The sequence below is a fragment of the Sabethes cyaneus genome, chromosome 3 (genome assembly GCF_943734655.1).
Source record: "Sabethes cyaneus chromosome 3, idSabCyanKW18_F2, whole genome shotgun sequence".
In the NCBI taxonomy this organism is placed as follows: domain Eukaryota; kingdom Metazoa; phylum Arthropoda; class Insecta; order Diptera; family Culicidae; genus Sabethes; species Sabethes cyaneus.
The window spans coordinates 209,282,156-209,354,244 of NC_071355.1; the positions used below are offsets into that span (position 1 = coordinate 209,282,156).

The 72,089-nt window shown below is 41.2% G+C and overlaps 3 protein-coding genes across 3 annotated transcripts; 1 reads left to right on the forward strand and 2 right to left on the reverse strand.

Moving 5' to 3' along the window:
• Window positions 1-19,366: 19,366 nt before the first annotated feature.
• Window positions 19,367-50,003, reverse strand: LOC128744513 (CCR4-NOT transcription complex subunit 1). Its single transcript, XM_053841575.1, has 12 exons — window positions 49,435-50,003; window positions 39,585-39,860; window positions 38,257-38,437; window positions 33,880-38,192; window positions 33,676-33,816; window positions 26,531-27,160; window positions 26,116-26,469; window positions 25,490-26,047; window positions 25,190-25,431; window positions 24,902-25,112; window positions 20,214-20,362; window positions 19,367-20,134 (listed from the first exon to the last, which is right to left on the reverse strand). Exons 1-12 carry the CDS (start codon window positions 49,534-49,536, stop codon window positions 20,038-20,040), a joined length of 7,254 nt encoding a protein of 2,417 aa, XP_053697550.1. The 5' UTR covers window positions 49,537-50,003; the 3' UTR covers window positions 19,367-20,037.
• A 420-nt stretch (window positions 50,004-50,423) lies between these two features.
• LOC128742619 (exocyst complex component 3) lies at window positions 50,424-53,057 on the reverse strand. Its single transcript, XM_053839034.1, has 3 exons — window positions 52,036-53,057; window positions 51,216-51,980; window positions 50,424-51,161 (listed from the first exon to the last, which is right to left on the reverse strand). Exons 1-3 carry the CDS (start codon window positions 53,005-53,007, stop codon window positions 50,685-50,687), a joined length of 2,214 nt encoding a protein of 737 aa, XP_053695009.1. The 5' UTR covers window positions 53,008-53,057; the 3' UTR covers window positions 50,424-50,684.
• A 5,302-nt stretch (window positions 53,058-58,359) lies between these two features.
• On the forward strand, window positions 58,360-60,295 carry LOC128742698 (glia maturation factor beta). The gene is made up of 3 exons (XM_053839137.1): window positions 58,360-58,511; window positions 58,599-58,692; window positions 58,870-60,295. The coding sequence occupies exons 1-3, from the start codon at window positions 58,509-58,511 to the stop codon at window positions 59,187-59,189; spliced, it is 417 nt and encodes a 138-aa protein (XP_053695112.1). The 5' UTR covers window positions 58,360-58,508; the 3' UTR covers window positions 59,190-60,295.
• The last annotated feature ends 11,794 nt before the right edge of the window (window positions 60,296-72,089 follow it).

Below are 72,089 nucleotides of genomic sequence, written 5' to 3' on the forward strand. Positions count from 1 at the left end.
CCTTGTAGGCGGCGTTGACCAGCGTAATGCTGCGGTAATTACAGTAATCTAGCCGATCGCCCTTTTTGTAGATGGGACAGACTACACCTTCCATCCACTCCTCCGGTAGTTTCTCCTCTTCCTAAATCCTAGAAATTATCCAATAAAGTGCCATTTCTTGCGGTTCTTGGCCATTTTTGTAGAATTCTGCCGGGAGTTGGTCTTTCCGTGGGCTCTATTATTCTTCAGCTGACCGATTTCTCGTCGGATCTCTTCTAAATCGGGAGCCGGCTCGCTGTTGCCGTTTGTAGGCACTCCTAGGTTAACTTCCGTTGCTTCCGCCTTCGTCTGTTATATCGCCGTTGAGATGCTCATCAAAGAACTGCTTCCACTTGTCGACCACCTCGCGCTCGTTTGTTATTAGATCCCCTCCCTCGTCCTTGCACATGTTAGGTTTAGGTATGTAGCACTTACGAGTTTGGTCCACCTTCTCGTAAAACTTACGCGTGTCGTTAGGCCGGAATAGTTATTCCTGCTCCTCACGATCTCAACTGCTCAACTCATTCCGCGCTCGTCGATACTTGGCCAAATTTTTTTCGTGGATATGCTTAGAAAGTTTTTCCAAGCTCTTTTCTCCCTCTTTATCGCTTGGTAGCATTCCCCGTCAAACCAAACATTTCGTGCGCTAGAGGTTTACTCATCTAGCACCGCGGTTGCGGCCTAGTTGACGGCCGAGCGAAACATACTCCATCCGTTTTCAAGGGTCGAAGCATCTAACTTCCCAGAAGAAGGCAGAGCTTCATCCAATACGCGCGCGTAGCTTTCGGTAACTCGCGGGTTGTCTACTTGCCGAATATTTAACCGAGGAGGGCGACTTTGTCGCCAAGTATAAACCATCGATAGTTTTGAGCGCACATATGTACTGCTACTAAGTAATGGTCCGTGTCGATATTCGCAGGGAGCGTACATTAATGTTGATGTTCGGGAAAACCGGCCCGTGATGAGAATATGGTCGATATGGTTCAAGGTTCGTTGGTCAGGTAATTTCCAGGTGACTTTTTGGATATATTTACGGGGAAAGAAAGTGCTTCTAACCACCAAGCCTCGAGAAGCTGCGAAGTTGATGCATCGCTGGCCGTTATCGTTCGTGTCGATGTGCGGGCTATGGGGCCCGATCACGGGTCTATAAATTGCTTCCCTGCCGACCTGGGCGTTCATATCCCCGATGACGATCTTGATGTCCCGTCGTGAGCAGCTGTCGTACGTTGCCTCCAGATGCGCATAGAACGGTTCCTTCTCGTCGTCGGGTGTACCTTCGAGTGGACAATGCACGTTTATAATAGTGTAGTTGAAAAAACGGCATTTTATTCTCAACATCCACATCCTCTCGAGGATCGCTTTCCAGTCCATTACGCGATCCTGCCTTTTGCCCAACACTACGAAGCCCGTTCCCACCTCGTTGGTCGCTCCAACGCTTTGGTAAAATTAGGATTTGCCGCCACGGATCCTCCACACCTTTTCGTCTTTACGACAGATCTCCTGCAGTGCCACGATGCCGAGCTTCTCGGGGTTCTAACTAATCGAGCAGCACCCTGTCGCCCCCAACGAAATTTAGCGATCTGCAGTTCCAAGTACCAAGTTTCCATTCCATGTCCTGATATCGTCGCCGTTGTCCATGCCAAATGTTACGAGTAGAAGTTTCTTGACTCTTTTTAGTGTGTTGGATTTAGATAGGTAACCGTACTAGGACCTACGCTACCTAGTCTCGTGATGGGGCTGCCATATTATAGTGTCGAGATAACATTGTGCCTCCTTCCCTGTTGGTATACTACATAGTTATCACCGGGATTGATTACCCGACCTCCGGTATGGTTTTTCGTATTCCGGCTGATACCACGTGGAAGTAGCTGGATAAGAGCCTAACGACCATTATGGGGTCTGCTTTACGCGTTTACCATTTTTACCATTTATGTTCCGTCGCCTAGGTCGATGCCTGAGTATTCCGATCCGTATTTGTTTGTATATTCGTAGTAATCTTAATCAGGTAGATGTCCTTACTTGGGCCACGCTACCGAGTCTTGTGATGGTCATCTTAGGTCTTGTGATGGGTGCCATCTTAGCTTTATTGCCGTTACGTTATCGTAAACCGCTTCTAACCTGAAGTACCGCTCACTAGGTTGAGGAATCGCCGAGCCATTAAGAGCCGCCCCTGAGCTGGGAACAAATGCTCAAGGCTAACAAGGTTCTTCAGGCATGTTGTTGACAAGGCTCCGTAGTGGTCGACATACGACGTTAGTTTCCAACGGAGTTGGTAACGTGATCTCTGCTAAGGTTGCTCGTATTCCACGAGAAGGTAGAGATAGGCTTTGCTGGATAAGAGGCTACCCAACAAACATTTTATTTGAAGAGCAGTTCATTCAACCATTATACAGCCAATATCCAGTAAGCAAGCGCTTGATAAGCTATTATACAACAAAAATGTTTGTTGGGTAGGACCACTGTGGCATTTATTTTGAAGTTGCAGGTACACGAGGCACAGATATTAAGCATTATCCAGACATTCACCAATTATCTACTGAATAGATGTACTTAACAATCGTCGATAGTTCGATTTCATTCAAATATTTTACTGAACGTGCACACAACATTAAGTTGCACCTGGCGTTAACTCGTTGAAACTGTTAGTTGCCGCTATGGCGCTGAAGTTTTCTATACAGACCGAATAAGGCTCTTATATTATTATACTAGAATAAATTACTGAATAATGTTTGCGTTATAAATGACCTCCAATTATTATATCGAATTTCAATTAGAAAAGAAAAAAATTTTCAGCATACGTTCTCTACAGACTACAGTGATATTCATCAATGTATATAAATTCAATGCCTTGTTAAAATCAAAGAAAAGAAAATGATATTCAGGTGACAAAAATTGATTATCATCGTAGATAAATAGTAATTTTAAGTAAGAAATTGCCCAAAAGTTCACATATCCACACTCTCCAAGCGTTACAAGAGTTTCATCAACCCGAATATCGTATTTTCTAGAAAAAATCAGGTTCCATAAAATAAAAATTTTTCTGTACACATACATTGTACATTTCCACAACAGTGAAAATGCTCAATCGTGAAGACCAGTTTTCATTAGAGATACTCACAGTAAGAGATACACGAAAACTAAAGCCAACGATTTGGCATCAGTGTACAAAAACTGCCAGCACTTGCTGCGAAGCAAAATGCTATAGCAGTATGACCTAATTGCTTTCAACATGATCCGCTTCTGTTTTGTTTAAACCAATGTTGCACAGTAGAGCGATATATCTTTCAACTTATTCAATGTAAAATGCATTGCAAAGCTTTTTTTACACACTGTGTCCGAGTATAATATTCAAGGTGCGTGACAATAGCTTAAGCAGATTTCATAACTATTTCAATACTTGTTAATCAACCATTTAAGCAAACAGTATGCGTGTTCGATTGGCTCCCTTTTAACAATGCTCGATTGGATCCCAAGATGGCTGCTTCCGCGTATCTCTATACTCTGAGTATTTCTAGTTTTCACTACATGTCGAAGTCGCTATTCTACAAGTGAACCCAAAAAACATCATGCTTGTATTTTTTGTAGCTAATTAATATTGAATGTTTGATAGAAAATTTTCAATATAAATTAAGCTGATAATCGAGTTTAGAAAAGAAGAACTGTTCATGAATATATACAGCACTGGCCGTGTCTCGCTCAATATCAATGTAAAACTAATAAACTATAAACTGTAACTACCTATGTGCTGACTAGTAGGTACAAGTTCAAAATAAAAGTTCATGAGCTAGGCAAAGCTCTTATTGAGAAAAAAGCCTCAGTCTCCCCTATGAAAGAATATCATACTAATTGCGATCTGATAATTCTATTATTCTAGCTTGAAAGACTCCTACTTGTGATGAACCTAATTACTGTTATTGGTGAAAGCTACTTCCGAACAATAAACATTTCAACTTGTTAACAAAAACCTATTCATCGCAAAATGAATCACGGCAGCTAAATAGCCATTATGCGGTAGGATGACCTCATTCTCGGGATGACCCGATTTCGACATTGCAGTATGTAGGGTAAAGGAAGGACGATCGGGCGGAGATAAACGTGAACAAACGAATAACCGAATCCCAGAAGAGAAGCGAAGGACGATACGATAGGAAACATTGGGAAAGGCTCATCCCGGTGGGTGTGGTTGAAGCAAAGCTGATTCATTGGTTTCTCTATTTTTTCTATTTTGTTTTATTTTGCCGTTCGTCGGAAATGCAGATACTCCCGAGGATCTACCTACTTACATGTTTTGATACTTGCAGTGCTGACTGCAGCCTGCAAATCACCACCTTTCCGACTAACACGGAGGTACAGTTACGATTTGCAGAATGATGAATAAATTTCCAGATTTTTTATAAGGCATTCAGCCACTTTTTTCTATACTTCTGTAATTTGAAAACAAAAGTTAATGTTCTTAACGGAAAATCAAATGAGCTTTCAATGCAAAAATGCATTTTTTTAGGTATTTGAAATTACACATTTACACATATTTACAAATTTATGAGGCAGCATGTAGATTTAACCTCAAAAAACACGTCACGTAAGTTATTTTAAGAACTGCAAAATTTAAATTTCAATTAATGATTGAGTTCGTCTATTGTTACGTTCAGAAATGCATTCAAAAGAAGTCGTAACTGGAAACGTACAGATGATTCAGATTTAATTGCTGCAAACGGACAATAGGGACAAGTTGTGAGCACAAGATGACTCACGACACTAATTACAGACGTGATGCAAAGCGACAGTGAGCAACAGTAAAGTTCTACAGAATTGCATTCCAAATCAGATGCAATTCGCAACCCAACAAAATAATGGCTTTGATGAAATCAATGACGACATCTAACATTCAATTACATTTCGCATCCTGTGATTCTCCAAACGATACGCAATTCAATTCTGGCTTGGAACGCAATATTATTCCCTACTTTGTGACGCAGTTAAGCTGGTTGTGCGTCGTCGTCACCGAGCTCATGCAACATGCAAGCAAGAACGGACACAAAGAAGTGTCCTCCTTAAAGATATAATCGAGTGACATGAGGATGATACGCAATAAAGTTTCCCCTTATTCACCGTTCCTAAACATGCTCAAGTGCTAACTAAGCAACTGCATTCCGCCAAACAAAGCCGCTGCCTCTCCCTTCGGTTGGAAAAATCTGTGTCAGTCTTTTCACGGCTCCGTTCTGTATGTTCTGTATGGGGGATTAAGCCGCTAACTTTGTATGCCAGTGCAGTGAGATTTCCCCCTTCATGTTGCTATTGCGCCTGTTTTCCACTGTGACAGGTTTCCTTAGTCGACCGTGTAATGTGTCATACTTGCTGCTGCTTTCCACTGACCTATTTTTTAAGGATATGAAACGTGAACAAGAGCATAACAATAGCATCCATGTGTACCTACAACTAAAAGCGCATTTGATTTTCAGTTCGCTCTAAACTACTCGGGGCAAGTGTTTAGCAGCAGCAACAGGACTACTCAACCCAGTAGGATTGGTGAAAAACAAAAATCGACAAGGGTAGAGAAATGAGGGTCCTGTTCGGGGACAAATAGCGCATATGCGTAATGTACAAAGAGTAATGTTTGTATTTATGTTCGGTGGTAGGCACATAGTTTTTGCAGCCCTCATGTATGTGATTGAGTTGGGTATAGAACTAAGCAATCAATCCTATGCCGCATATTATTGCAATCAATTTCGATTGTCATTCTACGCAATTTGCAGGTTGGTACATGTTCGGAGAAGATTGGTTGATTTAGCATGCCATCACGAACAATTGCAAAGTTTAAATCCCCCATTTAAGCGCTTCCATTACAGTTGGCCGAATGGCGATGAACGAGCACGGTTGGTGTGCTTATGAAAACTGCGCACAAAATGCGCTCAGCTCGCAATTATTTATGCGATATTAATGCGAAGCAATGCGATGCTGGATTCTTGTGTTCTATTATTCATTCTTCAAGGCTACATACACTCGATGTAGATGTTTTTCTTCCTGCTCTGAGAACGGCATTCGAGCTTGGCAGGCAGTTCTCGACTATAAACAAATCGTAAATCTATTCATTCCGATACACATATATAGACCTTATGATGGAGGCGAACAGCGGGCAATAGTGTTGTTGCTTGTTTTCATATGAAACTACTAATATTTCAACAAACTATTAACAACTCAAGGTAATAGCATATCAATTATTTCGAGTTACTTCCTGCATTGAAAGAGACGTTATAAACTGTACAAATAATCAAAGTCAAACAGCTTAAAACATCGCTCAAGATTAAGATCTTCAGAATGCATAAATGTTTCTGCAGCCAAAATGTCAAAATAACCAAAATAACAATCGAAAAGACGAGGGTGTTCCTTTGAATGTCATTCTACACTCTAAAAAAAGTGAAAATATGCAGGATACCGTTGATATGTTTGCTGTCATCAATATACCTGAGTTTATCGCATCTGGCACAAGTATGCCTGTAATTGACTTGAACGTGGAAAAAATTCGTGCAAAAATAATTTCGTTAGATGTATCGAAAGGATCGGGACCGGATGGAATACCGAACTCCTTGGGCGGCATCCATAAAGTACGTCACGCTTATAGGGGGGAGGGGGGTAGACCTAATCGTGACGATTTGTGACGCAGGGAGGAGGGGGGGTTGAAGTTATGTGACGTCACATGAAAAAAAAATCAAATGGAAAATTTATTCGGGATATTATAATTTAGCCTTCCTTTTAAGATACAACTATTGAAGGTTTCTATAAAATTAATGTTCTGATGAATTTTAAAACAAATAGTTAAATTTTTTGAATGAAAACTTTTTTTCAACATATATGTGTGAACAGCACTCATTTATTCTTCTATGTAGTATGAACTCTCCATTACGGCTTTACAGAATATGCAGTACACCGCTGAAGAGCTACTTGAGTACCGTCTTGCCTAAAAGATTTTTGCAACCGCAAATAGCAGTCGCACAAACTCCTGAGAGGCTACGGGGTGCTACCAGAGACCCATGGCAATGTTTTCCCTTGATATTCGTGCTGAACTCAATCGATTAACATAAACTCATACCGAAGTTCCACTGCTGCTTTTAAGGTTTTTCAGTATAATTTATACTGCCCCTCACTCAAAAGCTCTCTGAAGAATAGAGTTTATGCCACTTGCGGACTAAATTTCGCATCTAAGGTAGTGTTGAATGATTGCACGATTGAATGAATACACAAAATGACGAAATCCGTCTGAAAAGTTCTTCCAAGGCGTGTTGCTGCAAGACGTCAGCAGGAAGTCCTGATTCTTTCAACTAGATCAGACGAATTTGAGTGGATGGATGTAAAGGACGTGGATATGCGCGAAACATTCATCGACGACGCATCAGTGACTTCTGATATTTTCAAAATCCGTAAATCGATGACTTATAAGCTCAAAAATTTTCCTTTTTTTATTTGCTGAAATTCATTTGATAGCTTTAAATAAAAAGGTTGAAATGAATATTTAATTTTTTTGTTGTGAAGGAGGGGGGGGTTGCCGTGACGTGACGTACTTTCTCAGGGAGGTCACCGAATGTGTGACGAAATGTGACGAGGGGAGGGGGGGTTGATTTTGGTCAAAATTTGCGTGACGTACTAAATGGATGTCGCCTTGCTATAATATTGTGTGGATGCTTTTCTACTTCCGCTTTACATTCTATTCAACGCATCTTTGACAACCGGAATATTTCCAGACCTCTGGAAGATATCTCATATTGTACCAATTCACAAGAATGGTTCGAAGATATCAGTTGAAAATTATAGGTAGAGGCGTTTGTATTTTCTCGGCAACGCCGAAGATGTTTGAAAGTATTGTGTACGATCATGTGTGTTCTAATTGTGTACCGCCATTCGGGGTGAGATTGTGCCACGGGGGTGAGATTGTGCCAAAAACCAAAAATGTTTATTTGTGAAAATTTATTATATCTATAGAAACTGGTGACCTAAATTCAAAATGATGATGCACATAACATATTTATTCATAACTTAGAATGGAACACAGACAATATTAGCAAACTATTTAGCCTAAACAGCGTTTCAAAGTTCGCGATCAAAAATACGCGCAAATAACGCTTGTAAAAAATGTCCCACATAAACCAACCCACACAAGAAATCGCATCAACTTGCTGTTTTGAAGGTATATAAACTAATCATTTACAATGTATTGAAAGGTTATTATGCGTTGGATAAGTTTTGATTACGAAAATAATTTTTTTGGAACCTTGGTCCTTTTCGAGCTTCACGGGGGTGAGATTGTGCCAAGCCATAATGATTGACACAATTTGTGGATTTCACATACACAACCAAAATACGTCAGTATACACCAGTACACTCACATTCTTTACTATTGAGCACAATATTTTGACAGATTAGATTTCATCATCCATTTTGGAGCAAACAGCATCATAGGTCTGCTCAATAATTTAAACTAATTTTTACTTTTTCTCTGGAAATTTCAGATACTTTGAATAAACACTCTAATATAAGACGAATATATTATACCGTGTATAAACTGCCAATTTTAAGCAGGGCGGAGGGGGGTGGGATAGGCCACATGTTCTGCGGCCGCGGGATCTCGAACGAAGTAATGGTCACTATTGTTAAATGATCAAATAGGTATGCCCCCTTAGGATACACCCCTTCATATATCTCTCCCTTGTTAACCCTTGAAACGCTACTGGCTATATAAAGGCTATCCATTGACTACGAACTCATTTTTAGTTATTTCAGACCTTTCCGGGTTATTTTCCTTCATACTTTTTGTATGATGCGGTGTTTTTGGCCGACCCCCTGCCTCTAATAGTCCACTTAGTTCATGGACGGCCCCATGTGAACTACTTTATACTGATATTTATGTGTATTGTTTATAAACATGCTAATGTTCACTGTTTAGGTTTTTAGCTTAACTTTATGTTTTTGGCACAATGTCACCCCCTAGAAGGGGTGAAATTGTGCCAAAGTTCATGCACTTCCAGTAAAATTAGGTTTCATTGTAACTAAACCATCTCTGCGGTAATTGTTAATTGAACAATTTAGTATATATTGACAGGTTTGAAATCAACTTAGCTCCTAAATTGTGTGTATACTGAGCTAAAGAACAAATATATATGCTTTTTTAGCACAATCTCGCCCCGGACGACGGTAGTCTAATCCTAAATTGTCAACACGGATTCCTCAAAAAAACGCTCTACAGTGACTAATCTAACGGAATTCTTTTCCAAGACAGTGCAATAGATGTCAGATGGCTTCCAAGTTGATACCGTTTATACAGATATGTCCAAAGCGTTTGACGTTGTCAATATATAGGCGATGACTGTTGTTCTGCGGAAATATGGATTCAATGGTGTCTACTTAAAATGGATCACTTCGTACCTGACTGGCCGCTTACAGCATGTTAGACTGCACAATACAAATTCTAAACTGTTTACAACGCTTTCCGGAGTACCTCATGGCAGTCACTTGGGCCCTCTGCTGTTTGTTATCGTCATGAACGAGTTGCCCGATATGCTAATTGATGTTTTCGTGTTAATCTATACTGATGACGTGAAAATGTTTGTCCTCGTACGTTCCCCGAAGGATTGTACGACTCTTCAAGAGAACTTGAATCGTTTTCTTGACTTTTGCAAATTAGGCTAAGAGTAAACGTCTCCAAATGCAACGTGGTCTCTTTCAGCCGCAAATCGCGCAAAATCGAATACGGATACTGTCTAGCAGCTGATTTAGTGTCAAGGAAAACTTGCCACTGCGATTTAGGCATTGAAATGGATAGTGAATTGACCTTTAGCAAGCACACCGAGAAGATAGTAACGAAAGCAAATTCATTATTCGGAATGGTGAAACGTTTTATCCGTGAACTAGATGATCCGTATACGATAATTGCAATTTACACGGTATTGGTCCGCACGACAATTGAGTATGTAAGTGTGGTGTGGCGTCCATTCTATTAGGGGTAATAGGGGCATAATGAGCATATGGGGTAAAATGGGCCACCGTTCGTTTGGGCATATTGGACAATCAATTTCGTTAATTTCATTGATGAACTGGTTGATAATGTTCTTAATAAGCATCTCAACAAAAACTGCATCCAAATTCGTTGACATGTCTGAGATATTGAGAAAAAACTCGAGCCGACTCAGGATTGTAAAAATACTATAAGAATTGCAACCCACAAAATAAGCTCTATAGCTATTTGTTGCGTGCTCTGGACTTCTCCACTCCATATATGGCTACTATTACCATATATGAACAATCACTTTATATAATTGAGATATTTTTTTTTGTTTTATCGCATTATTATAACTATTTTTGAATAGCATACCTGTAAGGGCCATAGTGAGCATACCTGGTAATGTATTTGTATATAACCAATAAACGCTGGAAAGTAATATAAACATTAAAATGACACAGTCAAGTATAATGCTGCGTAGTTGTACGCAACATTCAACCCGAAAATAGCGGTTACAGAGCAAAAGTTGTGTCTTTCATCTACCTGCCACTTGAACCGCCATATTACCTATGTTGTTCAACTAAAAAAAATCGGTAAATAGAAACAATCATAAAACAACCGCTAAATAAAATGAAAATAGTCACCATTTCTCTTTTCTTTTATATGATATAGTCTTTTATGCTATTTTCTAGTAAAAACTGGCTAAAATGGTAACTTAAACTAAAGTGCCCATATTGCCCCGTATAGTGGCCCATTATGCCCCGTATGGTTTTTGAACGAAGCAAAAAATATCATTTTTACCTTTGTTATACTATAACAAAGGTTTAGGAATTGGTCGAAAAACACGAAATTGATCCGAGGCCCGGAGGGCCGAGCCACATATACCAATCGACAGGGTTCGACGAACTGAGCAATGTCTGTGTGTGTGTGTGTGTGTGTGTGTGTATGTGTGTATGTATGTGCGGAGCGCAACTTTTCTATCGCCTGTTTCTCGGAGATGGCTGAACCGATTTGTTCGCTATTACTTTTGTTTGAAAGGTATTATTGCCTAGTATATCACTATTGAATTGTTTCGAGGTCCGACATTTCGTTTAAAAGTTATAAGTAAAAAAGTAAAAATTACGTGACACGATTTTCTCCGAACCCAAATGACCGATTTCAACGATCTTGGTATCGAATGAAAGCTCTTGTTAACACTAAATTTTTCGGATAAATTTTATTGAAAACAAACAATCAGTTTAAAAGTTATGCTTAAAAAACCTGTTTTGACAAGGTAATAATTATCGCCTGTTTCTTAGAAATGACTAAAGCGATTTAGACGCTATTTGTCTCATTTGACAGGTAACATAACCTAATAGATCACTATTGATTTGTTTTTTGATTGGACGTTTAATTTGAGAGTTATGATCAATTGAATACAACACATTAAAATTTACAATAATTTATAACGATTTCATCTAAGATGATTTATCTAGTTTGAATTATTTTGGCATCAAATTAGAGATTTTAATGCTACAAATATATCTGCAAAATTTCAGAAGAATCGGTTTTGCCGATCAAAAGATATTAACCCTCCAACACTCGCGCCGACTTTTGTAATTCGGTTACTCGTGCGCACAATGGTCCAAAGCCAAAAAGACATGCGCATTAGAATTTTGACTGGGAAAACTTGGTTTTAGGTTTATGGAACCTTCGGAAAAATTTCTTGAAATTGAAAGTTCTATCGTCTGGTGCAATTTAAATTTTGATTAATCCCCCTATAAGTGAAATAAAAAAATTATTTTTCTTCAGTTTCAATATAACACATTGATGTGTTCTGCAAAGTTTTAGAACATATTATTACAAGAAATTTTGTTGAATACAGTAACCTTCTATCTATTAAGCGAAGAGAGAAAAATCTTATTCATTGTATATGAATTTGTAAGATCAGTTTTTTCTATTTTAGCTCTTTTTGTAATTGTTGCATTCCTTTTTATGTACTACAAAATTGTATAAATAGTAAAAATACACAACTTTGATTAATATAGTATACCTCTATGTTTGTTTGTTTAGGTGCTGTAGAACTTTGATTAAAAAAAAGCCTTAATTTTGACCCCGAATGACTCGACTACCAACAGATACATTTTAAACATTTTATATTTGCTAATTATGTTGCTGCATACAGACACCATTTTTACATATGAAGAAACGAGAGAAACTTCCAGGGCCAATCGCGGTACAACTCACATGCTGATTGCTTCGTTTCTGTGATGTCAGTTTATGCTGATCTATTTGCCCAACAATTTAAAGTATTAATGCATAATTATGACGTTTTGCTCATAACAAGGTAATTGAAGAACATACGTTAGTTAAGCAGAGATTTGTAACTTTATAACAATATGGCATTCAAAAACCTACACGTGTTGTACAAAATGCAACAGCGTGAGTAATCGAAGGTTAATAGAAATTGATGAAATTTATTCAAGAAAACTTTATTGATGTCAATCAAAAATAATGGCGTTACAGAAATTTATGCGTAATTCCAAATCCTATGAACTAGACTTTTACTACGCAATGTATATGTTAAAGAATAATATTTCCTCTTATAACTTGCTTTTACTTGCACTTACTCAAATTAGAAACAACCAGCTTACCCTTACTCAGTAATTTCATGAAAAAAGGATCTATCAAAATTTATAGGTGCTGCTATTTTGTTCAAATTTTGTAAACTTATTAAATTTCCAAAAATTTAATGAAAACCAACGCACCACGCAACGTTAACCAATAGATGAATTATGTTTCGAAGACGTGTCGATTTCTATCTCAAGTTCTAAGCAAGTAAGACCGTATAACAAAGGTTCCTTTCACCACTAGGTGGATTAAATCGGGTTTTTAAACATTCAAATCAATCAATAATCAAAAGTCAATCAATATTCTAACATTGTTGATTTTTCAAAGACATGTCAAATCGTAAGTTTAAGGCAATTATTAGAATTTTGATTACGCGCTACATGTTTTATGACGCGTTTTGCTTAGGTGGCCCATATTGCGCCTACCACCCCTAAATATTCGTTAACCGGATCGAACGCGTGCAGAAAAAGTTTGTACGATATGTTTTGTGTAATCTTGGCTGGAGAGATGAAATGTCTGATTATCGATCTCTTTGCTTGCTAGTCGGAATCAACAGCTTAAATCAGTGGTGCCCAGGCATAGACATGGTGCGGGCCAAATCAGATCGCCCATGAATGCCGCGGGCCGCAATTATGTCTGGCCATTCCTGTGCATAACTAAATGTAAAATAGGTGACAACAAAAACCATTTTCTAGGAATCACCATAAGATTTACATCGGAAAGCATTCAGATTCACAACATGCACGAGGCATAACGAATAAATTGAGGGACTCCTAAGTCATCAAAAAAGTTTCTCCTAAGTCCACCATCTTTCAAATCAGTCCTCGGGCCGCACGAATTATCTCAAAGGGCCACTTGCGGCCCGCGGGCCGCAGTTTGGCCATCACTGGCTTAAATGATCGCAAGATTTTAATCGATGTTCTATTTTTAAAAGACGTTATTTCGGAGAAATACAGTGCTCCGTATTTGCTCAGCCAAGTGACAAGATATGAAAGAAGAACCAACTTAAGGAGAATTAGGCCGTTCCATTTATCGAACAGGTCGCAGAATTATGCCCGGAATGAGCCTATGTATCGAATGATGGCTCTTTACAAAGATCTGCATTCCGTTATTTCCATAGAAATGTCAAGTGGTTAGCTAAAACATAATCTTAAGCAATATTTTAATAACTAAGTATAAAGTTTTATGTAACCATTAATTTGTTAGAATTTTAAGTCTGATGACGGGCAAAGGCTATATATCAATAAAGACAAATCAAATCAAATATGTGGAATCCGTAGTAAGCACGACTTCCCGAAAGAATTTCTCTGCTGCAGCTGTCATCCGACGTCATCAACGACCCGGTGTATACAAATTCGTCCACCACCTCTAACTCGTCCCCGTCGACTACCATACTAATAGCGCTCTTTGCGCACCATCCGATGTGAACTGAGAGTGCGTCGTAAATACTACATAGTTCAGTAATCTTATGGATAATAATTAGTTCTATAAACGCCTTATACATAACATTTTCGAATTTCGCTTGGCTGAGGTGTTACATTTGAATAAGCAAAATCGATGCACTAAGTGCAGGACAGCCCTGTCTCACGTTTATCCAGCAAGATCTCTCCGTCTTTACCCTAACACATTTCGGCTCGCGGTACAATGCCTTTGTGAGTTACGTTTAATTCATTGTATAATTTACGCGTTTCCTGGAGAACGATACCGTTGTTCCATGACCATGCACTTCATTTCTTTCAGGTGGCGCTTCTTATCCCGGAAAAACTAGGCTTGCTGTTTTCGTTTCTGTCTATATCGTTCCATGTTTTGACGGATCCCCTGCTGCAGCATCGACGCCCTCTCTGCATTCTGCATGTCAAACGTACTGATTTATCCTCTGATATTCCTTGTCGAAGCAGTCGTTACGTCGACTTTGTTCAGTTAACCGAAGGGCACCTTCCGCTGCGCTGTTGATGATTGCTTTAACGCTATCCCAATACTCCTCGAGACTTCCTTACTCGGTAGCGTTGTCTCTTTGCGCATACTCAGTAGCGACTTCAGGTTACTTGAGTCGTTCCAGATTGTACCGTGGCAGATGACCTGAAAGAGCTCTGAGAGACCAGCTCAGGGTTGAGGTGGTGACGTTCTCAGACATCAAGCTGCGGAAGGCATTTGGTGATATGCAAACCGCAGCTTTAAATATGCCAGAGGCCATCGTCCACAAGATATTTAAGGTAGATTGGTCAGCGTGTACACTCGTGACCAAGCAGCACGGGAAGCGCTGTTTCAGGTGCATGTGCTTCGGCCATCGGGCCGGTAAATGCAAAGCCCCCGATCGGTCTTAGCTATGCAGATGGTGCGGCGAGGAAGTCCATTACGGTACTGGGTGCACCAAACGACCCAGATGCCTGTTCTGCACAGTAGCGTCGGGCAATAAGCACGCAACAGGCGGACCATTGTGTTCGGCCTACAGACGAGCTTTAAAGCGTTAAAGGAGCAGGTTATATAGATTAACCTGAACCACTGCGACAGCGCGCAGCAGTTGCTCTGGCAAACGGCAGCCGAGTCGAGGTGCGATATTGCCATTATCGCAGACCCCTAACGGGTCCCTCTAGGGCAACGTAAATTGAGTAACGGAAAAAGGTCGGATGGCAGCGGTTGCTGTCACGGGTAGGTCCAGAAGGTGGTATCGACCGACCAATTCGTAATTGCTATGATCGATGGCCTCTACACCTTTAGCTGCTACGCCCCACCTAGGTGGTCACCGGAGCAGTTTACCCGGATGCTAGATATGCTCACCGACGAGCTCACGTAAGCCGGTTGTCATTGGAGGCGACCTCAATGCTTTGCCAGTCGAGTGGGGTAGCAGGTGCACTACCCCTAGGGGGCTTACTGGAAGCTTTGTCCAAACTGGACGTAAGTCTGGCAAACGTGAGCTCCGTCAGTACCTTTTGCAGGGGAGTACAACAGTCGATCATCGATATCTCCTTCTGCAGCCCAACGTTGCTAGCCAACATGGGCTGAAGGATGTCCGATGAGCACACGCATAGCGACCACCAAGCTATACGGTACACGATTGAACGACGGATGCCACGGTCACGCGGGTTGAAGTTGACCGGCCGGAGGTGGAAAGTGAAGTCCTTCGATAAAGACTTGTTCATTGAAGCACTTAGTGCAGAGAGCAATCGCTCGAACCTGAGTGCCCGTTAGCTGACCAATGTCCTAACATGCGCATGTGACAGGGCAGCAAACGAACGGTCATCGCTCGGTATACTGACGGAGCGAAACCATCGCTCTGCTCCGTTTCAGGGACCGTGGGGTCGAGCTTAGCGCGGCCAGGTTGGCGCTCAACAAAGAGGTTAGGCGTAGCAAGAAATCCTTTTTTCAGGAGCTATGCCGTGATGCGGATTCGAACCCCTGGGGTGTTGCTTCTCAGGTGGTGATGAAAAAGATGACGGGTGCATCCACTCCGCAGGAAACCTACCCCCATAAGCTGTATCGTGATCGTGAGAGGGCGTTTCTCGCAACACGATCGAGTGTGGTGGCCACTGACCCCGTGCGGTCAATCGGATGATAGCCTCGTTCCGGTCACGAATGAGGAGCTCATTGCGATTGCCAGGGGTTTAAAAACGAAGAAAGCGCCCGGTCCTGACGGGGTTCCGAATGAGGCACTCAAAGCGGCACTCCAAGCATACCCTGATATGTGTAGAGAGACGCTTCGCTGCCTAGAAGTATACGAATTTCCAGACAAATGAAAAATCCAAAGATTGGTACTGCTTCCAAAGCTGGAGAAACCACCAGGTGATCCCTCGTCGTACAGGCCAATTTGCCTATGGGATAGGTTAGGCAAATTACTAGAGCGGGTAATCCTAAACAGGTTGACGTCTGTGGGGGAGAGTGGTGTCAGGCTGCCAAGGACGCCGAAAAACCTATGAGACAGAAGAGACATGGCGACAGGTATTGTGCCATAGTCACGAAAGCAAAGCCTAGGTGCTACATTCCGTTATCGAAACTTGACCTTCTGTTTTTATACGACAGACTTCGCAGCCTATTGACTACGATCCTATTGACTCTATAGTCTATAGCCATAGTCACGATCGATGTCAAAAACGCCTTTAAATAAAATGAGGGTACCGGACTATCTATGCAAGTTGTTTAAAAGTTACTTCAAGAACCGTACGTATCGTATACTACACGGTTGCTGGGGCGAAGAAGTACAAAGTGACAGCGGGTGTTCCACACCACAGCGCTCGAATCTCTGTCCCACGCTCTGGAATGCAATGTACGATGGGGTATTGAGGCTCGAGCTGTCCACTGGGGTCGAGATCACAGGCTTCCCTGATGATATCGTCCTAACAGTGGTAGGCGAGTTTCTAGAAGAGGTGATAGATAGAGGGCTGGAAGGCTAGCGTCAATCTACGACGGGCCCACCATAAGACGGAAGCGGTAATGATCAGTAACCGCAAGGCGGCCTTAGAGGCCAAAAATATCATTGGATGACAAGTGGATGTCTCCAAACGTAGTGTGAAGTACCCGGGTGTTATGGCTGACAACAGGCTGAACTTCACCAGCCACCACGTGCGGAATGGGACCACGCTGAACACGGTAGGTGGACCCATAGGCTGATCCACAACATCTCGTCTGGGATCGCTAGAAGACATGGTGAGCTAAACTTTTTCTTTACTCAATTTTTGTCAGGTCATGGATGCTTTAAGAACTATCTAAATACATACGTGTGGACGGGTAGGGTCGCCCTTCTGCCCTGTTTGTGCGGTAACCGAGGAAACCGCAAAGCATGGGATGTTTTACTGCCTGGGTTTCGAGGCCGTTCGGCGTATGATGCTTGCGGTCGTTGGAGAAGACAACATTACCGACAACATCGTGCAGAGAATGTGCGCGCGTGGGGCGCCGTCGATAGGGCAGTGACAGACGTGATAACGGAGTTGCAACGGCTAGAACGTTTGCAACGACGCGGCCTGACATAGCTTTGCTAGGGTCAGTAAAGGGCTGAATGGGCAGACCAGGCCCTATGTGAGGGGTAGTGGCGTTTGATGTGACAAAGAGTGTTGTTTGAACTTACACCAAACAACAGATAGGACGGAGTGCTTATGCACGTCCTCCCTCCTGAAGTAAAACCTAACGGTAGTTCCGGAAGAGGTTCAAGATTGTACCGTGACGGGTCAGAATCGATGTATACACCACGATAGGTTCTAACGTCGATATCTGAGCAGTGCCTTCCATCAATTATAACGTGGTCGATTAGCGATTCGGTTCAGTGTTTTGCGCAATCAATCAATCACCGAATTTTAAAGAACGTCTATTTCCTCTATTATTCCTATTATTGCCCAATATACGCTGAACACAAGTTGATTTTGTATCGAGCCTTATTTAATAAGCTGTCCGGCTCAAAAAAGTGTGGCTGTCAATGATTTTCTGCATAAGTAAAATCGATGGCTTAAGGCCGAGCCAGCGCTAGCATCAAACAGCGTTGGAGCGAACGAGATAGATAACATTTTGAAAATCTTGAACATTTCTAAAATAATGCCACAACATAGTTTTTCGAATACATCATTGTGTGTAAAACCCGTACCTGATATGATATGTCACTACAGTTGAGTATTCAAAACTATCCAATAAAAGTGCACTCTCATTGAAGGTTTTGCTTCGTCTTTTTTCACTCTCTAATGCGCTGGCTTGGCCTTAAATCGTCTCGTAGTTCAGTTTAAAAAGTAAATTAATAATTTTCATTCAAATTAATTGGAGTGTTCAAAAAATTTTGAATTATTGAGCATTTTGAACCACGAAAAAAACATAATTTCAATTTCAAAATGGATGAAATTACTTCAGTTTGGAGTGCAAAGAAGCGAGTATAAAACTGCCACGATCGAGTAACACCATAATACCAAATCGGAAAATGGCAAAATTGGGACAATTGGAGAAAATCGACAAAACTTTTTGCTAAAGAGATCCTCATAGATTAAATCAATCAATTGAAAATTTAAACTGCTTATTAAGAAGGTTCTATCCATACATAACGAAAACAAAATGAAAAGAAAGTTACCAAATCTATTGCAAAATAGATAACTGTACCGATTAATAATTCAGCAGTTAGCATACGCTCATCAAGCGCAAATAATCGCATTAATAATGCAGGCCTTCTTATCCGATTTCATCAATTGCATCCGACCAGTTAGTTACAAAGGATAGGGGCAAACGAAAGCGAATTAATGAAAGGGTTTTGTTTGATAAGCATTATCGCTGTCACTCACTGCTAGCACAGTAGGCACAGCAAAAAAAGCTCCTACCGAAAGCTATACGGCGCAGCCCATCGCCTTCGTCCAAGCCAGCAAAGGCTAAGGAATACACACACAAAAAGCTGCTGTCGAAGAGGAAAGCATTGACTGGCTCCAGCAAAAAAAATCGATAACACCCCAAAAATAGGCCGCCGATGAGTGTTGTGTTTAGCACATTGGCATGGAAACGAAACAGTAGCGACAGTGTAAAAGCAGAACGAAACATAGATACACACCACACATATACACACACACATCTACGAACAGCAGGAATCACAAACGTGCGATAAAGCTTCTTTTGCCTCTCAGAGCAAAAGGGTTTTCACTTTGCTCATACGCATTTTTCTTCAACTTGTAAAGCGCACACGCACTACATTTTGCGGAAAAATGCTGAAAGCACCCACCCGCACCCCACCGGAAACTGTTTTATTGAAGGAAATGTTCTTTGAATGCGCGACAAATCGTAACTTTTGTTTAGAATTTATTAATAAACGGTCATATAAGGATAATCGATACTGCACACTTGCTAACATTTAAGTTTTAAGTTATAGTTACAGGAGCCTAACTTTCTGTCGTTTTTACTAGCAACGATTTAAAATAGTTTTTATTGGATTTGAAACCCCATAACTAAACGACACACCTGAAACACATGTTCTCACAGTAGTAAGACACTGTATTACTAATATACTGCTTTATTTTTGCTTTTGCTTGGACCACTTGGTATTAACTTATATCATAGAGTGCAGCATACAAGAAAAAACATTTGGTTTTCTATTATACATGTGATTTTTTCTACGTATATGTTATATAAAACATTATAGGGGCGTGAAATTATATGTACAACCCCAGAACCAATTAGAAGTTCAGTTCCGAACAAAAATATTTCATAATATGCCAGTTTTTGAACTGCTAAAAAAACAATAACCATAGACTCGTGTTGATACGGCTGCATTACTAACCGCTCTGTCTGTAGACATACTGAATCATAATAATCTACTTAACTAGTTCGTACTCTTAAACCTCATGTTTAAAACCGAGTTCATCTTTTTTCGCCTATCGTTACCACAGTGGAACGTCCTCGCATCGTTTACAGTAGAACATCTCTTCCCCAGTCTTTGTCGTCGCCGAAAATGAAACGACGGAGGCGCTCTAATTGCATTCCGCAATTTCCGACTCCACATTCGGCATCTGTTGCTGACTCTTGGATTTAACCACCATACACGAATTGGCTACTGATTCGAACAACCTGTGGAAGAAGTTCGCACGGATAGAAGGAGAAATAATTTAAACAAATCAAATTTAACTACATCAACTGGAGAACGTACTTTTCAATTTCCGGCGCGCAGTGCACGAAATCATGGTCCCAGAACTTGTATGACGGATTCTTGATGAGCTCGATGAACGTAATGAGCAAACCCCACGGGTGTGGGCGATTAACAATCAATCGTTCCAGCAGAACGCGCGTGATTTGTTCCTGAAACGAGGGCGGTCATTATAATGTCGCAGTAGAACCGGGAAAATAGAAGCTGCCACACACCAGTAGTTGATTTGATTATGATGATTGCTAATAACAAAGCTATAAACATATCATATAGTTGTGGAATTAAATAATGACTATCAGTGAAAACCAATTCTACACATGGTACATATTTTCATGCTTCACGCACGACTTTTGGCATTTAAATTTAGTGGTACACATTTTGGTCACGTCAGTAGGGAAACGGGAACGCCTTTGTGGATTTTAAACATAGCTTTTTAAACATTCTTGCATTTTTAGCTAAACTTTCCGCAAAAACAATAATTGTATCTTTGAAAGTAATTATAACTAGGTGTTTGCTATTTTGGAACTAAAGTATAATCACTCATCCGTATTCATTGTTTGCTGCACGCTATAATTTAACCTTTAAAGGCTATAATCAAATTTTCGCAACCCCTCCTTCAAGTCTACAACTTTTAAACTGTAAATATTTTGTAACTATCGTCCGTTGCTTTCTCATTGTACATGTACATTGACACAAACAATAAGTGACTTTTAGAACAGTCTTCCCAAGCCCAAACAAATCTAAACACAGCTTATGTGTTTGTATTTCAAATTTCTAAACAAAGCCTTCCGTACATATATCCCCGTATCATCGTAATATAATCGTATTCGCCGGTGCTGTTTTATATTAATCGATTCTGAAAACTTTATCAAAAAAGTATCATTGCTCCACAGATTCTTGGGAAAACAATAGTTATTCATTTAATTTTCAGCCTGACAGCGTGTGAAACTTGATCTGTCTGTGTTTATACGACACACATCGCAGCCAGCTGTTGTACAGGAAAATTGCGGGGCTGTAGTTCTATGATCCTATTGACTCCAACAACCTCTCCCAACTGAGATTCAACATACGACGACTGGCTCGTTAGACCAACGTCGTACTTCGAAGGCCAACTAATAATTAATATCTATAAAATTGCTGAATTAAATATTGCGCTATCTTATAAATATATTTATAGCGCACTACCGGTTCATACGCTTTGGTACACAAAGAACGCTCTTTGTGTATTACCCAGTGAAGATGCGTAAGGTAGATCAATACATAAGTCAACAAATTATTGAATAATTATAAGCTGCCCCACACATAGCTTTTTCAAATTTAACTTGGATGAATTGGTAGCCTCCCAGATGACTTTGAGGGTCGACGCTGGTCGTCGTATGTCCGAATCTCAGCTGAGAGAACATTTTAGACCCAATAAGATCGCAGCACTAGCCCTGCAATTGTCCTGTACCCTAACACCTGGCTGTGAAGTCTTTTGCGGGGCTAGTGCTACGATCCTACCGTCCAGTATTACTCGTTGGTTGCAAAATCGTTAGCGAACGATAGTACATGAGACGACATAAGTGGCACCTAAACCATTCACGAAGATGTTGAAGAGCATCGATCCGAGAACGCTTCCTTGGAGTACGCCGGACGGAATAAGAAAAGTTCTAGAGCAAGAGGAGTCCACTACAACTTATGCAAGTGCACTCTACAAGGTATGGATAGTCTTTTTGTAATCCATTCTGAATTAGCAATAGCCAGAATGTGTGATACAGTGGCGAAAGCTTTGGCAAAGTTAAAGTATAGCAGGTCCAGTTTAACTTCAACCTCTTTGGACAAAATAGAGAAGTAACACATCAGGTTAGTGGCTGTTGACAGGTGCCTTAGATAGGTCACAGATATCTGGTGCTGGTGCATCTGCATTGTATAGCGCTGTGCTACGATAAGAAAGTAGTGAAACTCTTGGGTAGTTGTAAACACAGCTACCGGTACCCAGCTTATGAATTGCAGCAATGTAGGCTGATTGCCAAGCAGGCAGAAAAGTTCTTAAAAGTAATATCGTCTACACCTGGTCCTTTGTCAGTGTCTAGGACTTTTGGAGCACCGATTACATTGTCTGTAGAACTTTGAATAATGCGATACTTGCAGATGGGCAAAACAGTTGAGATTCTGCACTGGTGTTGCTTGTTTCGAAAAACGAAGTGAAGTGTTCTGCAGCGTCTCTACTTGTGCAAGCGTCAGTACCAACGTAGTGGACATTTTTTAGGAATATGATCGCTGTTTTCAGCTTCCTGATGTAGCCCCAATATCGTGCAGGGTTTTGTTCAACGTTGGATTGACTGGAACCTCGAAATTTAGTTCTCATAGACTGATTTTAGTCGTGCTTGATAAGTCGATACTGTCTCGTAAAGAAAACGTTCGAATCTAAAATTGAGGAGAAGAAGCGTTTCCAATATTTTCTGACTAAGTTGTAGAGGTAGTATCGTATGCACGAAAGTCAGGAATTAGACAAACGTTCTGTAGGAAAATAAGTGTAAAAATGAACTCTGTGAATCAGAATATTTTACGTATCGACTGGTGTACATCAAGGTAGCTTGCTTGGCCCTTTAATCTTTATAGGCTATATTAACGTTTTGTTTGAGCTGCTTTCATCAACTTTTGTTTGCCAACGAACTAAAAAAAATACGTGATTGCCGCTTTTGTCAACAGTGTAGCAAAGTCCACACTCGTGGGGTCTAATTTTCTCACACACGCGTACTTATTCTAACGAACACGCCGGCATAAGCATCCCTTTCGAACGTCCACTCTTATTTATTAATGCACGATTTCACGATTAATCTACGATTTTTTGCAAGTGTGTGTTTAGCTAACAGCTGCAGTCATGGCTCGTCGTTGCAGCCCGAGCTGCTGATGCCGATTACACACGAGGGCTCGCACGCCCGCCCGTGAATAGAACCGAGGGCGGAGATGAAGAAGAAGAGAAAAAGTAATGCAAAAGTTGTATCCCAGTGCGCCACTAGCCTCACGGGCAGCTGATTGCACAGGAGTTATTTGACTCTCGAATAAGCTATGCAGGAAGACGATGTGAGGATGTGCGTGCCAGGCATGGTTCGATCACTTTGACTCAATTTTGATTCATTAGACAGTACCGTCTCAGCGGATCCAAATATGACAAAGTTATATATGGGACGTTTATAGAGAAAGTTATTATCTATAATTCTGCTGAATAAAGTTTTGCTGTGTCTTTTGTAGTTACGGTGCTACGATGCTAGTATCTTATTAGTGATTAAGTGAACGTTCATTTAGTCACTAATGAGTTACTAGCATTGTAGCACCGTAACTACAAAAGATACAGCAAAACTTTGTTCCGCAAAATTGTAGATAAGAACTAGTCCTACAAATGTCCCATATACAACTTTGTCATATTTGGCTCAGCTGAGACGATACTGTCAAATGAATCAAAATTGACTCAAAGTGATCGAACCACCCCTGGTACGAGCGCGAGTGTGTTGGTAGCAGAATGTCTGCACACAACAATGGCGGGTGTTCTTTTACGTCTTGACGAATAAGGCATCGATTCGTACTGCCAGCTCCACCCCAGAGCTTGATACGGAGATACATTTGACGTCATAACGTACCTCCTTGACGGGAGACAGAAAGTACCTGCCAGTCGTTGCCGTCCAGCGCCAAGTAGGTATCGTCATCCAGTATAACCACGACGTGGTGCTTCGCCGGCAAAATGTTTTCCACCAGCAGCTTCAGCCGCTCGTACTGGGTGATTGCCTGCTGCTTTGAGACGACCTCTTCACTGTTTGGTCGATTACATCTGCCTCCCAAGTCAATGAGCGGAACGAGATCTTGCTCTCGCTCTTCCGCTTCAGCCTCTGTCGCATTTTAAGTCGTGTAGCATTGTCGAGCGGCTAGAACCAGGCTTCCATTCGACGCTTTAGCTTTTCTCCAGCAGGGAGAGACTGTTGTAAACGCCGGATGGGCATATATCCGACGAAAACGAAATGTCTCATCATGCCCAACTGGAAAACGAACAAAACAGCAAGCGTAGTTGCTTGACTGTTTTCGCAATAGCTGCTGCAAATCAACTGATAACACTAATTTTTTTTCATACAGGCATAATAAGGCTGCTGAACGGCTGGGTAATGCGTAACAGGGGTACCTCGCGTACCTGCAGTCATAAAATAGACCCCACAATGGTCATTAGCCTCTTATCCAGCAGCTCCTATCTCTACCTTCTGTCTCGTGGTACTAGCTGACTTAACTTTTTCCATCGCTAGTTTAACCCAAAAAAGAGGTTTCCACTGATTGGGTCTTGTACCTTTCTGGACACGTATTGTGTTATCGCCGTCTATTGCATTCGACTTCCGAACGAGAAGTTTGATTTAACTGTAGTATAAATACTAGACTAAGCGCCGTGGACAGCCGCTTTACTACTTGCTATAATAGCGCTGCGGGCAACACAGAGGGCGAAATGTCAATTGGTAATATTTAGCCCATTACCTTGCGGTAATCCTTTTCGAGTTTTCTCAAAGGCAACTTCATCCCATAAAAATTAGACAGTCTATTTCCTCACAGTTCACAGTTTACAGAAACGAATCTGAATGACTCTCTTACCATCGGCCAAGCTATCAATGGTATTTTTACGTGAACGATCACGCGCAACAATGTAGCAGACTCCATCTTAGTATAAAACCTACCTGAATTGCCTCCGAATTGGCCTCCACGAAGAGGTACAGAATTGCACAGCTAAAGTAGTGGGTGTGACTGTTCGGGTAGCGCAGCTGGTTAGCAATCGCGTTCAGGAAAAGGTATCGACCTTCGTTGTCCAGATCTACTGCCAGATTCTGGAAGATGTCCATGTGAGCACTGTGCACGATAGTAGTCATCGTGGGACACACATTTTTCGAGCTATTGGTTACAAAACAAAAAAATATTTTAGTTCAACTTCAGATTTTTACGACAATGATCAACAAAGCTCGAATTACCGGATGTGGGCGATTGCCTGCGTTCCAACGTACAGCACCAGGGCATTCATCAGCGGGATGTTATACCGAGAGCCAGGCTCGTTTGAAATCTGCAAATTGCTGCGCAGTTCCGACAAGAATGTTACTGGAGAGCGTGCTTTCAAATACGAGTCCAGATCTTTTTTGAAACTGCTCGGAGTGATGGCTGCAGCATAGTTAGTGAAGATTCTAGGCGCTCCTCCTATATCGGTTAGCATATCGACCTAAAAATATTGTTTTTTTTAACACATGAAGTCGCAGGTGAATGTTCAAAAAACGCACCTTCAAATTGGGTGTGAACGGATCGGGTAAACGCATGTTCCTCGGATAGGCTGACAGGATGAGATTTCTCATTTGAATGCAATTCGGAGGAATCACATCGCAGAAACCAAAGTGATAATCACACAAAAATTCCGGGAAATCATGCAGTAAAACCAACAACACACGCAGGGTTCCTTTGTAGAGATGCTGAACCGGTTTGGCTAGCTCTGCATTCCGCAAGAACGGTGCCAGGTATTTGAACAGATCGATAAGCAGCTGCGAGTACATGGACCATCCCTTTTGTTGGGGTATCGACGCCAGAATGCGACCAATAAAGACGCGATGTGAAATCAATTCCAGCCAGGAATAACAGAAGCCAGGGGCCAGTGATGGTCTCAGTATGTGGAAAGTGTGACAGAATGCCGTAATCACACTCAAACTGATGTTCTCCAGTACCGGGTCGTGAGCGCTTAGTTCAAGGAATAACATAATGAAGATTCGATGGTAGCCAAGTTGCTGGAAGGCCGTACCGTGCACTTCCTGATCTTGCAGTAGTATTCCAACTACGATGCCAAGTACCTACAAAGAAAAAAACAATAGTTGATTTGCAACAATTCCTAAATCCTAGTGAAGTTTAAGATATTTACCTTGTTCAACAAGTTTAGCTTTGTGCTCGAATTACCACTTTCGCCGGAATGTTTCACCAGCAGGGCAATCAATCGCACGTACGCATCGATCCACTGGAATATTTTAGCCTTCGAAGTAGGGTCATTCATACTGCGGTAGGTTAGATCAATACAACATTGTGTCGCGTGACGGAAGAAACGAGTCAGCGGCTCGTCACCTTTCAAAATTCCGTACACGTTCATTTTGTTCACAAAAACACTGAAGGCTTTAATGGGATCTCTGCCGGCTGCCTGAGTGTGATAAATAGTGATCCAATCCTTCAATAAAAATTCAGCTCGTTCGGCAAAGCCGGGTGGGTCTTCGATGTCGTTAGACTACAAAGTACAAATAAACATAAAATATAATGCGAATTTATAAAAGAGTGGTAATGCGTACCCTAGCCTGAATTATTCCTGAGTGAATGTACGAAGTCGGTCCAGCGAATGCACGATCAACCAGGAAAGTGTTGGGGTCATGGTTGGAGCGGAGCATTTCAATCAGATGAGCCAGTCCCTCTGGAGCTCGAGAGTGAACTGCCAGTCTAGCAAGCAGGTCGATTGTGTTCAGTAAATCGTTCTCGGTAATAACCGAATTAGGACGTTCGTCGATGACGTAGGTTTGAACTAGCTGCATAGCAAACATAACGGCCACGTAGTTACTACCGTTGTCCATGAGCTGCATCAACATCATATCGTATTGCGCCATATTGACAAAGTTCGACGAAATCAGCAGATCAACCGCTTCGACGTTGTAGCGAATCTCTTCGCGACATTCGAGCATGTAGCGGGTGATGGCCTTGTTCGTCCAGACAGGGCCGAAAGCACGAGGGTCCTGCAGCAGACGCATCACACGCAGATGAATGTCTCGGTACAGCTTGATCTGTTCAATATGGTCCGGGATATTCATTAGACCTTCCATGATACCCTCGACCGATTTGTTCAGCAAATTGCACGCCGTTAGGTTATCCCGCGAGCGGCGGGCAATGATCAGGCACTCCAGCAGGGCATGCATGTTGTTGACGTGAACCTGCGGATGGGTTAGCGTTAGGTTTTTTGTTTCTCTCTTGACGTATGGATTAGTAGGCTCTATAAAACCAGGTCTTGTGATCTTATGTGTTGTAAAGCAGAAATTTTTTTTAGCAGAGAATAGTCGTTTCTTGTGAAATCATATTTTGTGCATTTGTAAAAGATGTGGTAAAGGTTCTCTGTAGTGTTGCATGTGTCACAGTTTCCTGACGGTATCAAATTCCATTGTGCTAGTCGGTCTTTCGTTATTGTATGTCCTGACCTGATTCTTGTAATAGCTATTATGTCTAAAGTACTCTATATTCTATACTGTCTAATACTATGATATTGTTGAACCACGGTTTGGTTTGTACTACTTTCGCATGATCGTAGTGAAGCTTTCCCTTTTGTTTTGATATAGTTTGAATATTTTTCTTGCAATAAATTCCACGTTTCCTTTTTAAAAATGTTTGATAGATAACGTATGCAAAAAATGGACTTTTTTCGGATGGTGATTAAAAAACTAAGACAGTTAATTGAGTTTGATAAATTTCCCATGGAATGTAATTATATGAGCTAACTTGTAAAAAAAATCTACTCCCTTGCGAGCGGCCTTCCGGCAGTTAACCGGAACATTCGCCATGGCGGACGAAAATATGCGTGTAGGCATGTTTTTGAATTGTTTCATCGTTTTATTCATCAATTCCTCCCAGCTTTAGCACCTTTCTGGATACTGGGTTTGCCGAAGAGCCGCGCCATCACGTGGTTCATCCTTCTCCTCCATACACCGTTCTCACATACTCCTCCAAAGATAGTCCTAAGCATACGACGTCCAAAAACGGCCACTGATTTCAAGTCCCCGCAGAGCAATGCCCACGCTTCGTACCCGTAGAGGGCTACCGGTCTTACTAGCGTATTGTACATGGTACAGTTGGTACGGGGATGGAGCTTAGGTTCTTGTGAAGTCCTCAGTAACCACGACTTCCGGCAAGAATACGTCTTCGGGTTTCTCTGCTGCAGTTGTTATCCGACGTCATCAACGAACTGAGGTACACAAATTCGTCCACCACTTCGAACTCGTCCCTGTCGTCTACCACACTATTACCAAGTAGCTGGCAGGCAGAAATTTTTTTAGATGCCAACATGTTAGCGTTAGCGTAAACGAGATATCATATATTCGCCACTCTTCACACAAGTTAGCTCTTCAGCTGTCAGTGGGGCCCATGTCTCCTGAGCCCGCAGTGATGCTAGCTCTTGTCAACGCAAAGCAAATGAGATAAAGGTGCCAGTTAGCTGACTATTGTCTATGCGTGCTCGATCGAGCTCGGTACCTCCTGCTATCAGGTACTTGGTTTTAGACGTATTCACCACTAATCTAACCTGCAGTGCTTCACGTTTCAGTTTGCTATACTACTCACTCAGTCCTTCCGACTATGTCCACGTCGTCAGCGAAGCAGATAAATTGGCTAGATTTATTAAAGATTGTATTCCGCATGTTAAAACCCGAACGTTTCATAACATCTTCGCGACGTTGAACGGGATGTAGAACGCGATGTTGAACGGGAGACAGGAAATACCATCACCTTGTCGAAGTCCCCTGCGTATTTCAAACGGGCTTGATAACGCGCTCGAAATCCTCACACAGCACCGAACACCATCCATCGTGACTTTAGTCAGTATTGTCAGCTTGCCGGGAAAGCCGTTGTGGTCCATAATTTTCCATAGCTCTTTACGGTCGATAGTGTCGTAGGCGGCCTTGAAATCTATGAAAAAGTGATGGGTAGGCACTTGATATTCGCGATAATTTTGGAGGATCTGTCGCAGTACAAAGATTTGGTCCGTTGTCGAGCGCCCGTCTACAAACTCGGCATGATAACTTCCCACGAATCAACCTGCTAGCGGCGATAGACGGTAAAAGATGTTCCGAGAGAGAACTGTACAGACGGCGTTAAGAATGGTAATCGCTGGATAGTTCTCACATTCCAACTTGTCACCTTTTTTGTATATTGGACATATTACTCCCTCCTTCCACTTCTCCGGTAGCTGTTTTGTTTCCCAGACGCTGACTATCAGCCGGTGCAGACAGGTAGCCAACATATCCGGGCCCATCTTGATAAGTTCCGCTGCGATGCCATCTTTGCCGGCTGCCTTGTTGTTCTTGAGCTGCTTGATGATTTCGATCACTTCACTTAGTGTGGCGGTCGGCACATCGCTATCGCCCGCCGTACTGATGTAGTCATTCTCCCTGCTGGAGAATGCTGGTCAAAGCTGGATTTGAAGCGATTAGAGTGGCGTTTCAGACCGGTGAACTAAAGCTGCTGCAGTTGGGTCGTCGATGCGGTACACCCAGAAAAGGATCATTACACAAAGTATTACTAAGCGTGTATGTTGAGGTTAGCGAAAAGTAGAGCTTTGAAACAATCGATTGTCGTAGAAGTTCTTGGCGATGAGCTTGATAAATCCAAGGTTCCTGCAGGCCTTCCAGACAATACATGCGATGTGTTTCTCGAAATCCAGCTTAAAATCGAGCAGTATTCCCAAGTCGTTGATCCAGTTTTCGCACTGTAAAAGCACATTTCTAGTGTAGTGTAATCGAAGATGAGAGGGCATGATCTCCTGGAGAATGTAGTAAATTCACATTTGTCCGAATTTAGCTTCATGCACAATTTCGCGAAAATCTGTAGCTGCTCCTGTGGAATTGCGGCACCGTAAGCAAACGGGAGTCGTGAACATTCAAGCAGAAAATTGACATCGTTAAAGTAGGCGAGGAAGATCAAAGATCCAAGGTGGCTGCCTTGTGGGATTCCAGAGTAAACAATAAAAGATCTCGTGATAGAACCGTCCATGTTAACTTCTAGATGGCGATCGGAGAGGTAAGAATTAAATATCGTAGCAACGGGCCTTCGATTCCGAGCTTGTTCAATTGAGCGATTGCGATTTGATGCTTCAGTTTATCGATGGTAGCGGATAGGTCCGTGTAAATAACATCCGCGACCGGACATCGAAATTTGTATCACGTAGGATGTGAGAATTAGAACATTGATTATCGTGGATCGCTTACAGATAGGCTGTACATGTGGCTTATCGGATTTGCCAGGACTTTGACACGTTTCAGCAGAATAGGCGGGATACCATCCGGTCCGAGAACGAAGGGATCACAGTCCATTGCTTTTTGAAATTAAGAGTAAATCCACTTCTGTTGCATCAGTTTTGCTTGTATTTTTCATCCGGATTATCTTAATTGCCGCATCGATCCAGCCCCTATCTATAACACTCTCGAACAGTTGTGGGTGATTATAGAAACGTCGTGTGCTATTGTCAGTTTGGGTGTCATATATTTGCCCCCGACCGAAAATCTGACTCAGCTTATTCAACAGCATATTGACTCAATCGGTTCTGTGTTGTCACGTGTGGATCCACGCACATTAGCGTTAGGCGACTACAACCAATCTAATTTGAACTAGGTAATTTCAAATGATGGTTTATCCGTAGTGGATACGTTTCGCTCACAAATGCCTGTCAGCTGCTGTTCCTTATTAGACGGTTTTAACCTGCATGGGTTGACTCAAATCAATACCATATTGAATCTAGACGGTCGCATGCTGGATCTCATTCTTGCGAACGATCTAGCTGTGTTCAACTGTGCCGCATCAACTGTGTCGTTAAATCTTCCTCTACCAGTGCTGTACGACAAACCGTTTCAAAATCTATGATTGAATTTTCGTCGGACTAACTATCTTGCACTCAGCGCTGCGTTTTCTGATGTTGATTGGAATACATTTTTCGAAGCTTCTTCAGTATTGACGATGCTGCATGCCGTGTCAGCAGTATTATTGAAACCGTCATCAATCGGATAGTTCCTGTTCCTGCACCGCAACGGAAGCCAGCGTGCTCGAATGCACGCCTACGCACGCTTAAGCGCTTACGTTCTGCCGCACTACGGAAGTACTGTTGCCATCGCTCTCCGTACTACAAGATTCCGTTTAATATTGCAAGCCACCAATACCGTAGCTACAATCGTTATTTGTACAACCGATATGTGAAGCGCATCCAAGATAATCTTCGCCTGCAACCGAAACAATTTGTTCACACAAAGCGCAAGGAATGTGGATTTTCGTCGTCCATGTTTTCAGGGAATTGCGTCGCCAACAATGAACGTGAGAAGTGCGACCTTTACGCCGAACATTTTAAATTAACACTCAACGACTCCATCGCTTCTCGCGCACAAATTGAGGAAGCCTGCAACGAAGCACCACGCGACGCTTTCCCATTCGAGCTACCCCATATCAGTATCAGTATTGATATCGTTACTGCTGCATTGGGTAAACTGAAGACTTCGTATGCAGTTGGACCGGATGGCATCCCTTCTGCGGTTTTGAAACGATGCGGATCTGCACTTAGTTCTCCTATCGCCAAGCTTTTGAATATATCGATACAGCAATTTAAATTTCCTGACCGATGGAAATTTTCTTATCTTTTTCCAATAATATAAAAAGGCGATAAACGCGACATAACTAATTATCGCGGGATCACGTCCTTTTGCGCTTGCTCAAAACTATTCGAGATAGTTGTTAATGACGCTTTGTTTCCTTGCTGTAAATTCTACATTGATGCTGAGCAGCATGGATTTTTTCCAAAAAGATCGGTAACCACAGATTTGATGCAGTTTGTTTCCCGCTGTATGCAAAGCTTGGACTCTAGCGTCTAGCCTGCAAACCGATGCTATCTATTTAGACCTGAAAGCTGCCTTCGACCGTATAGACCTCGGAATACTGCTAGGAAAAATGGAGCGACTGGGTGTATCTACGGACGACATCTGCAGGTTTAGATCTTACTTAACGAAACGAAAGTTTATGTGTCAAAGTAGGATTTACTGTTTCCAACTGCTTCTCCAATCGATCTGGATTCCACAAGGCAGCAACCTGGGCCCGCTTCTTTTCTCGATTTTCATAAACGATGTTGCGCTTTTGCTTCCGCATGACTTTCGGTTGATTTATGCTGACGACACAAAAATCTTTGAAGTTATCACGTGCCAAAGCGACTGCGTGGAACTTCAGGGATACTTGAATGCTTTTGTGAACTGGTGTGCAACAAACTGTCTAACGTTACGTATAGACAAGTGCAACATAATTTTGTTTCACCGAAAGCGTGCGCCAATCGAACGTAACTACACTATTTCGGTCCACTGCCTCCTCCATGTGCAATGTGTCAAAGACCTGGGAGTGCTGCTAGACAACGAGCTAACCTTCAGGAACTACTATGAAAGTATCATCTAAAGAGCTAACCGCCAGCTAGAATTTATTTTCAAAATTGGCGATGAGTTTCGTGATTCTCTGCCATAAATCGCTCTATTGCTCACTTGTGAGATCGATCCTAGAAACTAATTCCGTTGTTTGGTGCCCATTTCACGTCAATTGGTGCAACAGAATAGAAACGGTACAGAAGAAATTGATCCGCTACGCGCTTTGCCATTTGCCTTGGAGTGACCCACTGAACCTGCCATCATACGAAGATCGCTGCCGACTTCTTGGTATTCAGCCTTTGGAGTTGAGACGACGAATTGCCCAAGCTGTTTTCGCTGCGAAGTTTTATCCCAATCACGTGGACTGTCCTTCGCTACTGGATCAGTTTACCATATATGCTCCTGTTAAGCAGTTACATCAAAGCAATTTTTAGTACATATAGCCGCGGAACCGCCGATTTGGAGCTCATGAACGTGTCAGAATTATGTGCCAACATTTCAATGAAGCATTTGAGTTATTTGACTTCAATGTACCAGTTCATGTTTTTCGAGAGCGACTAGTTAATGTTTTCAATAGAAGCCAGAATTATTTTATTCATTAAGACAAACAGATGGATTTTTTTGTAATAAATAATGATTGCGTTTTAAACAGATTTAACTGTTTTGATTATATTTTTTATATTGTTTAATTAAGCTTTCTTTTATTTGGTTGATGATCCGTTCTATTTCAGTTGTTTTTGTGATGTTAAGGTTTTGTTGGAATGGATTGGGATGCAAAATGGGCGGATATTCTGGATATTTTCTGGTTGTGGAATGTATTATGATAGTTTTCCATTGGTTCTCAAGTTTGGGAATTCTAGAGGTTGACTATTTTGGTTTGTTTGTCCGCGTTTTTCGGTTTCTTGTCAGAAATCTACCTAATTTATCTAATCGTTTCAGCATTCCGATTATGTTCGAGTCTTCACTTATCCGTCACTGATCCTTCTGGCGGACCATCATCACTACCTGCATCGTCTTTATCTAGGGATGCTAATGCTACATTAGAGTGCTGTATTTTTATATATTCAATTTTTATATATGGTAAATCCACCTAACATAACTACTTACTAAATCGATGAAAATCAATTAACTGCGTATTTACATGCGTGCTTTATATTATAAAATGTAAAAAGAAAGTGGCGTCTCAATATCGCGAATTCACAAGCCTGATCCATAGCTATGATTTTTACGGTTTGACCGTTGACGAGGAATTGATTAGGTTTTAGAAGCCGTAATTATCTTTCGTGCACACTCACCTGCAGCTGCGGCATGTTGACGGCACTGTTAAGGAAGGCCTCCATCTTGCTTGCCAACTCATCATACAGCACGCCAATTTCATCCGGCGTAACAGCAGGAGCCGCAAATTGCGGTACCTGCGGTTGTTGAGGAATCGGTTCCTGCATCATATAAAAAGATGTTTAAAGCAATTCTACACTGATTCGGGGCAACTTTCTACGTACCAATTTAGGAGCAAATAGCGCATTATCTCGTTCGGTGATCGGCTGGAAGCCCGGTATGTTTCTCGCAAACTCCTCGTAGACCGCGAGCTGACTAAGAGATACACCTCCGACGCTCAGACGGATTCGCTCCGGCATACGTTCGGCCTGATAGGTCAACACACTGGCATCGCAATACCGACGTCCCTCCTGGCGGGCAAGTTTACGCATATCGTATTCGGTCGCCAGCAGCTTGTCCATCTCGGGAACCACTTTCTCGATAGCAGTTTTCTGTATGAAAGCTGACACGAGTTCCATATTGTCGGCAGCCAGTTGATTCGCAGCCGCATCGGCAACGTCCTTCTGTGCCGGGCTTAACGTAGTCATGAAGGCGGTTTTGATGTTGTTCTGAATGTTTTGCATTAACTGATCTCGGCAGGTGATCATAGCCATACCTGCCGCCAAATTACGAGCGAGATTGTGCGCTGCTGTACGCATTCGCATCTCATCCGAATCCAGAGCAAAGTCCTTTTTGATCATTTGTTCACACGTCTTCGAGGCGATTTTAACGCTACGCTCAACGACCGGTGTAATCCAATCGGTTATAGTTCGTTCCAGTGCGGTTTTTACGACCTGCTTTAGGTGGGGATGTGTATGAAGTAGGGCTATGTTCGGCGAGTACGTCACATGTTGATTGATACACGCGAAACTGGAGATGTTTATGTCGGAATAGTGGAACCGGGGCTCCGGTGGGCCTGTAACTACCAGCGATGGATCCATCGCTGGAATGGCTGGCGAACCGGCCGGGCCAGTAGATACCATTTCCTCGGCAACTTGTTGCATTACTGCCATCGCTGGCTGTAATTCCTTAACCGGTTTCGGTTGAGAGAGCTGATATTCGATGTTCTGGGCACGTTCGGGATCCTTCAAATACACGGCGGGCTTCAAATCAGTCACGTCTATGTTAAGGTTTTTGCACAACACTTCGATTTCAAACTTAAGGTTTAACTTTAAATCCGGTTCCTGGTGCAGCTCTGCCAAAACGTTCATTATGGCCATAGTCCAGGGGTTGGGTGGTTTGAACACCTTGCTCTTAGCACAGGACTCCAGTACTTTAGCGACGAATGGAACAACATACAGCAATTCTTGTTGTCCCTTATTGTACGCTTCCACAAGAAGGGATTTCATATCGATATCCAGCTGAAGTATCGGTTTATTTCGTCCCAAAGTCATCATTCCTAGCCAGTGACCAAGGTTCTTCAACAAGCTACGATCGGAGAAATTAGCTATTCCTTTGTCGGATCTTAACAAAACTTTTATATTACGAAAAGTTTCCTTAGTCACCAATTTGTTGATTTCTAGTATCTTCAAAGCATCCAGAAAGTTCGAGTAGAGCACATGGAAGTTCACTTCAATGGATGCCCGCTTAAGCACCAGATACTGAGCCAACCATGCGTAGTAATCCTTCTGAAGAATGTCCTTTATCTCTTCACACTTTTGCTGCAGGTTGATCTGACTCAGATTGTTGAAGATGAAGGCGGTCTTGTCTTGCATAGCATCCGGTGGCGTAATGATCTTATCGTCGCCGTCCTGGGTGGCCACCAAAAGGGTGTCGATGTTCGTAGCATTGGCGATTGATTTGACGCGAGGTGGTTGGGCAGTCGTGGCGATTGGTGCTCCCAAATTTACCTTCGCTGGAGGTGGTGCTACTACGGCAGTCAAATTGCTTGTTCCCGTTACGGAATTACTGCGATAGAGTGGATTGCCACCCGGAACGACAGCCGGTCCTGGCAGGAGTTGAGTTATGGATGCAGGCAACGGTCCCGGTCCTAGCTGTTTATTCGGTGGTTCCTGTCCTTGAGATCCGTATTCAATGTACTCGATCAGGTGCGGTGGAAACTGATCGAAATGTGTAATAGAGTGAACATATTCGCAATACTTCGGATAGAGGTGTAGCTTATTCTTGAAACGATCCAAGGCAGTGATACCAAAGTAATACATTTTCGACCCTTCTGGCTTCTTCAAGGCATCCAATACGCACCGAAGTGCCAATCCTAAGGCAACATAGGTGGTAACCAGGTTTCTTTCCACCATCCCACCAAACAGTTGTGCCGTTATTTGCAGTTCTTTATCCGGGTACTGCGGAAAGAATTTGTACTCTTCGAAAAGGTTACGCAGCATGCACTGATAGACGTCACATTCACGGCGATCACTCGAATCTTTGAATCGCTGCAACATGTCAAGAACCTCGTCGATGGACAAATTGTTGTGTGGTGGGTGATTGTAAATTCTCTGAAAGTAGCTGTTGGCTTCGTCCTCTACCTCTTTCGACACCTGATGACAACCCATCTCCGGGAAGGATGTCTGTCCGGCATTCGGGAGAGCGAGCTTGTCGCCCGTGGGTGCTTGTGGCAGGCGTCCTATATTTCCGACAGGGGCACTCGGTGGCATTGTCATCAACGGGAAAGGGCTATTAGAAGGACCCGCCAGAAGTCTTGAAGGAGAAGCCGGTGTCGAAACCAGATTGCCTAAAGCACTGCCAAAGCTGAATGCACTATTGCCTGGTGCCCCCAGGTTTAAACCAGCCATGTTACTTGCTAATCCGGACAATGACTCTACAGAAGGCCCGGGGAAAATCTGCCCACCCAAGGAGGCGTTGAATGGAGTATCCAGTCCACGATGCGGTCTCAGAACTCCCGGTGGTGGAGGTTGGGGTTGCTGAGGAACCTGCTGAGCACGTGTCTTATTTGTCAGCAGCAAATTATACTGAGCCATTCCCATAATAATCTCCGCTACTTCGGGGCTAACATTGCCAACACAAGCTTGTAAGCAGGTCAAAATGGTGCTCAATGTTTCCGGTGGCAGTTGGGCCGACTTCGGGATTTGCTCGTCCGCAAACTTGCCAACCATGATCTGTGGACAACGTCGCTGTAAAAACTTGATGATTGTCTTAACGAAAGGTTCGCCATGTTCACGGATCTTATCCGCTAACCACTTTTCCAACTTCAGATACTCTCGACGGGATGCTAAGCAAGCTAAATCGATAATGAAAATAAACGATCTTACGTTTAGCAAATTCGATAGAGCTTTCAAATCTTGAGCGACATCCAGAATGCGAGACAAGCGCGATTGATCGTTTTCGCCGCGAAGATACCATTCACTCATTGAATGCAGAATTATGTGTCTCAACGAGGGGTTAAAGTTAGTGTTGTTCCAAGCATGGTGCAGAATTGTTCCGGAGTTCGGATGGTTTCCCAAAAATATTGGGATCAGCGTCGAAAACAGTTCCTGGCGCGACACCGTGACCGGGGGTTGAATCTGAAGCAAAGCCATGAACAAAATATCCGGACACAATTGGATTGGAATTTTGAATATCTCCATTGCCTGTGCGTAGAATCCATTGTCGGCAATGTGCAGCAAAACGTCCACCAAATGTAACGACATCCACGAAGCCACCTCTTTGTTATCCGTCTCTGGAGGTGTCTTTAGTAGATCGACCGAAACGCTTGTATAGATGTGGTCAGCAAATGAGTACAAATCGGGACATTTAAGAATCATCGCAATTAGCGACAGCTGACCTTCTACGTTGGTCCATCGCTGATAAACGCACTCTATCGGGAAATGTTGTCCTAATCCATTCGACTGAACTCCCATCTTTAAAATCGACAACAGAAGAGCCAACCCGGGGCGATCTTTGATCAAGAATTCGGGATGATCCAATGCCAAACACACATCTTTCCAATTTAGACCAGGAACTACTTCCTTAAGAGCCTGCACGAAAATTTCCGGCTTCCAAGTGCTGTTCTCTCCGCCGGAACTGCCGCTCTGGCCATCTTTTCCTTTGCCTCCTGGATCATTTCCCTGCGGCCAAAAGCTGCTGGGGGTCGGTAGATTGATACTGCTTTCCGAGAGGGATGCATGTGTCAAACACATCGACGAAATTATCTTTGCAACATTTTGCGCTGAGATCTCCCTTCCACCGACCTTCAGCAGATGGTTCTTGCAGTCCTCTAGGGAAGCCGTGAACGCGTAACCGATTTCCATCACCAGACTGCCCCAGGCCGTGTCCATCACCGACGAACGCAGCAGGGCTTGCGAGTTCAGTTTGACCGATTCGGCAGAGATTTCCGAATCCTCCGAATACAGAAGGGGGGCAAGAATAATCGGGACACGATCCCGTGGAAAGTCACGACACAGTTGTTGTAAAAACTTGCCGTAGGTCGTATCCGACAGACCGAGCTCACGATGCTTGCCGTGTGAAACGAGCGAAAGGATGTGCTGCAGAAGCTCCGGTGAAACGTCGTTGAGACTTCCTTCCTGATTCGATTGGTTGGGCTCTAAGAGGGGGCATAGAAGACATGCAAAAAATTACACGTATTTGGTCATTTCATCAACACTTACCTAGGTCAATGTAAGAACGAATGAGTTCACCCAAGCAACTATGGCCAAGAGTTTCCGCACTGTGCGCTGTTTCCGGATGTGACGAGTGCGAAAGTGCTAGCGAAAGCGCAGCTTCTTGTATCGGTGAACAGTTGAGAGTTCTGGCGATTTGTGTCGCAAGATTGACTGAGGGTATTAAAGTCTAGAATGAAGAATAAAAGTCATCCCACTGTTCATGTAATTATCTTATATGCAACCCTTTCCTATCACAACGTACACAAAATAGTTCCTTTTACTACAACAAACTCATTTCATCACAAAAGTTTGTATCTTTGTCTGTAATAATCTATCTTCAACTGGAATATTCAATATGTGTTACTTAGTGAGTACTTGACCTTTACAAATTCATTTTACCGCTTGTAACATAGGTATTACTGTATTTAACATTGTCTGATACATTCAACGGAGGGTCGAAATACAGGGATGGAAAAATAAGGACTTGATTTAAAAAAAAGTTTTCATTAATGACCATAAACTTCATGAAATCCTCAGACCCCTTGGCCCATTTTGTACGATAATTTTAAATTACCAGATTTTATGAAATTAATTCGTCAGTCTTTGGATCTACAACACACCTGTACACACAGGACTTTAAGTGAAATGAGTCGTCATTGATTCTATAAATTTCAAAAGCAGTTTTTTTGTTTGATTCAAAAATTCTGTTCATGAAAATATATTCTCTGTGTTCAGATTGACAAGAAGAATGTGAATGCATATCTAAAAACAGAACCCCTGTTTTGGGCCCAAAAACTACTTATATAGTACTACTACTACATAATACAGTAACCACACGTCTAATTAAAAACGAATCGGTGGTACTCTAAAAATTTTATGTTAATAGCACCAACTTAAGGGCATTTTGAATAATTCTACCTATTTACACGTCAGGGGCCTGGTTTAGGTTACATACAAGGCACTCATACATAGACTCTTAAAGAAACTAGAGATTAAAGATAATAGATAATTTATCAGGTGCTGATTTTCCAGATATTAACTACATAGCAGTTGAACAACCCACTTTTCAAATAAAATTTTCGTTGTGCATCCCGGGGCCAATGTAGATTTTCCGTAACATGTTTACAATTTATCTATGTTCGGCATCACTGCCCGGTTTGATTAGACTTGCATAAAACATCGTTGAGGTTATGTTACAAATGGTAAAACACGAAGAAAAATAAAACGAAACGAAACAAGAGCAAAAGTTGGGAAGATATGCACCCACACATGCACACCACTCACCAGCACTGTTAGCTGTGACTACTGTAAAGCTAGCTGAAAAAGGTTCTTACCCTTTGATACGGAAGCGGATCGTCGACCGCTTGGCAAATGTTGCCCACTAGCTGCGGTTTGGTCAGCAGTCCCAGAAGTTCTCCCAGCAGAAGACGAATGTGCAGCTGAAAACTGCTGTTGCTGCCACTGGCAGTACCACTAACGCTACTGCTGCTGTTGCCGTTCCGAGAATGGTCCTCCGAGGCGTCTCCCGTTGCAGAACCGGAGAAGTCTATCGCAGAAAACAAACACCGCAGCAAATGTCGATCGGCTTCTAATCCAAAGTCTTTCACTAACTGCAATTAGCACAGGACGCAACGGTTTGCGAATGTTAAACGGGGCACAAAAATTTCCGTCGCGTTCGGCCGGAAAAAATGGGCGAGAAGAAAAACGAGAGAAAATTTAGTAACAATTTTCTAGCACTGAACTGCACTAAACTCGTTATTTTTAACGTCACAAATGTTCGCTAGTGCACTCTCGTAAAGGATTTTCCATGATTGTCTATCGCGAATAGATATTTTCGGGTTTTTAGCCAACAAACACGACCAGTCTGGACAGAAGATCGCTTCTAGCTCTTTCACTTCCGATCAAACATGGCCGAATGATTCGTGAGCGATGAGAATGAAATTAGTAATTCGTGAAAATGCAGAATGACGTTCCTGGGCCGTCAGCACAAGCTGTCAAATAAGTTTTGCTCGCAGTGAAATGTTTACCAACATCACCGCAGAAAAACGTACAAAACGTACACCAGAGAACAGCTGTTTTGTTTCGTTAGTGTCACAGACAAGAAACGTAAAGCGTAAAGTTAACCTATTTAAATAATTTGGAAGGTTTCGCGCAATCGGAGACCACAATGTTGATAATTTGGGTAAAAAACAATAAGCTGATTTATATGCAATCAAATATGCATGAATATTATTAGATGAATTTTTTAAATATTTTCAAATTATTGTAATAAATCAAACAACAAAAAGCAAAGCCTAGATGCTACCATTGGCATAAATAGAGGGTGGCTAGGGGGGCTGAGCCCCCTCTAGACAAAAAAAGCTGGATTTTTAAATTTAAGAAAAAACTATAGTTAGATAACTTTACACAATAAAAACTTGAGAGTAATTTTTATATGCATCACTACTTAAAGTTCCCATGCATCCCCCCATTTTAATATGTCAAGGAAATAAAATGATCGAAAAAATGCCGGGGGCTATAGCCCCCCCTAGAAATGAACATTAGTTCCGCCAATGGATGCTACATCCCGTTTTTCGAAACTCGGCCTTCTGTTTTTGTTCAATACGCTTTGCAGCCAGCTATTATAGAATACAGGACAATTGCGGGGCTATTGCTGTGATCCTTTTGGCACTAACAAGCCGCTCCTAGACGCGATTCGATCCTACGACGACTGGATTGTTAGACCAGCGTCGTACCTCGATGCCAACTGAGAGACTTAAAACAAACTATATATTGGAGTATATAGATTACATCTGGCGTCTCCAGACGTAGTGATGTCCAAAATTTTCAATTATTCGATTACCGATTAATCGGTGAGCGTTGTCTGCACTAATCGATTAATTCAACTATTAGTGTCAGTGGTGTTCGATTAAAAATATTCAAATATTTCTTTGATTAATTCGATTAATCGAACGATTATGAACGGTTAACATTATTCGTACTCATGGAACTATTCGAACTACTCGTGCTGGCAGTATTCGATTAGAAATTATTCGAATATTCCATGTGCTATTAGTTGAATTAATCGAACGATTAACGGAGATCACTACCCAGAGGCTGGGCACCAAATGCTGTGCGACAAAACATATATTTGATGTAGTATAAATGTCCCCTAACGACTTACTATTGAGCTTGCTGACAGCTACCGTATGCACATTATGCCGCGTATACGTACACGCGATTTGTTGCTGCTGCTGTTGGTTTTTCCATGACGTTTTCCAAACTGGAGGAAAACAAACCACCAACACAACTACAGATTAGCAAGCTCTATGGCTGGTAACTACCAGCGGTGTGAAATTGTCAAAATTTTGCGGCCTAAACATCCATGGACAGTGACAATTTGGCCAGCATACCAAAAACAACAGCTAATAATAGGTAAATTATAACTAATTAACTAAAAGGCTGTGTTTAAATGCTTTCTAGTTTCAGCTGTTTTAAAGCAAATCAACCTTTAAGTAGGTACCAGATCCTAAAGTACCATAACCAATGAGTGGGACATGGACAATGTATGTAGTTTGAACTCTACCCCTCTGGTAACTACAGCTAACTGATTTACGGTAAGAAGCCGATTAATTAAGGGTCGCTTATTTTAATCACTTGAAAATAAGTAAGCTTAAAGTCACGGGGCGAATCATTTCAAATTAATCTACCTCTACCTTAACCTGCAAAAATGGATTTCTGTCTGTCTGTCCCTATGTTCCTTTTAGAATCGAAGACTACTGAACCGATCGGCGTGAAAATTTGCATGTACGGGTTTTTGGGGCTACAGAAGGTTCTCTCGATGGTAAAAGACCCCTCCCCCATTAAGAGGGGGGGCTCCCATACAAATCTATGCCTATAAAAATACATTTCTGTCTGCTACAATGTTCCTTATAGAATCGAAAACTAGTAAACCGATCGGAGTAAAAATTTGCATGTAGGGGTTTTTGGTGCCAGGGAAGGTTCTTATGATGGTTAAAGACCCCTCCCCCCACTAAGAGGGGGGGGGGGCACCCATACAAATCTATGCCTATAAAAATGTATTTCTGTCTGTCTGCCCGAATGTTCCTTATAGAATCGAAAACTACTGAACCGATCGGCGTGAAAATTTGCATATAGGGGATTTTGGGACCAGGGGAGGTTCTTATGATGGTTAGAGACCCCTCCCCCTACTAAGAGAGGGGGGGGCTCCCATACAAATTAAACACAAATTTCTGCATAACTCGAAAATTAATCAAGCAAATGGAACAAAATTTTACATGTGGGTGTTTTTGGAGACAAGAATTTTTTCTATGGTGAATTGAGACCCCTCCCCACTTTTATACAAATGAAATACAAACTTCCTCATAACTCGAGAATTAATTAATCAAATGGAACCATATTTGGCATGTGGGTGTTTTTGGAGACATGAATTTTTTCTGATGAATTAGGACCCCTCTCCCTTTTTAGGAGGGGGGGCTCCCATACAAATTAAATACAAATTTCCTCATAACTCGAGAACTAATCAAGCAAATGGAACCAAATTTGGCATGTGAGGGGTTTTGGAGGCAAGAATTTTTTTTATGATGGTTTGAGACCCATCAGCCCTGTGGTAAGAGAATAAGAACTTTCAAACAAATAAAACAGATTTTTTTGCGTAACTCAAGAACTACTCGAACTCGAGAAATTTTAGACTCTTGCATAAAGCATTAGTCAATAACAAGACCACCAAAAACTATCAATAGTAACATTAGATGAGTCAAGGCGAGACGGCCGTGAGTGTTGCCGGCGACCTGCCGTCGGAAGTGCCGGCCACTGCGGGGGGCAGCCCCGTAGAGATCTAGGTTTATTTATTTTCCTAGATCTACTGACCTCTATTACCTCTATTACTTATTAGCTCTATTTCCTTCAGTTGGGTCACCCCTGCGCAATGGTACTTTCGACGAAGAGATATTCCGTGAAATGGTACATCCCGCGTAGTTTTTCGCGAAATGGTATTCTGCAAAACTCTATATTCGCAGAAGTAAGTTCGCAAAATAATATTCGGCGAAATGGTTTGTAATGATGGCGAATATTTAAATGCTATCCGCTTTATTATATTCGACTAAGCAATGGGGGGAGTTGTTTTCTACTTTACTCTGTGGAAAATTTGTATATTAAAACACCCATGAACTCCCCAGAAACTTGCAAAACTCAAGATTGTGACAAAGGTCATTCGAGATTCACGATTTATGTACAACACAGTTTAATTTGTGATAATACGAAGTTTGTCGGGTCAGCTAGTTATCTATAATGGGAAGTGTTTGGAACGGGAGGTCCACGCTTTCTTGTTTCCTCTTGATTTCAATTAATTAAGTGAAATTAGGTATTATTTCTGGTTCCACTTGATTGCTTGGAATTCTCTCTGCGATACATACTGCGCAGTTGGTCTGGCCATTGACAAGAAAAATTATTAATTCAAGTAATTGTCATTTTCCAGGATGATTTCAAGAATTGGCTGCGTTAGTGTGAGATTAGGAAAGCTTAAGAAAGCACCTTGGCAATTCAAATACGTGCGGGCTGATCAAAATTATTCCAGCGCCTCATTTTCAATGTGTATCAGAAGTTTAGCTTAACCTTTACGTCCCCGACATCAAAAATGAAGGTACTTTCAGTTACACTTTTGGCTCTATCTCATCTGATTTTCAATCGATTTTTATGCAACTAATCTTAAAAGAACCACATTAGATTGGCCTTTAATGAAAAAATATGCTGGTAAATTCTGGTTTCATTTTCCCGGAGATATTCCAGATCGCGGTGGGATTTTTTTTTTGACGTCATAAGTAGCAGATGAAATAAAACTGGAAATCTACTTAATTGACTGCGCAAAAGTTATCCATTTTATTTGTAGTCACTAATAATGACTTTTACGCTACCCTGTAGAGCGCTGACTTATGCCCCACACTTCGGAACATCCGTTGTCGGTTTTACCGGAACTCAAAAGTTGTCATTTGGAATTCTCTCCGGAAATATGGCAAATGGGGCATCAAATGACAGGATTTTTCAACACGAGCTCTTTAGTGGACATTTGGATATATTCTGGTGTAAAACTGGCCAGTTTTACATCTGCTACCGGTCCGGAAATTCGCATAATGCCGTAGAAACAAACGTTTGAAACCCTTTCTCTTTCAAACCAAACAATTTTGTAATGTGAAAATGTCTAGATCAGTTCAGAATATATCCAAATGTCCCCTAAAGAGCTCGTGTTGAAAAATCCTGTCATTTGATACCCCATTTGCCATATTTCCAAAGAGAATTCCAAATGGCCACTTTTGAGTTCCGGTAGAACCGACAACGGATGTTCCGAAGTGTGGGGCATAAGTCAGCGCTCTACAGGGTAGCGTAAAAGTCATTATTAGTGACTACAAATAAAATGGATAACTTTTGCGCAGTCAATTAAGTAGATTTCCAGTTTTATTTCATCTGCTACTTATGACGTCAAAAAAAATCCCACCGCGATCTGGAATATCTCCGGGAAAATGAAACCAGAATTTACCGGCATATTTTTTCATTAAAGGCCAATCTAATGTGGTTCTTTTAAGATTAGTTGCATAAAAATCGATTGAAAATCAGATGAGATAGAGCCAAAAGTGTAACTGAAAGTACCTTCATTTTTGATGTCGGGGACGTAAAGGTTAATACAGTAGTGTTCCGTAATGCCCCATGTTGAAACTGTCAAAATCGGGAATTTTTTTCCATATTCAAGACTTAAGACCTTGCAATATCGAAGAATTCTACTAAAAATTAAATTTTAATCCTCAATTGATCAACCAAAAGCTCAACGCAATCTAATTAACCGGGTACAGCACACCGGTCCAGAACCTTTTTTGGTGCGCATTATAGTTTTGAATGGGAAAACTTGGTTTTAGGTTTATGGAACTTTTGGAAGAGTTCCTTAAATTAAAAGTTCTATCGTCCAGCTGAATTCAAATTTTGATTAATCCCCCTAAAAGTGCAATAAAAAATCATAGGGGTTGTGTACAAGACACGACCGCATATATAGGTGACGCAGGACTACGTAAGGCTTCGTGCACAAATTACGTAACGGTCAGAGGGGGGGGGAGGTCGAGCTTGCGTTACTTTTTGTTACGTAGGGAGGAGGGGGAGTCATGAGAAGAGTTACGTAACAAATTTATCAAATTAAAAAAAAACTACGGAATTATTTTTTGCTAAATAAATGCTGATGCCTTGCTGTTTCAACTGTGAAATTCTCCGCGATTCTACTTGATCAAACCCATTCTGATCAAAATGTTTGTTCTGAACTCAGACCTGGTTGTGTTAAATCATGCAGTTTGATCAGAATTCAGAATTGACTTCTGATCAGAGTGGTTTTGATAGGACGGTTCGTTTCTTGAGTTTGTAAGAATAAAAAATTTAAACGGATTGTGCGATTCTTATTCAATAACAGAGGGAGGGGAGGTTCAGTTAACGTTACGTAATTTAAAGGGGAGGCTATGCCAAGCGTTACTTTTTGTTACATAGGGGAGGGAGGGGGTCAAAAAACTATAATTTTTGCGTTACATAATTTGTGTACCACGCCTTAGTCTCTTTGTAGTGATAGTAGCATGTATTCATGCTTGTAATCATTCGATTCTTCATGTATACATGCTATATGCAACATATATACATGTTACATGCGTTGTATGTAACATTTATCAAAGCAGTAACATTGCATACGTTCAATTCTCAAAAGATTGTGCATTTGAAAACAATTTAACAAAATCAAGAACACAAACTATTGCTTTCCTGCTACCTTACTGAAATTAAAGATTGTTTTTATTATCCATATTTCCCACGTTGAAGGGATTTTACCAATTCAATCCTTTTTTATCACTTTTACACTTCCCTAACACAGACATCAAATTGGACTAGGTTTAATCGCGTTCGTAAGAAATTTGTTGGCACGAGGGAGCTTTGTCACTCTCTCTGGCGTACTTCCCAAGCAAGGACATCAAAATGGTCTAGGTTTGACCGTGGTGATAAGAAATCTTGTTGAAATGAAGAAACTTTGTCACTTGTTTTGGCTTACTTCCCAAGCACAGATATCAAATTGGTATAAGTTTAGATCATAGCAAAGAATCTTCCAACCAATCACGAAGCGAGAATTCCTGTAAAACATAGGTTCATTATTTTCAATTTTTCAATAGTTCAACATCAAGAATCCATATTTTTCTTCATTTGGGTCAATTCTTAGAAGATTTTCCGATCGATTGGTGTAAGAAAATTGAAAATCGATCGGAAAACCGCTGAGCTATTAGCGCTCAAAACCTTTCATTTTTCGTGACGCCCGCATTTTTCGATTTTTTGGAATGACACCCTATCTCAAAACTTGCCGTAAGACGTAGTCCTACGTCAAAAATCAGAAAGGTTGTATTCCAGATACAACCGCGTAGCTTTGGTAGAACTATGTTAGGCGGGGGTTTGCGAAGAAATCTTGACTTGTTTTTCACACCATATTGACATATGTGTGGCGTAAAATAGCGTTAAGTAAATAATAGTGCTAAATAATTGTATCGTATTATTGGTATGTATTTTGTGTAATTTGTGATACCAAAAACAAATATTTTTACCAGTGCCAGAATCGGAATACAGCCTGAGTCCGTTAATTGGGTCACGACTGCACTTCAGCTGATTCGCTAATTGGGCCGACTGACAATTGTTTGAAATTTTTAAACTCAAAAGTTCAATAGAATTTTGACATTCAAGTTTGAACATGGCCCAACTAACGAACACCCAATTAACGAACAGTATCTCCCTCACGCACCCAGCTACTAACAAAATTCTCTCGTTAATATCAAACACTATTCACATATATATGTATTTTGATGATATCAAAAAATTGTTATGTTAAAATGGCTTGATTGTGCTACAGGCTGAGAAATCAAAATTTTTGCCAGTCGATAATTTTTCAGATCATTTTATTCATTGAAGGGTACTAAGTAAGTTAAAGCTGTTTGAAAATGTTTTGTACCTTACTGCCTTATACTGAGTTGACGGTCAAATAAACATGAGCACCATTACGGATCCCTTCTGCTTTGTCTTCTCCATCATTTTCGAAAGAAATTAATGCTTGACTATTGAATAGTAAAGAATTGCAGGTAACTAACTGACGGAAAGCAGCAATTGAAACACTCAAAACTATTCTCGGATAAGAGTCGCTGATTTTCCTCACTTTGAGAATAGCTGCGTTACTTCAAATGCACAAATATCCCTTCAGCCGGGTTTCCTTGTAAGACAACAGTTCCGAAAAAATCTTGCAGTACCTATTCGCGACTGCGAAAGCTAAAGAGATTTTCAATCCTGTTCGCACTTACACGAAAACCCATTGTCAAAACTTGCCTGAAAACAAAACAAAAATACTTCCACAGACTAACAGACGTAACACGAACAAATTTTCTAACAAAACATCGTTTCATTGACACCTTTAAAACTTGGAAAAAACACTAGCATCACCTGGTGCAGTCTTCGCGTTACGCAGAGTAGGTTGCTATAAATTTTGCAATGCTATAAATTTACTTGAATAATATCTAACACCAGCGCCAGTGCAGGCGAGCGGCGTTCTCGCACAGCGACTGTTGTTTGAGTCTTGGCTTAAGCGAAAATTTGAAATGATCGTTTTTATTGACGATGGAATGAGGCTTCAGTGTTACGTCTGTTAGTCTGTGATACCTCCTTTACTTTTTCTCACGCAAAAACCAAACAAATATTAGCAACTTCGTAGTCGCGAATGTGGATACAATCTGGCAAAAGAAAAGGATTGCTGCTCACTTTTGTGTGACGTTTCACCTTCAGGACATCAATTTGGACTAGATTCAATGTTTAAAAATAAACTAGGTTGAAAGGAAGGGTTTTATGCTTCAACAAAATTGTTTACTTTCAGGACATCAAACTGGACTAGGTTTGTCGCAGTCCTAAGAAATCTTGTTAGGACGAGAGGACTTTATCACTCTTTCTGGCATACTTCCCAAGCACAGATATCTAATTAGTATAAGTCTAAAAGTCGTAAAGAATCTTCGACCTATTGGGACGAGGCGGGTTTGCTGCTTTTTGTTTCCAAACATAATGTAATCGAAATCACAGTATACTGATGGTGCATTTAACTGTCGTCCCTGCCTGTGGAGCAAGGCGACCACAAAGAAAATGTATGGGATAATTTGACCAGTAGAAATCACATAATTGCTACATCTTTTATGAGTCGATCGGTATCTAAACCATGAAAATCCATTCATATTTGGCAGAGCTATTAACGTTCAAAATCTTTCATTCTTTCGTGACGCTGGGTTGAATCTAAATTTTGGATTGACGGTCAGACGTAGTTCTACGTCCAAAAATTACTGATCCCACAAATTATTTTTTTGCCCCCAGATTTTTCAAGCCAGTTTCAAAAGCGGGTGAAATAATTTGCCATGGCCTCATATAATTTCAGCAAAATGTCTTATTGACATCGAGCGAAATCAACGGCAGTTACTACAAGTGGACTATTTTTCGTCTGCAACCTATGACGTGAAAAAATAATTCTGCTGCGATCCGGAATATTTCCGGGAAAGAAGAGCCAGATTTTGTCCTTATCCTTTTAATTAAAGGTCAATCTAATGCAGTTTTTTAAGACTACTTGTTTAAATCGAACAAAAATCAATGGAAGGATGTTTAAAAGTGTGATGAAGGTTGTGGGTACTTGCACGCTTGATTATTCAATCTCGGGGACGTAAAGTGAACAGTTTACCTTCAGGTCATTAACTTTGTCTTGAATAATGAAAAAAAAGAAAAACAAATTTTCCGTTTGGTTAGGTAAATCACTCAGTCGCTTTTCCGAAAATAGAAATTAACCAAGCAGAGTATGTGTTGTTCGTTTTCGCTAAAATAGATATTAAAATGAAATATATGTAAAATTTACTGTTTTCAACGTGTCCTTGTGTGACAATTATGGAAAATCCTTCAATACGATGACGTTACACTAATTGTTTCCGATGATTTAGTTAGTGACATTGATGAGGATTAATGATTAGTAACACTGTTCACTTTGCAAATTATGCAATTACACCTTACACAAAAGATTAAGAATGCACTTTTTTAATGAGTAACGAGTTTTCTTGAAAAAAAAACATCCACATATACTCTTCGCAAAGCCTTTGTTTTGGCTTGGCTCACCTGTGCTAACTGTCGGCTGCTCGACGCAAAGTTCTTTTTATTCAAGTTCGAAACCAGATAAGCGATCTGCGTGAGGGCGCTTGAGCAGGGCTCTTGGTTCATAATTCCATCTAACGTGGCTCACGAGCGCTTCCAACGCTGCCGCGATTGAAGCCCTCTTCGATTGTTGCCACCAACTTGATCAGATAAACAACAATATCGCCAGGCTGCAGTGGCCAGTCCGTAAAAAGTTCGCTTTTATGTCCCTTCAATGCACGATAGCACCGGCTGCTGCAAAGGCTCACAACGTGAGTGACGTTTTGGTTCTTCTTCTTCTTAGCACTTCTGTCCTTGCCGTGCTGAAGCTGGTGGAAGAAAAATTTGTCCGAGGGAGGAAAATCTACGAATGCAATTTTCGCGTTCTTCGCCCACATTGGGGCGAACTTTTCTGCAACTCGCACTTGCAGTACACTCCGATAAACGATTTGCGATACGAAACAAACGGATTCTACCAAAAAATCTAACCGAAAAATGGAAAAATACACACGCGCGAACCGATTTGCAACCACTTTCTTGTTATAAATGGTGAGACAGACAGTCATCACCTCACACACGAACGTCGATGCAATGCTTTTTTCACCCGTTTGTCATCGTCGCTTTTGACGGCAAAGCGGTCACATTCGGACAGCAGCACGGTCAGTTGGGGCGCGTTCGCTAAATTTAACATCGACGAGAAAGCCAAAACATTATACATTTTGCAGAAATCGGTGTTTAGGGCACGCAAAAACTTGAATCCAACTATCACACTATGCCACACAAATTTTATATAAAAATATTTTTCTATATTTTGATGCCTTCGATTCGAAAAGCAGAATTAGGGTTGAAACAATACCCAGTAACAGAATTAAAGCATATACAGCATAATACAAGGTTTTCACAATATTTTAATAATTATATTATAATTTACGCTTTTTATTTTAAACTTTATATAGAGTAATACTTACGTTTGCTCTAATATCATTATAGGATATAGGATTACATCTGTATGACATATGAGTCGTGTGCCCCAATTGGCTACAATAACTTTTAAATATTGTCTTGTAACAGACGCTTTCGATTCTCTCGTAAATTTCGCATAAAAGGTATAATTTTCAACTTGAATTGATTTCGAAACAAGCGTATGGGAAAACTTCATCTATCGATTTTAGTTCACAATAAGGCTTCGTACATCCATTTGTTAGGAACAATGCTAATTGCTGACTATCTTTACCTTACCACAATTTGTCAGAGAATACAATTTCCTTGAAGATGCTATCCTGTTTATCGTGACTGACGGTAGTTTTCTTCGATACAACCGCATCGTGTATCTTTTCCTTTACCTCGCTGGCCTTGAAGTCATTTCGCAAATAGAACAAACGAACCAGGTGATCCTCCGTTAGTGAAGGATAACTGGATAGCAGCGTGTGCAAATCGAGCACCAACATTTCTGAGTCGCACGTGAGCAAAGCTGCCAAATTCGAAATGACGTCTATTGGAGAATCATTTTTCGATACATTCGGCGCCACTTTTTCGAAGAAAATTTTAATCTGCTTGGTTTCCTTGTTCACTTTTTTCGCTAACACGTCACACTCTTGGCGTGTTTTGCTTAACCGCTTGGAAAGCATCGCTTTAATATATCGTTTGGCGACCAATCGCTGAGCTTCAATTATTACGTACTCAAAATTTGTTGATCGAAGATGGTTGTAGTCCTAAAATACATCTATTCAGATACATTTTTGTTAAATAAAGACTGCGATACCTACCTGAAAGTAATCCTCCAACGTCACACATATTGTGTCGACGGAAACTGTCGAACTGACCCATTTGGCAGTGAACAAATCATTAAAATGAACTTCAAGATCTAGGAAAGCCTCTTCCAGGAGAAATCTACCAGCCTCATCCCTCAAGGTTTGATAAGTCATTAGAAGACGACCAAACTCTTCATAATGTTGAGGTTTTGATTTCGGCCAATAAAGTTGCTTCATCTGCTGCGCAAGTTCCATTATCTGCGCACAATTATTCACAATCGTGATAATATGCTGTGTGAAAAAGGGTGCTAAACTTCGATCTCGGAAATGCCGTTCCTTGTACTCGATTATTGCGCCGCGATAGTTGTGACCATATTTGATCACTTGTTGAATGCTCAAAATTAGAGCATTGAACGTCAAATCGGAATGAATCGTGTTCGTGACCTGAAGATTCTGATCAATCATTTGGAAAATAATCACAGGAGCTGACGTGTGGTAATATTGGTCGGCGGTATCCGCTGGAACACCGTTAATCCAGTCAGTTTTTTCTGTTTCCAATGTTTTGGTCATCCAATCTTGATAGTTTCGTTCCATGGTTTTAAGATAGGCTGTTTCCATCCCTTTAAGAACCTGAACGCTTACTAACGGACCGACACCAGAAAGGTCAATCTGAAGATCCGGATGTTGCATCAGTTCCCTTCCAGGATACGTGTTCATTATCCATGATAATATTGTCACATACTCGTTGCCTTCTAAACCCATTTGGATCAGTTCTTCAAGCTGAAAATATTAACTGTTTTAGTAGTCGTTAATCTACATCACAAAAAATACTTACATATTTCGATAACGCACTATGGTACATATTCACATACTCCTTCAAGATATTATAATGCGGTGGAAAGCAGGGAACGCACAACGACTTAACGACACGTAAGTCTTCCAGGATAAACTGTCTGGTTAATTCCAAATCGCGCACCAACCACAACTTATTATCAGACCGTTCCTCCAACTTTGAGCCTTCAATCCTCTGGATAACCGATTCATTGAGCACTTCCAGCGCCTTCTTACGCCACTCTTTCGGGCGCCCGGGTGGAATGAAACCGGTTTGCTTCTGCTGTTGCAAGGCGAAAGCATCCGACTTTTCTTCCCTCTCGATAATTCTTAGCGCAGTAACAATGACGGTTGGTTCCTTCCGAACTGTGTTAAGCGTTCGCTGCAGAATCAGCCGAATTTTCTTCTCCAGAGTGGCAGAAACCGTTTCCACCTTTTCAAAGTACCGTTTTAGTGTAATTTTATCGTGAGCATTCTGTTTTGGAAGTTTGTGCAATTCAAAGAGCAAATCATCTCGTGAATTTTCCAAATCTGAAAGACATTGATGCGCGTGTAGTAGCTTATCTTCCTCGATCCACTGCATTGTTTTTGCCACGCTCGACTGAACAGTAAATATGTGTTTCAAGTTTTCCATAGCGGTCATGTACTGCGAGTGCTTTGCATTCTCGTCTCGGACAGCTTCTAGTGCGTCGTATATCGAGGGAACGTCGGTAAGCTCCGAAATCGCTTCCTTCGCTTGCTGGTCTACCTCACCAATACCTTCCAGCGCAGATTGTAGCTTTTTGACTCCAATTTTTACGTCGTCGGTTTGATTTTGCATGCATGTTTTCAACATTGCATCTATCGACACTTTTTTACGATACACTCGGTGCCGATACTGATCGACTTTTTCCAGCTGTCCAGGCCTCTGAAACATATTTTTAATTTCTTTAATAGCCGCCAGTCGAGCTTCCTCGTCAATTTGCTTTAAATCCATGTTGATGAATGTAATTGGAGAATATGCAATTGAGAATAATCTTTTCTGGAATATAAATTGCTGCTCGGAACGGTTTGTTTCACAAAATCGTCTACTATGAAAATAAGAATTTTCAAATAAGAATCATTTGACAATTCAATAGAGCACGTTCACAGTTTCTGTCAGCGACAAAGAACATGTAACAAAGGTATTGTCAATTGCAAGGAAAATTGTACCATCCAAAGTGCGGTATCGCTCATAAAAGTGCTATTTTGCATTAAATCATTTCGGTATCTTCGGCGCACTTTTTCGTTATATTCCAAGTAATAAGTGCGCCGAAGAGACCGAAACGATTTAATGCAAAATAGCACTTTTATGAGCGATATCGCACTTTAAATGGTACAATTTTCCTTGCAATTGACAATAAATCTGTTATGCCTTTTGTTGTGCACTGAAACAAGAACCATATCCGGAATGATTTGCGATTAGAGCCAACTGCAAATTGAGCTTGCTGACGTTTATAGTACGCACACATCGACATGCGATTTGTTGTTGCTGTTGTTAGATTTTACACGTTTGTTTTTGTTTTCTCCCAGTTATACCCCGGTAAAAACACATACGTTTGAGTGAAAAATGATAAGTTTTTGTAGCCTTTTGCACTGGGCTTAGCAAGCTCTATGTATCCAGCTTTTTACGCGCTATAATGGCGGACGCTATAAATTGTGTTCGTAATATGCGAACAATCTTTTTGACAACTCTGCATACATCAAATCTGTCACTCTTCTCTTGTAACACTACCGTGCTCTTTCTTTCGTTTACACGAAAGAAGGAGAACAAAAATGTGCGAAATGTAAACAAAACTATTGCTCTCCCTGTTTTGCGTCACGAAAGAAAGAGCAACACTGCCGTACAGGAGAAGAGTGCCCAGTTTTGATGTATGCAGAGTTGTCTAAAAGATTGTTCGCATATTACGAACACAATTTATAGCGTCCGCCGTAAAAAGCTGGATACGATGAGAAATTTCATTGTGATAATTTGCAAGTACATTTTTAAGTCGTAATTTAAATAAAAATGAGAAAAATCGAGTTTATAGGCTTAATTGGTGTAGAATAACGCAATCATATTCCAACTATACTGCATTAAATCTGTGCTTTCGTGGTCAACATCTAAGTTCTCTAGTTGAACCCTTTGAAATGAGCCTCAAAGCATTTTGACAATGAGATTCGCCCGGTGCTGTTTCCCCATGTTTTGATTTTTTATGTAGTTTCGCCTGTTTACATGCGCCTGTGTTTTGAAAATAACGTAGTTTCGCTCTTTACTATCGCCTGTTTACAAACCGATTTGCAAATGAGCCTGTTACTTTAAAACGAAGCAAACGGCTAAACTGCAAATTGTCTTTTGTTTTGGTTAAGCACTTCTATCGCCCATCACTAAAAACTTTTCTTAAATAATTTAATCTATTACTACAGAAGAAACGAATCATGCCATGGATATTATTGCAGATTGCACGAAAAATCCTCACATTGCGGTTATCTTGACAGCTGAACCAAACCACAAAAGATTATCGCATGATTTATAATAGTAATTTAGGATATGAAAATTGACCAAGTCAGTTATTTTGCACAGCAAACACGCGACTAAACTGATATTTCGTCGAATCACAAACCAGAAAACCTAAATTTTAATTTTGCGATTTGTACCGCGGTTATCTCCTGAGCGCGTTAGCACCGCCGCAGCAGGAGGATTTATTATACCGCACTTCCTTCCAAACTGGACTCTGCAGTTTGAAAGTGCGACTGCACCAAACTGCGATCAAACTGCGACCAACTGAAATCACTGTAGTAAGAAAGAGAAAGAGCAACAACGACAATGTTGCTGTTTCGTTCCGTCATGTACATTGGTATTTGGGAAAATAGTCCAGATTTAGCTGCCAGGCAAAATAGAAGCGCCGCAATAACAATCGTTTTAAGGCTGATGGTGTAATAAACGATTTGTTTACATTTTGCTAGTTGCGCCTTAATCGCGAATCACCCAACAAACATCGAAGCTGAATTAAAATGCTACTGATTTGGTCACAGCTGATTTAACTCTGAATACAGGTGGTAGACGCTGAATAAATTTAAACAAAGGCCTCTGTATTCTATAAGTATTTAAGCAGCCAACGATTGCGCTGTAAATCAGCTGCTTCACATAATAGTGTCACAAGCAGATTAGGCGCATCTTCAACCTCTCCACAACCCGTCAATATTCTCAATAATTGTGCTATACTAGCTGAATAAACGATTTGCCATCTTAATAAACAGCCCTCCCACGAAACATTTATGCGCTGATTAAATATTTTAGCAGCCATTATTATTCAGCCATAGCTAAATATGCATCGAATAAAATTTATGTAAACAACTGTACAAACTTATTCAGCCGAAATTGGAGAACTTATTCAACCTATTTTATTCGAGGCGGAAAACAACACTTGTTCAGCCTTTATATCGCCTCTGTGCGTCTTGTTTCCAGCTTTGCGCAAATTGGCTATTTAAAAACGCGCATAAGCCTCTATTAAGCTACATTACAGCTTCAAAGCAGCTATTAGCAAGCCCGAAGAATGCTGTCAATTTTATTTTTAGAACGAGAAATAGTTTTGCAATGCTTTTTCAGTCGCTTAATCAACGTCTCATCAACCTTTATGCAGCCAAAAAACAATCTATTTTTAAATTTCAAAAATGGAACGCGTCAAATTTATTTTGCTTTGACGTCGTAAGCTATATTTTAAATTTTGAATAACTTGAATTCGTATATGCAAGCTAATTAAAAATGCAAGTCGTCATCTTTCGGGAATTGAACCGTCTTCTGAAATTAAAAACTTTCCAATTAAATTCTGCTATTTATATTTATTCGTATTTCGCCTACGACATGCAGGCTTCATCAGTGTCTGTTTTCGAAAAATCTTGTACACTGGATCGCCTTAAACCAACCCGTAAATAGCAAGAGCAATTGCTGTTTACGAGTTGGTTTAAGGCGATCCAAGCTGCATAAAGTAAGCACTCAAATGGTGTTTGAACGAACGATGTTTAAGCTACTTTAAATTTCTAAACCCGCTTTCCTCCAAAGGTGATAAACAAGCTTAATAGCGGATTTTTCTGCCAAACAAGTCCTTCTAAACAGCCATAAACATAGAACCGTTTTACGGTTGCTTAAAGGTGTTAAAGTGGCTTTATAAACCAGTAGACGCTTTCATTAGGCTCACAGCTTTCAAACTTCTTTAAAGCAGTTTAAGGGTGTTATAGTGGCTTTACAAACTAATACCAAGCTTTCATTCGGTTCACAGCATACATACTGTCAGATCAAAGAGTTTCGCAATTCGACTGGCAGCAAAAATATGTCAGTTATCGACATTATCGACTGCTTCAAGTGTAAAGATATTTTCACTGTCCGTTCTGCAGATACAGATGGGGCGGATCATACGATGAGTGCTTATGGATCAAAAGATGGCGGTTCAATTCCCGAAAGATGACGACATGCAATTTTAATTAGCTTGCATATACGAATTCAAGTTATTCAAAATTTAAAACATAGCATACAACGCCATAGCAAAATAAATATGACGCGTTCTATTCCTTTTTAAATTTAAAAATAGATCATTTTTTGGCTGTATAAAGGTTGATAAGACGTTGATTAAGCGACTGAAAAAGCATTGCAAAACTATTTCTCGTTCTAAAAATAGAATTGACAACATTGCGCAAATTGGTTGTTTAAAAACACGCAAAAGCCTCTATTAAGCTCCATTGCAGCTTTGAAAGCAGCTACCCAAGTAACAATTCCAGGCTGATCAAACGTTTTTAGCAGAATTTATTCAACCTGTGGCTGAACTATGGTTTAGTATTAGAAACAAAAACCTTTTTTCAGCTCTTAAACATCTAATTCAAGCTTCGGGCTTGCTAATAGCTGCTTTGAAGCTGTAATATAGCTTAATAGAGGCTTATGCGCGTTTTTAAATAACCAATTTGCGCAAAGCTGGAAACAAGGCGCCCAGAGGCGATTTAACGGCTGAACAAGTGTTTTTTCCGCCTCGAATAAAAAAGGTTGAATAAGTTCTCCAATTTCGGCTGAATAAGTATTGTACAGTTGTTTACATAAATTGTATTCGATGCATATTCAGCTATGGCTGAATAATTATGGCTGCTAAAAAGTTTATTCAGCGCATAAATGTTTCTTGGGCACTGCGGATATATCGCGATTATAGCCTACACTCAAAATATTCTGCACATAACTAATGGTAAATTTCCATATGAAATCCCAGATGATTATCATGTGCCGCATATAAGCACAATTCGCCTAGAAATACACATAAGAATTATACGGATATAAAAAGTATGTGCAATTATACACATAAAAAATATACGTATATGAATAGTATGTGCAAAAGTTTCGCGTACCCATAAATTATAACTGTTTGGCATATAAAGTTCATTGACTGGGCACATTGCAAAAATCTATGTGTGGGACACATAGAAACTATACGAAAAGTTTTCTCAGTGTAGTATTGCCCGTTTCTTTGGTAACAAAATGCGCTGGTCACTTTTTTGATAGCTTGAAATCGTCGCAGAAAGAATCTGCTTGGCTGTATGTAAGTTATAAGTATATATTATGCTTGTCTAGCACGTAAACTATTGATTTACTTGACAAAACAAACGATATTTGCTCCCGCGACGGCCCGCGACGGTTATAATTCATCGCGTACGAAAGGGTGGGAAATTGATAATATCCAGCTGAAAAGAAAACAGCTCACGAAAAAATCCTACTATTTACCGAAGAAATTTTGACAACTGCAAGGCAAGCAATTATCTGTCATTTTTTCTTGTGGTAAAAATTGCGCCGGATATTATTCCGTACGGAAAAGTGACGTTTCAGTTCACTTGCATGTAAAACTGCGCCATCTGAAAATGAAACAATATTTCTTGTGAGGTGCATACTGGTAAAGAAATCGCAAACGGAAAATCTTTTCTTTAGCATTTCTTGGCCTATCTTTTTGCCCATTTCTTTTCAGGTCGATACCAGGCTTATTCAAGCAAACGGTCACCTCTAGATTGAATTAACAAAAGGGCGAAGGTCGCAAATGTAAACAAAACGGGTTAGAGCTAGGATTAGAGTGATTTTTGGCTGGGACCATCTAACCGTCGGGTAGTTCCTTGGGTAGTTCTAAAGGTCACCAGCGGTTGAGCGTGTTTCTGTCAAATTTGTCGCTTGTGTTGTTTTCGGGTGGATATTTTTGTTCGGGTGTTGACTTTTCTGCGAACGCATCCTAGCTGATGTACCATCAGGGCACACACACACACTACTTACTAGCGCTTAGCCATCAGCAAGTTGATTTACCACAAAGAGTTTATATCGGACGCAGAAAACATCATTCCAATTCGTACATAATCTTATCAGTTTTGCATTGCGCTTTCGATTGTTTCTAGCATTTATTGCCTAAACGAGTCGTTGTTTGTGCCAAAATCCTTTATTTCTAGAAAACTGCATTCGCTATGGTAAGTATGCTCATTCATGTCAACCCTCCATTGATCGATGTTTAATTAGCAACTTCCGCAAACTTCTATCGTTTCTATGATCCCTAGACCGAAGCCCAGATTTGTGACATTAGTTCAGAGGCCAAAGAGGAAATTAGCAAATTCCGTTTTCGCCGTAATGCGACTAACACAGCCTTGATTTGTAAGTACATAGCTTTAATGAGGGTGATTCATACAACTTGCATTTAAAAAGATCCATCATATATGTATACGCTTCGTATTATCAGTAAAACGTAAAACCATTATGTCAGAAATTTATGCTGCACATCCAGTCTTATCTATGAGTAAAGCACAGCAATTACAATAATTTAATTTTTAGTAAAAATTGACCGCGAGAAGCAGCTGGTCACCGTAGACGAACTGCTGGATGACGTATCCGTAGAGGATCTGCAGGAGCAACTGCCGAGCCATCAGCCGCGGTACATCATCTATAGCTATAAAATGATCCACGACGATTCGCGAATATCCTATCCGATGTGCTTTATATTCTATACCCCTCGGGATAGCCAAATGGAATTATGCATGCTGTACGCCAAAACGCGTATGGCTTTGCAGCGCGAAGCGGATTTAACTAGATACTACGAAATTCGCGAACTTGACGACATGACTGAGGATTGGCTAAAAGAAAAACTGAAGTAAGTTGCAGCTTCAAATCAAACTGAAGAGGCATCCTACAATTGCAAAAGCCAAAAGTTGCCAAGCATTATCATACGATTTATTTCTTCCTAAATATATATATTTGTGAATGAATGACATTGGCTGTAATCTGTACAAAGTGCAGTTAGCTTACGTGAATTTAAGCCATGCTTTGTAAAGACAACAAAAGACAAACGATCTATTTTCGCCTGGTAACATATATCGCATCAAGAGCTCTGTGATGAAGGCATTTTATCCCCATAGCGTTGGTTTTAAACTCCACAATTCTAAATCATAAACTTTTTTATTATTTTGATTGATAGTTATAGCACAGCGAAAATGACTATACACCAACTACTAGAATGTGGTTACATTTTTACCTATGGAACGCTGTTTATATGCTAATGTAAGATATTCAACCATATAGAGTAGTCAGCGTGCAAACATTCGATGCAGGAAGACGTTTTGCTTATATTTAAATAAGGCATAATCAAACCCATAATTGCATTAGGCAAGTAGACTTAGAACGGTAGTAAAGGCCTTTAGCATGAGCAACTTTAAGAAATATTTCCCACAACGTTACACTATTTTGTTTTTATCGAAGCTTTTGTCATTAAGTACAAATGATTATTGAAAAATGCGTTAGCTTTTTTAAGTTTGAAGTGAATCAATCTACAACTTCTTAAAATTTTGCGTTGGCTATAAAATGATTTGAGGCTTTTCTAAACCATAGATTACATAGAGCTGAATATAGTAACTGTAATGTTCTAAACAGGAGATCACTTCCTGGCACAATATTGCGATAAATTATACCTATCAGAACGTTATCAAACGTAACACAATACTATATTTTGTAGCACGTTTCTTAGAAAGGTGAAGTACAAGTTAGTACATTTGCGTGCTATATAGTAGTTTTTAACGGTAAATCGAACAGAATAGCGAACGTAAGCCAGACATATACTGCAAAATAATAAAAAAAACTGATATTGGATAATCATTGAAATAATACAGAGCATCAGAATAAGATCCAATAGAATGGTGAAAGAATGCCGAAGCAAACAAAAATACGCATAGCATTAGCTGTACTAAGATAAGTGCTATTATTCTATTTGAAATATATCACTGGTTTTTATTAAAAGCATAGAACACTTCACTCTTCATCGCTCGAAGTCATATTAGGGGTTAAGGACAAAATGGAAGACCCCAAAGATGCTTCACTAAAAGCGAAAATGAAAATAACCATTGCTGCTTTAGTAAGCTGGCATTGCGAATGAAATATTTCTACAAAAAGTCAAAGAGAATAACGTGTCAGAATTATTGGCAACGAATCGCAGAATATCCCGGCTGGTGGCAGGACCCTTCTGGATTTAAAACGGGCTTCTTGTTTCGATGCCCGCTCGTTGGAGTGATGTTGAACAGCATGCAGGATAAGCCGTCACCTTGTTTCAACCCTCGCCGCGTCTCGAAGGGACTTGAGAGTGTCTCCGAGATGCGCACGAAACACGTTGCTCGATTCAATGCTGATCTGATCAGTCGCGTCAGTTTATCCGAAAAACCGTGGTCGTGCACTATCTGCCATAGCTGGTCTCGATTGACTGTATCCTGTGCTGCTTTGAAATCAATAAAGATGTGATGTGTGGGCACGGTGTACTTCCGACATTTCTGCAAGATCTGTCGAATTGTACAAATCTGGTCCATAGTTGCGCGAGGCCTACGAAACACTGGGCCATCGGTGACAGCCAGTGTAACAGGATATGGCAGAGTACCTTGTAAGCGGCGTTTACCAGCGTTATCCGCGACAGTTGCAGCAGTCGAACCAATAACCAATAACCTCTTTCCATCCATTCCTTCGATAGCTTCTCTTCCTAAATCTTGAAAATAACTCAGTGAAGAGCCGTTGCCTGTGTTTCTCGGTCACGTTTCCAAAGCTCTGCCGGTAAGCGGTCCTCACCAGCGACTTTGTTCATCTTCGGCTATCCGATCTCTCATTTGATTTCTTGGAGATCAGGTGCTTATTTATTTATTCAATCAACACGGTCCCAATGATGGATTAGCTTCTTAAAACTAGTGGTCAAGTGTATCAATAGTAAAAAATTAAATAGAAACATAAATAAAAACGGGTAAAAAAATTAATTGGCCTGGCTGAAGGAGCAGTTCAATCGCTCCCGTAGGATTTGGCGCGAAAGGTGAACATTGAATATGGATGCTATACTTCGTCGAACGTCCTCTGGAGACCGCTGAGGGCTCCTGATTTGCTGTAATTCGTACGGTGGTGCGACATCTTCAGCATAGCAGCATTTCGAAGGGATCTAGGCTACACATTAAGATCAATTCGCCTAAGAATTTGAGGGCAATCTATTTTTCCTCGCAGAGCGTCGACGACTAACAGGGCTATAGATGTATCCCTTTGTGTGGGAAGAGTATCCAGATGGATCAGCAGACATCGGCTTTCGTAGCTCGTTAAGTGGTAAGGATGTCACCGGGGCAATCGATGAAAAGCATAACGCAGGAAGCGACGCTGGACGGATTCGATTTGTTCAGAACTGTTTTGGTAGTTCGAGCTTTAGACAGCAGAACAGTATTTCAGGGTCGATCTGGCCAGGGAGCAGTATAATGCTAGCAGTAGACTGAACCATTTGGCGATCCCAAAATGAATCCCAAGATCCTAGAGCAGCAGTTCCCAACCTTCTCGAACCCCCTGGCGGATTTCCCTATACTATTCTGCAGCGAACTAAAGTTTTGGCGAACCCCCATTTGGGAAACGCTGTCCTAGAGGAATTGTTGATGATATACGATGCAGCGTGTAGTTAAAAATAAAAGCATTTTTTTCGCTTGAAGCACTTTAAATTACAGTGTATTTTGAGGGATTTACAACCATTCTGTTTAAGGTGCACCTATTAGCGAAGACATTCAACTAGTGTTGGAGTACGAGGCAGTCGTCAGTTGACCGGATCCGAAAGAATATTTTTAGATCATCGGCATATGATAATCGTGATTCAAACGCGAGGGTAACGCCGTAGAAATAGAGCAGGAATATGAACGGTCCGAGATGACTGCCCTGCGGAATACCTGAGGTGGCACAGAATGTACAGGATCTGCAATCACCGATGTCAATCATCAGCTGACGATCAGATAGATAAGAACGGAACCATCGCAGGAGAGTTCTGCTTATGCCAAGTCTTTCGAGTTTAACGATTACGACTACGTGGCTAAGCTTATCAAAAGCGCCTGATAGGTCGGTATATAAAACGTCGGTTTGTGTCATTGCAAACATGTTGTCGAAGATGTGCGTTATAAGGCACAGCAAAATGGTAGTAATGGATCGACCAGGGAGGAATCCATGCTGATCCGCTCTCAAATATTGTGCAATGTAAAAAGCGGCTCCAAGACGATTAGCTTGAACCATTTCGAGATGGCACTTAATGATGTAATTCCTCGGTAATTGTGCACATCTCGCTTGTTGCCTTTCATGTGCACAGGAAACATATGAACGAATTTCAAGTAAAACGGAAAAAATCCACTGGAGATGGACTTCTGGAATACGAGCTGCAGTGGTCCAAGCGAACAAGAGATGTGCTTTTTCAGGAAAGCGGCCGGAATTCTATCAGGCCCGGGATTGAAGGAGGACTTCAGTTGCGTAGCAGCGGTGGAGATCATTTCCATGTTTATACCTAGATCACTCAGAGCTTGAGTGTACGAAGGGACGTTTTACTTGCGGCGTTGTTGGCTGAATTGAACCCATCATCATCCATACTGCTAAAATTAGTCGGTTGCTATAAGCTGGACTCGTCGTCAGAATGTCGGACGGCAGCCCAGTGAAAATGGCTGTCTATAACGATGAAGGGAACGCGTTGATGATGCGCGCAGCAGGCAAGATGGATCGACCCAGTGGAAGCTGAATTGGGGACCATACAGGGCACACTACAGCGTTGGCGACGAACAGCCATGGACCGAGTTGAATGGAGACGACTTTTGTGCACAGCGTAGACCCCTGTTTTAGTAAGTATAAGTAAGGTATGTGGGGCCATGGCGTTCTTTGGAACCCGTGTGACTGCGGATTGAATCCTCTCAATCTGATAGATTTGTCAAATATGCAGTTTGTAAAACATGTTCACATGTCATTTTTTCATCAACTTCAAGATAACGTACCATAAAGTCAATCAAGAATTATTATTCTTATAGGTATGGCAGATTATGCACGGGAAAGAGGATCATTGCGGATAAATTCATGGGACTGGTCAAGGCTATTATGGTTTATACGATGAGTAAATCCCGAGTTCCTTGGAGTCACACGGAGTATTGTGTCAAGGTAAAGTATTGGTGGCTTAACTGTTAGGCTTAAGTAGCACACAACTTTGCGGCAAAAAAACACAAGACAAGCTGTTAAAAGCAGTACAACATTAACCTCCAACAACGGGTTATCGTAGACGGCAATAGGTTTACTTGTCTAGTTGACTAGTTCGTATATTTGGCATTGCCGAAAATCACTGACAACAACACGCAGCATTTAATTTGTAAATCATACCTATTTTATACTTTGGAAAGTGCGTAGCCCTAACAAGTGCATCAATCATTGCTTAAAAAATATTTGTTAAACCGCGAGCTCTCTATGAGCTTGAGATGATTATCCTACTTGCTGGAAACCTGAAAATTTTTAGAGTTTTGGAACGGGATGCGATACGGAAAACAGATAACGAACCATGAACCATGAGCATTACTTAAAGAGATCCTCGTTGAATTGATCGCATCGCAATAATGTCAAACGATAATCCAGTTACAAATCTTCTCTTCAGTAACTCCTTCTGCACCAGAAACAGAGGAACACGGTGAACTTGATAACTTTTCCGGATTGAAATGGACTAGAACTGCTACCAGAACTAGATCCAATACCTATACTAAAACCTTACAAAATGGACCTGTCAGTGGACTGCCAAGTTGTTTTCAACAATCGTATCATCTCATTAGTCAGGCTACCCTGAGGAGAACTATACACGAAAACCTCGGATTGTTTGCTCACTGTGCAGCTCGTACCTAATAGTGAAAAATTGCTCTAGAAGAAGAAAACTCAATAGCATGAAAAGATCATCGAAGGATAACTGCTTGGAAGGTCTATAAATGATACTGGCCCTTAAGCTAAATATTCAAGATTTTTCTCGTTTGATCAGAGTCACCACTTCATTGGAATCCTGTTCCATGATTAGTGCGCTTTTCAATAACCTCAAAGTTGCCAAAAAACAATTCTTATTTTCCAGTTTTGAAATGAAACCTGTATTTGATCCACAGTCCATACACGTTTCTGACTTGTGTACCAAGCCGATTAACTGAAAAAATATGCAATCGATGACATAATCTGTTTAAAACATACTAAACTTTATAGCCCACAGTTCCTACTACCAAACAAAGCAGTGAACATGGTAGTAAACTACCACACCCGGTATTTGCTTTTTTATATTATTATAATCATTGGGAAATCTTGGAAATAGTTTCTCTCTAAAAGAACGTTTATTCTGTAGATGAATGGTTGCTCTAGTGTGTTGATCGTGGAGACCTTGAATTCAGAGTGAATGATGATTAGTATGACCGTAATAACATAAATTAAATATGCAGCGGTACGGGAATTAAAATGTATATTCTACTTCTCACCCATAGCGACGAGGGAATAGTGCCGATAGTACCGTCCATGTAGGATGCACTAAATTAGAATCAGCTCCGCTTATTGATTAAATAGGAGCGCGCTCATCTGAATAAGGCTTGCTAATAAAGCGAAACTAGATGCTGATAAGCCTTTAGCGGCAATGGTGTTCGGTATGATTTTCTTATTAAAAAAAGTAAATAAATCTACCCATTCATTACCGATTTCTGGAATCAGTAGATCGCTGTACAGGTTTGATTAGTTAATTCAAAGAAATGTTATTGTTATTTTTATATTCAATAATTCAACAACGGTCGTTTATTGAAAACCTATTTAATCACTTTCATAAAACTGATCAAATACATTCATTAACCGAGCTGTAATCATATAATTACAGGTAATAACTAAAAGCAATAAAAATCGAAGATACATTAGATGATCTCAAACAATTTTAAAATAGGTACATCAGGTGTGGATCTATACAGTGCCTTAGTGAGTCGAGGATGGTCCAAAAACAAATGTATTTTTAAGGAAATCCATCTTACCAACTAGTCTTATTTGGCATTAGCAGAAAAAGAAGCTGGCTCACATCGAATATTTTAAACGTGAAAGTTCCTTATTCGACATTAGCAAACATCGTGCACATCACAACCTAAGTTTGTCATCTTTACCCACAAAGATTGCCGTCTGTCCGGTGCCACATCTCGTATGCGCTCATGGTCACTGTATGTTGGCACTGCTTTTTTTTCAATTTGTATGTCTCTACGCGCACTGCACCAACAAAACCAACCGGCGGAATCAACAATAAACAAAAGTTCTCGCAAAATAAACAAATTGTCATTCACAAAACTTGACCATGCCATCAGACTGGTCCGTTCAATGGATGCACTATGCTCCGACGACGCACGGTACATGATTGGTGCTGCCCCTGCTAGTCCTAGTATCATGCCAACGTCGATGGTGGCGGCGGTCATCCGCGTGTGCTGAAAAGCCCATCAATAGCGTCGTCGTTTCGTCGTGTTAACCCACATCAGACATATCCGTTAACTTTCGAACAAGCTAACACCGGTGGTGTGTCCAAGACCAGGGCCTCTGCCTCTGAACCAAGCAGCACGTTGCGGAAATTTCATTCCTCCGTTGTCAGCAGTGTCGGCCGTCGGAACAGCGATTTGGCGCAATTTGTATGCGTTTCTTGTAGAATAACAAACAGCTCGAGGATAAACATACCAGATTATGTGCGCGCTGCGTGCGTTTTATGGTCTGTGCAAAGCGGAATGTCCGACGGTTTAGCGAGATCTATTAATAACTGATCATAATTAGCAAATTGTGGCCCACTGGCTCAAGCTTAAATCATAAAATAAATTTTGGACAAATGAATTTTATGGAATTTATTTGATTTTGGAAAATATTTGCAGTAACCTATGTTTTACCTTCAATTTTCAATTTTTGTTTCATTGCAAAGTAAACCTAAATTGAAAAGGGAAAACTAACCATTTGGTAGTTTGATTTCATACTCTAGTGTCATTCATGACAGGCTGGCTTGAACTTTGCATAAGAGACTGACACCTGTGTGTTTCTGTGAAGATTGCAAGGCAAACGGCTGCCACGGATTTTTCTTCAAGTATTCCGATCGTTTTCTTCCAAAAGGGTATAAGTTCAAAACTTTTCAACATGGAAATTAAATAAATTTTTATACGCAACTTTTGCAATAGTAATGAACTAAGCTGTAGCAGTTTTCAAATCTGAAACTTTCATAAAACGTTTAAACTAATCTAACCATTGCTGAGAAAACCCCAGCGAGTGTGCAGTAGAACAGACAATTACATAATAGAACCTATTTTCTCGCACTCAAGCATTATCAAATGACCCACTTAGGAGTTCACCTAGAACTAGTAGTGTCAAATTAATTTTTCAAGTTCAGTTAAATCAGCCGCCATCGGGAATCTCTTCTAAATCGTTTAATCTTTGTAGCAGTGCATTCCTTCTCCTATTCTTGCAGCATAGATACGGAGTGACTCGTGCTGTATCAAAAACTGGGTTTTCATTGTACTCGGTCCTGGGCTATTTGTCGCCGATTCGTTGAGCAAAGCCCAATTAACTTCGTTTACGATGCTGGTCTAACAGGCCAGTCGTCGTATGTTCGGATCTCGGTTGGGTGGTGCTGCTATAGAGTCAGTTGAATCGTTACACTAGCCCCGTAATCATTCTGTACTTTAATAACCGACTGCGAAGTCTTCCGATAGAGACGGGTCAACTTCTTAAGGAAGTTTATACCCATGGCTTTGCTTTTTTCGTGAAGCATCGCATCGGTACTCCACTCGCAAGTCGGCGTTAACCTAGTCGAGCCAACTGGCATGTTGGATGAACTCACTCTAATCCTGTCGACTTTCGCCAGATGTATGATGGAAATCTCTTAAAGTAATACCTGCAACTCGTGGTTCAGGCATCAAATCTACTCTCTGCTTTCTGTTTGTACTCCGTCAAAAATAATCCGGTTGATTAGAGTTTTGTACATCGTCCGCTTTGTGCAACGGCCGCGTCAGATTGTCCGGAAAACCGTTCTCGTGAATTTTATTCCATAGCTGTCCACGCTTGACTGTATCGTATGCTGCCTTGAAATCCTCGAAAATATGATGTGTAGGTACTCCTGACATTTCTGAAGAAATTGTCGTTCAGTGAAAACTTGATTTGCAGTAGCAAAAGCCCTTAAAAAACCGTCTGATACTGCCCTATGGAATCTCTAATTATTAGGGATGGACGACGTAACATGATCTAGGAATGCACCTTGTAGACGGCGTTGAATAAGCGTAATGCTGCGGAAAAATATTTGAGCCGATCGCCCTTTCTGAGATTGGACAAACCACACCTTCCATCCATTGCTCCAGGAGTCTCTCAACTTCCCAAATTCTGAAAATTATTCAAAAAAGAGCTACATACATAGTAGAATTAAATTGGATAAGTCTTCTTTTTATTTAATTCCAGGTTTCGTATTCTACTAAAACGCTCCAAAAACTTCAGTCAATAAAGAGATGTTGCTAGTGGTTTTATCGTTTCGAGTTTCGGTGGTTTCAGCTGTTCGATTTAATGCCGATTTCTTTCTTGAAACTACTATCGTTTGTGGGCACTCACAGGATAACTTCCGGTTCGGTTTCTTCTGTCATGCCGTCATTGAGATCAATGGTGTGTCCAGAGGTGGGACAACAATTCTACAAAACATGTTTGGGCTTGAAAAACCTCAAATACTGAATTGCCCATGGATGCATAGTTGACGTAACGACCAACATCATCATTGTTGAGAAAACGCATTTTTTTCGGGAAAAATGTTTTAGGCCATATAATCTTAACTATGTACTTTTTCAATCAAATAATCGATCAATTTAGTAGAGATTATTGGTCAAAAGAGGGCCGGAGGGGTTTCGTGACTCATTTCTTGTTTATTGTATTCAAAAAATGCATAAGCCTGTTTATGCGAATAAACAGACTGTTTAATCTCATAGCTTGGCGTAAAGCCCGTGAAAAGCAGGTTGCTACGCTAAAAAATTATTTCCAGAATCGTGTGCTATGCTACAATACGGAGGAGGGTCAGAAGTGCGTTCCAATCACCGCAGGGGTTCATGTATGACGAAGTGTTGAAGCTAAAGTTCCCGGTAGGGGTGGTGCTTGTCGGCTTTACGGACGATACCACCTTGGAAGTCCACGATGAATCTATCAGAGAGGTTGTGTTGACGGCTGCCCACTCCATAAGCATTGTTGAAGATTGGATGCGCTCCAGGAAACTGGAGCTAGCGCATCATAAAACGGAGGGTATCATAGTGAAGAACCCCAAGTCAGTGCAGCAAACAAATGTCAGCGTCGGGTACCGCACTATTTCGTCAACGCGGTCCTTAAAACTCCTAGATGGTCGACGACACGCTCAAGTTCGGGAGCCACGTCGACTATGTCTGCAAGAAGGCTTCCACAGCTATTTCGACATTGTCTCGTATGAGTCTAATAGCTCTGCGGTATATGGTAGCAAGCGAAGGCTTTTAGCCAATGTGGTCTAGTCCATACTCAGGTATGGCGGGCCGGTGTAGTCATCGGCCTTAGGTAGCAAAAGCTATCTAGCCAAGCTGGAAAGCACCTATCGTCTCATGTGTTTGAGAGTGGTGAGTGCGTATCACACAGCTTCACATGACGCAATCTGCGTCTTAGCGGGTATGATGCCTATTGGAATCATCATCAGCGAGGACGTAGAGTGCTTCAACCAACGTGGAACTACAGGCATACGGAGTACCACAAGCTCGGTCTCGATGACCGAATGACAGCGGGCATGGTCTGATTCCACAAAAGGCCGGTGGACACATCGACTTATCCCAGAATTATTCGGGTGGGTCAACAGGCATCACGGCGAAGTCAACTTCCACCTAACACAGATTCTGTTAGGGCATGGTTACTTTAGACAGTATCTGCACAAGTTCAGGCATGCAGAAACATATTTTCTTCACATGCCCTCGTTTCGCGGGCGCGAGAAGCAACATGATGGCAATGAGCGGACAGGACGCTACTCCGGAAAACTTAATCCAAAGGATGTGTTCCAGCTCAGACGTCTGGGGAGCGGTCAATGCGGCTGCTACCCAGATTGTACTTGAGCTACAAAACCGCTGGAGAGCCGATCAACGGCGAATAATCAGCTTAACTACCATAGTCCAGTAGTTATCTAAGAGGGTGCGTTAAGCACAATAGCTCCTCTCTGAAGTAATACCGATATGGTGGTGCCAGGGGGAATTGGGGCTGGAGACTGGAGTAGGGGTTTTGTGGGTCTGGATCCTCACTCCCCATTAGGGGGGTCGGGATACGTAACCCCACACCCTGAGTTGTCTTCTCAGATGCCTGATAGTACCGTATCTTTTGAGGTGATCAGCAGATTTCCTTACTCGTAAACAAAATATGACATTGGATTCCCTGTAGGCTTTCCTGGCTTATGCAGCAGCACTAGCTTCTAGGTTTTTCACCTGCCCGGGAACCGACCATCCTCTAGGCATTTCTGTAGCACTATCCTGAACATATGAGGGTATACTTGTATCCCTGCTTTCAGGATCACATAAGGAATTCCAGCCGGACCTGGCGCCTTCTTAGTCTTCAGTCGTTTAGCTGTTGCCACTACTCAACATTGGAGACTTGCAGACCTTCAGCATTATCTGCCTCTTCTAGATCGTACGGAGTTGGCGACCATATCGTAGTGTCGTACGCCGGGAAAAGTCTCTCCACAATAGACTTCAGCTTACCCGAGGACAGCTCCCTAGTTTGTCACAGATCCTTTGATCTTTGCCATCACGATGCGGTACGCGTTACCCCATGGGTAGGCATAAGCTTTCTGACACATTTCCTTGTAACAGCTGCTTTTGCTCAACTTTATCTCCCGTTGCAATGCAGCCCTGGCTAGTCTAAACTCAGCGCTACGCTCGTCTCGAACTGCTGCAGTTCTGGCTCTCTGGACGCGTCTTCTAGCTTTGAGAAATTAGCGCAGAGGTTACTAAGTGTCTCGGTCCACCAGTAAGCTGGGCGCCGGTGGTCGCTCAGCCACTCTGGTAACTCTGGTATTTGACTTTGCCTCCGTGGACTCTCGACACCTTCTCGCTTCTGCCACAGATCTTTAACAGTGCCACAATGCCGAACCATGGGGGTTCTAACTGATCGAACGGCACCCTACTTACGAAATTCAGATCTGCGATTTCAGGTACTAAGCATGCATTCCATGTTCTTATTTCATCGCCTTTGCCTAAGCCGAATGTTCCGGGTGAAATGTTCTTGGTTTTACGTAGTAAAGATGATTTAGGTAGGTTGCTTTACTAGGGCTAGGCTACCGAGTCTCGGGATGGGGCTGCCATCTTAGGTGTAGGACCGAGACGACACATTTTTTGATTCAGTCGCCCACTCCGGACCAGAAGCTATCGTGAGCCGCTCATAACCTACCGCACAACCGCTCATACAACCACATAGTTGATTAAGAACTCGTCAAACCACCAAGAGCCTTCCCTGATATGAGAACAGACGCTCAAGGCTGACAAAACTATTCCTTATTGCTGCTATACTCAACGTTTACATCAGTGCCTCCTTCCATTTTTCCTAATCTTTTGAATTTCACGACGATTTGAATCTCACATATAGAGCCGAAGGTTCAAATTGACGTGATTTACACTGTGATTTGAAGGCTACGTTTGACAGTATTGATCATAAATTACCTTTACGGAAACTTTTCCGATTTGACGCGTCGCAACATTTTGATGAATAGTTAAGTTCTTAAGCGATTGATCACTACGCGTACAGTTCAATTCTTGTCTTTCGTCTTTTGTCTTGTGTATTTGTAAACAAATCGGCGGGGTCAGTCACGGTGTAGTTCACGCCGAGCAGCCGGGTTCAAATCTGAACCCCGCAGAAGTCACGAAGGACCGTAGCTGTTAATGTGACTATAACCTAGCACAAACAAAACGAATCAGAGTTACCTCAAGGCAGCAATATGGGCTCATCGCTTTTATACTTTACGGACGTTACTTCCTTTTTTGAGTGATAGAAGTAGTTAATGTACGCGGTCTATTTGAAATTACGTCGCGTCATTCGGTCCAGCGAAGACTTTCGTACTCTGATTTCGTGAGAACTGTCTTATCGTAGGCACAGCACAGTGTCAGATTGTGACATTTCATCGAACTGTCAGGCCAATTCTATTTGGATACAACTTTGACGGTCAGGTACTCAAGGGAGTTGAATAGTCAACGGCTTGGTTCTAGATACCAGGCTTAGTTTTAATCTAAATCGTTCGACTGTCATTTCCAAAACCAGCCGTTAGCTCGGTTTTATATCCGAAATTGGACGGGATTTTAAGGATCCATACTATTTGCAAGATCTGTATTGCTCTTTGGTGAGACCAAATTTAAACCAAACGCAAACGCATTGTAGTATGGCCCAATCTATTAATTGCTTAAAAACGCGAGGAAACTATTTGGTAAAATTATGAATGCGCATTTTATTTTGGAGTAAAACACGCTAATTCATAATTGTGTATAATGTAAAAGCATCAAACATAGCCACATCCAATAAAATCAAGCGATTATCCGCGATCTCATTCCTCATGTAAGAAATCATGGTTTTCTCTTAAGCTTTTACCACTAGTCGGTATGCAAATTTCATAATAAATACAGTCTATCTAATTGATATACTGTCATACTCGATGATTCATCACAAAAACGGCATAACCTATGCATATTTTTCACATATATTGCAAAAAACTTCAAAAT

Excerpts from the sequence above, each read along its gene's own strand:
- LOC128742698 (XM_053839137.1), top strand. Across the intron at positions 58,693-58,869 it reads GACTAACACAGCCTTGATTT|TAAAAATTGACCGCGAGAAG; the intron begins GTAAGTACATAG and ends TTTAATTTTTAG.
- LOC128742619 (XM_053839034.1), bottom strand. The coding sequence starts at position 53,007 with ATGGATTTAAAGCAAATTGACGAGGAAGCTCGACTGGCGGCTATTAAA. Across the intron at positions 51,981-52,035 it reads ATAGTGCGTTATCGAAATAT|CTTGAAGAACTGATCCAAAT; the intron begins GTAAGTATTTTT and ends TAATATTTTCAG. Across the intron at positions 51,162-51,215 it reads CGTTGGAGGATTACTTTCAG|GACTACAACCATCTTCGATC; the intron begins GTAGGTATCGCA and ends GATGTATTTTAG.
- LOC128744513 (XM_053841575.1), bottom strand. The coding sequence starts at position 49,536 with ATGAACCAAGAGCCCTGCTCAAGCGCCCTCACGCAGATCGCTTATCTG. Across the intron at positions 38,193-38,256 it reads TCGTTCTTACATTGACCTAG|AGCCCAACCAATCGAATCAG; the intron begins GTAAGTGTTGAT and ends GCCCCCTCTTAG. Across the intron at positions 25,432-25,489 it reads CGTTCACACCCAATTTGAAG|GTCGATATGCTAACCGATAT; the intron begins GTGCGTTTTTTG and ends CAATATTTTTAG.